This window comes from Cupressus sempervirens, chromosome 3 (genome assembly GCF_028749045.1).
Source record: "Cupressus sempervirens isolate cs-2001-9-10 chromosome 3, ASM2874904v1, whole genome shotgun sequence".
NCBI lineage: Eukaryota > Viridiplantae > Streptophyta > Pinopsida > Cupressales > Cupressaceae > Cupressus > Cupressus sempervirens.
Window position 1 is genome coordinate 338851999 of NC_143120.1, and position 72089 is coordinate 338924087.

General features: G+C 36.2%; 1 protein-coding gene across 1 annotated transcript; it reads left to right on the forward strand.

Moving 5' to 3' along the window:
- The first annotated feature begins 622 nt into the window (after positions 1-622).
- Positions 623-52330, forward strand: LOC149566375 (UPF0496 protein At4g34320-like). Its single transcript, XM_089816463.1, has 2 exons — positions 623-689; positions 51849-52330. The coding sequence occupies exons 1-2, from the start codon at positions 623-625 to the stop codon at positions 52328-52330; spliced, it is 549 nt and encodes a 182-aa protein (XP_089672589.1).
- The last annotated feature ends 19759 nt before the right edge of the window (positions 52331-72089 follow it).

Consider the following 72089-nt stretch of genomic DNA (forward strand, 5'->3'; position numbering starts at 1 on the left):
CACTGTGATGATGTCATAATGATATTAGCATGTCACAAGAAAAATACCCCTTCCCAAAAAAAATACCAATGGCCACGAAATATACCCCCTTTGGAGACAAATCCCATCAATGGAAAAAGATCCTCCCCCCCGGGAATAAAATATCCGATTGCTGAAAAAATTCCCCCACCCCTGGACATAAATCTAGTTTGCAAGAAAAAGTTCCCCCCACCCCCCTCAAAATAAAAAATATCTGATGGCCACAAAATAAATCTTCCTTTTGATGGTAGAAAAAGTCCCCCCCTATTGTTTTTTAAAAATCCTCCACTTCTTGTTAAAATGTGGGCCACTAGCTTGGCGGCTATAGGTGGCAGAGCCGCTTGGGTGGCAGTGCTGGGGTGGCCGTAGGAGGCGGTGCTGCTAAGGTAGAGGAGGGTGCCACAAAGTGGTAGAGTCACTGAACATGGAGGGCCACAATTGGAAACACAAAGGCTATGGGGGCACAACAGTAGCGGTGGAGGTCCGTAGGGGGTGCAATAGCGGTGACGGGTGGTTGCAGCGGAGGGGGCTACGACAGGTGGAGAGGCTGTAGGTAGCGTGAGGGCCATAGCAGGTGGCACAAGGCTATATGGGGGGTACAAAAATGGCTGTAGGTGGCCACGATGGAGAGGGAAATGACGGTGTGAGGGCCACAGTGGGTGGCACAAAGGGTAGAGGGGGCATCACCTTATGTTTTTAAGGAAAAATAGAAGGTGATGTCGCTCGGGGACTTTAGAGGAGTTGTGGAGGTAGGAGGTGGTGTAGCGGTGGTGCATATGGGTGCCACTAGTGGTGCCTGCGAGTGCCAAAAACTTGCAACCAATTTTTTTTAAATTTCTCCTTGAACTATGTGCAAGGGCAAAAGGCCCTTGAGAAAACAAAATTTTCCTCCCATTTCAACTTTGTCCAAAATGGACAAGTTTTATATGGAAATGGGGGTTTTGATGTCCTTTGATACCAACGAAGAGGTTTGTTTGGGCCCAATATCCTCCAAAAAATAGCTCCTTCACAAATCTGACCTAGCTAAAGCCTCCAAATCTGCCAAGGTGTTCTAGATTTGTCAAACATGAATATGTAGCTGATGGATCCCTTGCTCTGATACCATGTTAGAGTTGATAGGAAAACAACTTGACAAGCCCAGGATGATAATCTAATAGCAGATACTTAGGTACATGGAAAAATCTAAAGCATGAACACAAAGAGTTCTCAACAATCCAAATTGTATTAATGAGAAAAAATTTACAAGAATTGTGTTGTAAGTGTTTCCCAAAAAGGAAGGTATGAACATCCTTATAAAGGATTTCACCCCTCACACCAAAGTGGTGTGACTCATCCACTCACAAAGTGGTATGATTCATCCACTCACAAGGTGGAATGGCTCATCCACTCACAAAGTGGAAGGAGTCATCCACTCAAGAGTGGACACATTTAATAATGCAAAAGAATTATTAAATGTTGAGTGCTCATTCACTATGCAAAAGTAAAATCTTAAGTGGTAAAAGGTGAAATAACCTTTTACTTTATCACAAGGTAAAAGAAGGTAAAAAGTGGTAACACCTTTACTATGCAAGAGTTTAAAGGTTATAAACCTTAACTCTAACAATTTCTTGATTGAGTGAATAGGGGGGTGTCTCTTGGTGTTGTGTTCCTCTTTTCCTATTGTTATCTTTCATTTCTTGCATCATGGGAAATCTTAACATTCCAAAATTAACACCACATAACTATGCCACATGGTCTATTAAAATATGGTGTAAATTGATGCATGATGAAGTTTTTCAATATGTAGATGATGATCAATTATCCAAAAGTGATATCGATGCTTGGGTAAAGGTAGATAGTATAGCCCTAAGTGATATTGGGATTGGGGTTGAAGACATGATCCTCTATCAGATCATGAAGTATGATACATCCAAGGAAGCTTGGGATGCCCTCAAAAACCTATGTGGTAAAGTGACTGAGGAGGATGTTTACAAAATTGAAGATGAGCTTGTCTCCCTAGATCCTAAGACCTTTGATTCAATACAAGATTTTATTATTAAGGTAAATGAATTAAGAACAAAGCTTGATGATTTTGGTAGTCCTATTAAAGATGATAGGTTGATCTATCTCATTCATAATAAGCTACCATCCAAGTACTCCACATTTGTCTCTTGTTTCAACACCACAAAGACTACCTTAGGAGCTTCCTATAAGAAAATCACTTTTGATGATTATGCTCAACTGTTAGAGGATGAAAAAACTAAGTTGAAAATAATGGGGATTCTCAAGTCTTCAAAATTTAAGGCATTGGTGGCTAATAATGAGGGTTCTCAAAATTTAGCTAATCAAAGTTCAAATAAAGGAAAGGGCAAAAAGAAGAAGTGGAAGAATAATAAACAAGAGGATACAAAAAAGACAACACCAACATCAAATAAACAAGGCAAGTCTTCCTCAAATATAAACAAAAAAGGGGACACTAATCAGGAGAAGAAAAAGTGTGCCTATTGTGAGAAGATGGTTCATGATGAACATCAGTGTTGTTACAAACAGATTGATGAGTTGAAGAACATAATGAAGAAACACAATGTTCCACTACCTAATGCTTATAAGGAGAAAGGATCTTCATCTTCAAATTCTAAGGGTAAAGGGCATGCTTTTCTCACAAACACTATTAGTCAGGGAGAATGGATCATTGATTTAGGTGCCACACATCATATGGGTGTGTCAAAGTGAGATTTTTCTTCCATGACACATTCAGAGGTACCACACATCTTTGTAGGTGATGATACTAAGGTGGAATTTGAAGGTAGATGTGAAGTTGAGATGAACAATGGAGCATTCAAGGATGTTCTATATGTTCCTAATCTTACCTCCAACCTTCTTTCAGTCTACCAAATGACTCGCTATGGATGTGGAAATAAACTTGAATTTCTTCTAGATTTAGTGGTAGTGAAAAGCATCAAGGATGACTCTATGATTGCAATAGGTGAATCCAACCATAATTCAAGGCTTTATACTTTCTCCTCCTTTGTTTCAAAATTAAATGCACAAGCCTTGTTATTACATTCAAATGCAGAAAGAAAATTGTGGCATGGGAGATTTGGACATCTCAACTATAGATATCTTCAGTAGCTTAGTAGCAAGAAAATAGTTAATGGTCTACCTCGAGTCTAGTTTTCAGAAGGTGTTTATTCAAGTTGCTCACTTGGGAAACATCCTAAAAAAATGTATGAAAAGGGGAAGTCTTGGTGAGCCAAATGTGTTCTTGAATTAGTTCATAGTGATGTGGTGAGCCCATTTCTAGTGCCATCATTTCACCTTTATAGATGACTACTCTCACTTTACTTGAGTTTTCTTCATTGCTCATAAGAGTGAAGTATTTGATAAATTTATCAACTTCAAGGCTCATGTGGAAATGCAATTAGAGAAAGCCATCAAAGTTCTTCGAATAGATAATGGGGAGGAGTATGTGAACTCAAGACTAATAGAATTTTGCACTCAAGAGGGAATTGACCTTTAGCACTCAATACCATATACACCACAACAAAATAGTGTTGCTAAAAGGAAAAATAGAACTCTCAAAGAGATGACCACTTGCATGCTACTAAACAAGTCTCTTGATCAAGTCTTTTAGGCTGAAGAAATGAATTGTGCTAACTATATTTAGAATAGGAATCCTCACAAAGCTTTGGATAATATAACTCCCTTTGAAGAATGGATTGGCAAGAAACCTATGGTTAAGCACTTTAGATTCTTTGGTTTTCTAGCATGGGAATGAATACCTCCACAAAAATGCAAGGCATTAGACGCTCAAAGAAAACCTTGCATCTTTGTTGGATATATAGACTCACATAAAGCCTACAAGTTAATGGATCTAGAGACATATGATAAATTATGTGAGAGGAGTGTACATTTTGAAGAAATTTGTCCAAGCTTTACTTCTTCAACTCCTCCTTCTTCCTCCTTCATTGAAGAGAGTGATAGTGAAACTAGTGAATTGGAAGATGTATGTCCTCGATCAATATAGAGGCATCAACTAACAAAAGTTGAGGATACTCCTACTACATCTTCTTCTACTATACCTAGATGGGCTAAGTAGACATTGGATATGGTAGGACCATTGGTAGGGAACCCTTCAGATACAAGGAGGATAAGATCAAATCACAACTCACTCCTACATGCTTATATTGCAATTGCTTCAGATCCACAATCATTTAAAGAAGCATTAGGTATTCCAGAATGGGATAGAGCAATGAAGAATACAATTTTCTTATGAGAAATGATACATGGGACTTAGTCTCTCTTCCTAAGGGAAGAAAATTGGTTTGGTGTAAGTGGATCTATCAGACCAAATTCATAGTAGATGGAAGTGTTGATAAACATAAGGCTTGACTTGTTGCAAAAGGTTTCTCTTAGGTACCTAGTATTAATTACATTGAGACCTTTGGACCAATGGTAAAGATGAATTCCATTCATTTGACACTAGCAATAGAAATAGCTCAGAGATGGGTTGTTCATTAGATGGATTTAAAGAATACATTCTTGAATGAGAATCTTCATGATGAGATATATATGTAGTAGCCATAGGGATTCATCTAGGATTCTACCATGGTTTGCAAATTGAAGAAATCTATCTATGGGATTAAACAAGCTCCATGAGCTTGGTATGCCAAGATGGATTCTTTCCTTCTCTTGAAAGGGTTCACCAGATGTCATTCTAATCTAAATGTCTACATTCTTCAGAGGGATGATTCACATTTTCTTCTTGTGCTGTATGTTGATGACTTGATCATTATAGGGAGCACAACATGCATTATTGATAGTGTCAAGGCTACTTTGCAAGACATATTTTTTATAACAGACTTGGGTCTACTACACTATTTCCTTGGTATCAAGATACATCAGTCTTCATCAAGTATAACATTATCACAACCCAAGTATGCTCTTGATCTTATTGCTCAGTTTTGCATGAGTGACTATAAGGCTACACCTACTCCATTCCTTTTTGGTGTTAAGTTAGAAACAAAGTGTTCCACTCCACTTGTTGATGTGGCTTTGTATAGATAGTTGGTTGGAAGCCTTGTCTACTTGACACATACATGCCCTGAAATCTCATTTGTAGTTGGCATGGTTTCTAACTTCATGCAAGAGCCACATGAACTTCATTGGAAGGCAACTAAATAAATCTTGCACTATATCTAGGGTACACATACACATGGGATACACTATGTTGTTGGTACATGACTTCAGTTAGTGGGATATACAGACTTAGAATATGTAGAGGACCTTGATTCTTGCAATTCTACTTTAGGATAGATGTTTCATCTTGGTTTTGACCCCATTTGTTGGTAGAGTAAAAAGTAGAACACCATTTCTCTTTCATCGACTGTGCTATGAATGTGACAACAAAAGCTATTTGGCTACAATAGATTCTGAAGGAGTTTGGTTTTGATCTACCCTGACCCATAGTCATCCATTGTGATAACCAGAGTGCTATTGAGATCTCAAAACATCCAGTGCAACATCAGTACACCAAACATATTGAGGTTCATATGCACTACATCAGAGAGCTAATTCATGAGTAGGTCATCACATTGCAGTATTGTCCTACTGAGTAGCACATAATTGACATCTTCACCAAGCCCTTCATGGAGGTCAAGTATATTCATTTGCAAAATTTATTGGGCATGAGGGATTTTTCATGAGGGGGAGTCACATGATCCTTCTCTTCTCTATTGTATATATCTCTCTTTTAGGGTGAGGATTTTTCCCATGAGGTTTTCCCTCTTTCTCTAATTGTAGAGAGATTTCATTGCATTTCAGCATTGCATTTGTACTTGGGTACATAACATGGCCTAGTAGCTAGGAGTCATTACGCATTTCATCATAGTTTTTGTGAGCTTAAGTGCATTCCCCTAAGTTGCACTTAAGGGGGGGTGTTAGTGTAAATAATTATTATTTACACTTTACTTAAGTTTACTTAGGATAAATGTATTATTTTATTATTTATTAGGTTAGACACCTAGGAGTTCACATACTCATATGAGTTTTCTTTGTTGACAACATAGGAGTAAGCAAGTCTAATTTAGCACATGGTGTCTAAAATACTGGAGTTTGCATAATCAATTGAATTATCATGTTGACAACATAGTTGTTCGTACTCTTAATTAAGCATATTGTGTCTACAACATAATTTTACATGACACACCTTTGTAGGATTATCCTCTCATCATCACACTAACTCTTGTGCTTAATGGAGGATAATCCACTCTTGGTGGACATGTGCTTAGTTGTGAGGCTTATCATATTGCTAATTCCTAGACATTACAGAAGCATTCTAGAGGCCTTTATATATAGGCACTCCTAGTGTACTATTACATCAATTGAATATCATATTATTATTCTAATCATACTCTGTTGGTCTATTTTGTGCTAGTTATTGTGCTTCTTGGTCTTGGGTGATTTTCCCTAAGGCAAATTCTTACAGGTTGGTCAAAAATTTGACCAAACTTGGTTGAATTTTTGACCAACATATTGACACTATTTTTGAAATATAAAGTGACCAAAACAAGGGTTTTGACCCTTACAAAAAAAATTGGTAACTGACACACTACTAGAAAATACCTATAGAAATAACAAGGTGCAACCTAGCCACATAAACAATATCAACCAAAAAGCACCAGCAATAAGGAAGCAAAACTAGCAGAAGTCTAAAATAATCTAACGAACTAATATTCAGGAATGTATAACCAAACATAGTAGCCAAAATATATAGTACTAAACAAACTATAAAGTTCTAAATAATTTTTTTTTGGCTCAAATAGGCCAACCTAAGTCTTAGTAACAGCTGTGAACCAACAACTATGTTGCAATAGAAAAAAAACAAAAAACTAGGATCCTTAAATCCCTTAAAAACAGTCAAATTTTTTTTTTTCCTTTCCTGACCAGTAGGACTTGGGCCCAGTCATCAGCACGAAACTTGTAGAGGAGCTTATTATCTTCCATGTCCATCCTCAAATCATCCTTCTCTTGTACCAGCAATTGGAGGGTGGTAGCCGCTGCATGAGTGACCTTTAGTGCAAATTTAGAGTAAGTATTAAATCCCTCCTCCAAGGTTCTAACTCTTTTTTCCAGTAGTGTAGTATTTTCATTTCATTCCTCCTGTTTTTCATTTCCATCCTTATCAACCTTTCTAGGTCCCTTATTAGTCTTTGTCAATTGATTTTCATCTTGCAAAACTTGAGGGTTAGTAAAAACATTACATTTTTCTTTAACTAGGGAGGAAATTGTGATGGGGGAAGTGTCCACTTTGTTACTATCTTCACAAAAAGTAATGGGCTAAAGGGTGAAATTGGTCGATACATGAGTCTCGGTGGTAATGTCTTTACTAGCTGATGCCAAGGTATTACCAACAAATGCTTGGGAATTATTTGTTGAGTTTTCACTTTTTTCCCCCCTTCCTCATTATCTCTCTTGGAGTTAGAGAGATTTTCCTCCTCTAGCTCCCTTTCCTTGCTCTTAGAACTCTCCTCTTCCTCCTCTTCCAACCTATATCTTTTGGACTTCTGCTTGTACCTAGCCTAGGATTTAGCTAGCCTTCCTGACCTTCTCCTACCCTTACCCCCTCCCTCCTCTTCTGACTCCTAAATTTCCACCTCGACAGGTTTTTCAACCTTAATTTTTTTACAACCCTTTTTTCTATAGTTGACTCTAGTTTTTTCTTTTTCTTAACATCTCCACTGGGGGAGGGGTGTGAGGAGTAGATTTTGGTACCTGTGCTAGTACTTGTGGGGGGGATTCCATTTTTGGCACTAGTTATCAACCACTATAACCCTAGGGGGACAAAGGGTGAGGTGGAACTAATAAGCCTAAAAATTAGGCCTTGGTGGATAATGGTAAAATTTAGACCCTTACTCCTTTTTTCCCTAACATCATTATCCATATCCTCTAGAGAATGTAAGAGAAAAAATGGAATAGAAATGAAATCACTTTTTTAAAAATGATTAAGCAATGGAAAGTGATAGTAGTAGTAAACTCCAAGCCTTCCTTCAAGTGTAAGGTATTTCATAATTGCTAGGTAGATGTTGTCCCACGAAGCCAGAAGCTTGTCCCTTCTAAATCCTCCTCTATACCTCATTGGTTCTTCATTCTCCTAAAAAAATCTGATCATACTAGCCTTGTCCATAGTTTTTGTGACCTTCTACCATTTTTTCACCCTCCTGGACAATCCAGTAGCCATTGCAATCACTTCCTCATTAACTTGGAATGTAATGCCATTTATTGTGACCTTGTGCTCATTCCACCCATTCGCAAATTGAAGTGCACAATTTTTTTCATATCCTACCATTGCCTACATATAGGGAAGAAATCCACCCTCCTTCAATAAAAACTAGGTTGTCATTCTGTCTTTAAAATTTTAAATCCTCAATGGTTCCAGTCTATTCAAATCTCCACCCATCTCCTCCTCACTGATTTTCGACCCTCCAACCTTAGTAATTCGCATTTGAATTTCCTTACCATCAGGATTGTTGTAAATATTAATTACCAATATCACAAAAATTCTATGATTAAGACCAATAGGGGTTTTAATTGTCTCTCAAACCTATTTTTAGGTTGCTTTGAAATCCCAATCAAAATTATGATGGGATTCACACATACTTAGCATTATTATTCTCACATCCCTGAATGTACTGATAGCCTTGGTACTAAAAGCTTTCGTACTTTCAAAAAGGAAGTAATTCAAATTTCACCTTGTGTTACCATAATAGTGAAATAACTACCACCTCAAATCACCTCCATTTATTATCCAATTAGTACGGTACCATCTTATCAACTTTCCATTAAATTTGGTACATTTCATCTTCTTAGGTATAATGTTGCCAAAATTGGCACTGACCTTTATTTGCCAAATCATGCTTAACTTTTTCTCCCCTCCTTTTCCCTGACGATCAAGGCCTTCATTTCCTCCTTTAAATTTTCTAAGTTTCTCCAACATGTCAATTTCTTTAATTCAAATCCCATGGCAGTGACAACATCTTCCACCATATTTCCTTCTTTGTAAATATGTTGTAATTGGAATTTCTCCATCCCATCTACAATATGTCATATATCCATGATAACATTTAATGATATTCCAGTCAAGTTTGGAAACTCCCTTCACCAAATCAATGATTAATTTGGAATCCCCTTCTATGGTTATTTCCTTTATCTGCATTTCCCTTATCAATTGCAAGCCCTAGAGAAAAGCCATTGCTTTAGCTAAATTATTACTTCCTCCTCTGATATTTCTAGAATATACTAGCAACACATCTCCATTTCTATCTCTCAAAAAACCACATGCCACTCCTATACCCCCTTTTGCAGCACCATCAAAATTTAGTTTGAGCTATGTTAAGGTTGGTGGTTCCATTTTTTTTTTTTGTGTCTTTAAGACCTTTGGGTTATCAAAATGATTGAAACCCTCTTGGATACCCCATCTCTTTGCTTTGTGTTTCTTTTCCACCTAGTTCTTCTTTTGAAAAAGTGTTCCCTTGACAACATCCTCTGGTTTTTCCTCCTCTCGAAAGATTCTATTATTTCTTTCTTTCCAAATGTGCCACCAAATATAGGGTGGAACACTTTTCCATAGAAGTATTAGTTTAGGGTGATAGAAGGGACAATCCCAGTTTTCCATCAATTGACTTAAGTTATCCTTCAACAACCAACATAATCCCAATTTTCCCCAAACAAACTCCCATATCTTTAAAGTATATGGGCATTTTAGAAACATGTGGGAGATATTCTCCTCTTCTCCATTGCAAATATAACATTTGTTTGGTACAATAAAACCCCTTTTATCAAATTGTCCAATGTTAGAATTTTGCCATGTTGAATAGTCCACCAAAAAAATAAATTTTTGGGAGGAGATTGCTTATCCAAACTTTACGCCATATTAGGGGGTAAAAGTGTTTAATCCATAGATGTTTGTAAGCGAAATTTAATGTAAAGTTGCTGCTAAGAGTTAAGTGCCATACCACTTTATCCTCTTGAATTAGAATTGGAATTCTTTGTGCTTCCATCAATTCTTCCAGTTCTTTAAGGAGTTGAATATCATCTTGAGAATATGTATCATTTTGCAATTTTTTCCACCTTCTTCCCTAGTCAATATAATACACCACTCACTATCCTATCACCTCCTTCAACTTCTCCACTAGTCTTCTAAATTTGTTGTAAGCCAACGATTTCCCTCCCATCCAACTATCTTCCTAGAACCTTATTTTGTGCCCATTACCCAATATCCATCTTACCCCTTCCCTTTGTAGCCCCTTGCTCCTAATAATATTCATCCAAATTTTGGAACCTCCCAGAAGATCATTATAGAATAGGCACTTTGAGAGATATTTAGCTTTCATGATACTGCTCCAATAAGTATTTCCTTCTCCCAATCTCCATCCAAATTTTGCAAGGAGAGCCTTATTTAGGTCTCAAAGTCTTCTAACTCCAATCCCCCCTTTTCCTTTGGTTTATAAACCTCCTCCCAACTAACTACGTTTAATTTGTTCTTATTTTCCATTCCTGACCATAGAAAGTTCCTTTGTATTTTATCTATTTTGTCAGCCATGTTATGATTAATCTTAAAAAGGGACAAAAAATAGATTGGAATGCCCTAGAAGGCCGTAGAGAGTAACTGTAATTTACTAGCATTACTTAGAATCTTCCATTTCCATCCTGCCAGCTTCCTTTGGGTTGTTCCAAAATTCGTTGGTCACTTCCCTAGTGGTTAACAATAGTCCTAGATATATGTCTGGGAGGTTGGTCGATTGATAACCTAATATGTTCCTTATCCTCCTCTGCATAATAGCCTCAGTATTGAATAAATAAAGCTTACTCTTAGAGTAATTTATTTACTGCCCTAAGCTTTCTTCATAATTTCTAAGTATACCTTTCCAAGCCTTAGTTTCCATAATAGAGGATTCACCAAACACAAATGTGTCATCCATGTTGGTGTAAATAAGTATTTACTTATTACACCTACGTAAGTTTTACTTAGGTTAATGCATTATTTAATTATTTTGCATTATTTTATTATTATTTTATGTGAGACACTTAGGATTTTGTGAACTCTCATTGAGTTATGCAACTCTAATTATGCACATGGTGTCTACAACACAGGAGTATGCATCATTCACTACAACATAGTTATCTACACTCCTCATTTAGCACATGTTGTCTACACCACTGATTTGCATGCTACACCATTGTGGGCTTATCCTCACATCATCACACTTAATCCCATGCTAAATGGAGGATAATCCATATCTAGTGGACATGTGCCTAGTTGTATGACATATCATGATGCTAACTTCTATGCATTCTAGAAGCTCTCCTGAGGCCTTTATATCAGGCTCTCCTAGTGTACTTTTGAATTCAATTATTGAATGAATATCATCATTCTGATCATAATCTATCTATTTTGGTCTACTGTGTGCTTGTGTTGAGTTCTTTAGTTCTTGGGTGAATTTTGGCCTAAGCCAAATTCTTACATAGTATCAAAGCTGAGGAGGATTCTCATCACATAGCCATTCGAGACCATTCATGCTTCAACACCTCGACATGAATCTGGAGGATCCATAAAATTGGGAGTGTCTAGAGCCAGATATAACCTCACTGTTGCATCTGGAGCATCGATTCAATGAAGATCAAATATAAATTTTCCTATATTGGGTGAAAGTTGATCGTGAGGCAAATTTTTTTTGCAAACTAGCACCCGAAGGCACCAATTTGCAAACCGGACATGGTCATTTTCAGATCTATTTGATTAATGTTTAGATCTAAATTCATTTTCATCTCTGTCATTTAGGGTATTTTTTTCAAAATTATTTTGGGAATTTATTTTTGGGTTGCAAAAAATTGGAGAAATTTTTTTGCCAAACTGAGCAGTGACACCTTGGCTCGGCTTTGTATTTGGTGTGGTGGATATTTAATTTGTTGCAAGGTTTATTCATATTAAATTAGAGAGTTTATTATAATACTATGAGCACCATACTGTGCACTGTAACTCTGCACATTCCGATGAATTACACCGGCCTCACCACCAATTCTGGGACAAGTCTCCAATTCGTGAGTTTGCCTTTATTATTTTATTTGCTGTGAGCTGTGGTTTTTATAAAATGCATAAAACACATCTCCCACAAATGTGGGACTAAATTTTTGAGTCCCAGCATCGCGAAAGTGAAATTTTGCATGTGTGAGGAAAATCGGCGGTGGAAACTCCAATCTCCAGCAAAAACCCCGTCATGGCAGCGCATTAAAGTTTTTTAGCATCGAAAGAATCATCAGCACGCATGAACTTGCTTCATTGACAAACAGTATATTATAGTGACAATAGCCTCAACACATGGAAGCTCCTCGACAACACAAGTTGCCATGTCAACAACGACTTGGAGCCCACCTCATCTACTTAATCAATAGTCCAGTCAACCCATGACTGTATCGTGCCACATCTGTGGAAGCTGCATAGGCAACCCTGTCAGCCATCCATATCAGCATCTGACACATCATCATCCTAGTCAAATGATATGTGAAGAATCCATATATTTTGTACAGTATGGATTGACACGCCAGCTACCACATCATCTAATGGGTCAAAATTTTTGCTGACGTCATCAATTTACTGGTTTAAAATTGACGCCCATCAGGACATCATTCCATGTCAAATTAAAATTGCTATGATGGTCATATTATCATCAAATTTAACCCCATAGTTCGCTGATGCAAACCCTCACCATATTCATTTTGGTTTTTGCAGTCTAACTTCGAGAGGCCATAACTCGGACATTCAGACTCCAAATTAGGTGCAATTTTTTTTGAAATTGGGTAACAGTTTCTAAATTTTTTAGTGGTGTAGCTATTTTCTAGTTTTGGTGCATGGATTGGTTAGAATTTTTGTTTTTTGGTGACTACACCTAGATAATCCTACATTTTGCAACTTCAAAAGCTCTGTATGGGCACATCTGGAGTCGAAAAAAGGTCTCATTTTTTTCGAAAGTGTGTATTTTTTTGTTTTCTTTTTAGATCTGGCATCAAATTATAGGGTTGTGTGGACAAAATTGTCACTTTCAACAATAGGGCCTTTCTTTGCTTTGTAATGCTTCAGAATTGTAGCACATTGTAAAGTTTTAGACTTGTACTCTATTAAGAGGTTGTAACAAGAAAAATTAAAAGTCCATGAAGGCCAAAATTTGCAAGTGGCCCATTGTAATCGCACTACTGATAAAGTGCCCAAAGCATCTATTTTGGGGGGGTTTCTTGATTTAGTGAAAAGGGGGGGTGTTCTTGGTGTTGTGTTCTCTCTTTTTTGCAATTTTCTTTCATTTTTTGCATTATGGAAAAATTTAAGTTTCCTAAATTAACTCCTCATAAGTATGCTTCGTGGTCAATCAAAATGTTGTATCACTTAATGGATAATGGAGTTTCACAATATGTAGATGGTACTCTTCCTAAACTAGCAGGTGATAATGTATCAACAACTAAAATTTTAGATTGGGTAGCCATGGATAGGAAAGCCCTAGGTGATATATGTTTGGGGGTAGATGATAAGATCATGTATCAAATTGAGAAATGTTCTACATCCAAGGAAGCTTGGGATACCCTCGAAAGCCTTTATGGTAAAGTGTCTAAAGAGGATGTGTTCAAAATTGAAGATGAGCTTGTATCCTTAGATCCTAAGTTGTATGACTCCATACAAGACTTCATCATCAAGGTGAATGAATTAAGTACAAAGCTTACTGATTGTGGGAGTTCTATAAAAGATGAAAGACTAATCTATCTTATACATAACAAGCTACCATAAGAATATTCCACATTTGTATCTTCTTTTAACACCTCAAAGACTACCTTAGGGTCTGCCTACAAGAAAGTCACTTTTGATGAATATGCTAAACTATTGGATGATGAAGAAAATAAGTTGAAATCAATGGGGATTCTCAAAACACCTCAGTCTAAAGCATTAATGGCCAATGAGGGTTCTCAACATTCAATTGGACAGTCTTCAAATAAAGGAAAGGGTAAGAAGAAATGGAATAAGGACAAATCTAAGGATGCAAAAAAGAAAACACCTCAATCCAATCAACAAGGCAAGTCCTTGAATTCCAACAAGAAAGGGGACAACAATAAGGAGAAGAAGAAGTGTGCTTATTGCAAGAAAATGGGTCATGAAGAACATGAGTGTTATCTTAAAAAGATTGATGAATTAACCAAAATCATGAAGAAACATAATGTTCCATTGCCTAATGCTTATAAGGATAAAGGGTCATCTTCAGATTCTAAGGGCAAAGGGCAAGCATTCATGGTAAATGCAAACTCTTCAAAGGAATGGATATTTGACTCAGGTGCCTCATATCACATGGGTTCTTCAAGATAGGATTTTTCTTCATTGAAACACTCAAAGGTACAACACATCTTCATGGGGAATGATAGCAAAATGGAAGTTGAAGGAAAAAGAAACATGGAGATGGAAAATGGAGAGTTTCAAGAGGTTCTCTATGTTCCAAACCTAAGTTCAAATCTCCTATCAGTCTACCAAATCACTCAATTTGGAGATGGACATAGAGTTGAGTTCCATCCAGACTTACTAAAAGTGCACAGTCTTAAAGATAATTCCTTGGTTGCAATAGGGAAAGTGAATGATCACAAGAGGTTGTACTCTTTCTCTCATTTTGTACCCAAGTCTCCTTCAAAGGCCTTGTTATCTCAATCCAATTCAAACATGCAATTATGGCATGAGCGATATGGTCATCTTGACTACCGCTACCTTCAACAACTTTGCACATACCAAATGGTCAAAGGTCTGCCTCAAATCAGGTAAATGTTCAACATATTCAATGGATATGCATCCAGAAGGAAAGTTACAGAGAGGGAAGTCTTCAAGAGCAACTGGTGTTTTTAGATGGTTTACATGGTATTAGTTGGTCCTTTTGCATTCAGCCAGGGTCACTACATACTTACCTTAGTTGATGACTTTTCAAGGTTCACTTGGGTCTACTTTCTGCATAATAAGAATGAAGTGTTGCAAAAGTTTCTAGACTTCAAGGCTCATGTAGAACGGAAATCCAGAAAGGCCATCAAAGTACTTCGAATGAAAAATGGAAACATGGATGTGAACATAAGACTTAAGGACTTTTGTAGACATGAGGGAATTGATCTTCAAACTCCATCAACATTCAGTTCGCATAAGATAGATGTTGCAGATTTGAGGATTCACACTCTTAAGTCTATGGCAAGTTGTATGATTGATGACAAGTCTCTTGATCCATCATTAGAAGTCAAAGCAATCTCAAGTGCCACTCACATTCTTAATCATTCTCCTCATCTAGCCTTAGATGGAAAAACTCCTTTTGAGGCATAGTGCAATAGAAAACCTATTGTGACACACTTTAGAGTCTTCGGTTGTCCTGCATGGGCAAAGATATCTTTTAGGGGATGCAAGGCATAGTCATCTCAGCCTTGTACTTTCATTGGTTACGAAGACAGTGTGAAGGCATATAGACTTCTAGATCCTAAGACTCATCATATTTTTGTGGAGAAGGATGTATATTTTGAGGAAAGTTCTCCAAGCTTGTCCTCTACTCCTCTTCACACATCATATAGTGTGGATATTGATAGTGATACCAGCAATAGTGCTTCAATAGATTTAGTCACGTGGAGTTCTATTGATAGTTGCAGTGAGAGGTCACTTCATTAGTTCAGTCCACATGCATACATAGCCATAGTGATAGATCCAGAACAACAAGGTACATTCAATCTTCCAGATACAGGTTCAGTGAAAGATTTGGGGGACAGTAGTCATGATCTGCCTCTTCTTCTTGATGCAAAAATACCTTCTTCAGTTGTCATGAGGGTTTTAGATTCTCTTGTTCATTCTCTACATGATCAATCCTCCCAGGTTGAAGTGATTGTGGATACTTATGATCAACAATTGCAACAAGGTTCTTCATTAGTTGCAGGGATAGATAGTTCTTTGGGACAGGTTCTTCAATCAGTTGAGTAGGTTTCAGAGACATCACTTATCCATGGGATTCTTTCCACACATAGTGGAAGCATCTCATTTGTACCCTTGGCATTGTTTCTTCCTAAGGGGAGGAACACCATTCTACAGTCTTGGATTAGCTTCTTCATCAGAGCAGTCACTGTTTGGCATTCTTCTTTGGGGGGGGGGGGCAGAGCCCATCCTGTCTCTCTACCTCTTCTCATCATTCTATTATGTATATATTAGATGTATGTCATAATTGGGGGGGGGGGGGTCTTGATTACTCTATCCATCCATGCATCCTTCTTTATCTCTCTCTTTGGGGGAGGGTTTTTCCCATGAGGTTTTCCCTCTTTCCCCACTTTATGGGAGATTGCATATCATTATGTACATGGGTACCTAACATGGCCTAGTAGTTGGGACCCATATTGCATTTCATCCTAGATTTCGTAAGCTTAAGGGCATTCCCCTAAGTTTCACTCAAGGGGGGGTGTTGGTGTAAATAAGTATTTATTTATTACACTTACTTAAGTTTTACTTAGGTTAATGCATTATTTTATTATTATTTTAGGTGAGACACTTAGGAGTTTGTGAACTCTCATTGAGTTATGTAACTCTAATTATGCACATTGTGTCTACAACATAGGAGTATGCATCATTCACTGAGTTGTCATGATGACAACACAATTATCCACACTCCACATTTAGCACATGGTGTCTACACCACTGATTGTGTGCTACACCATTGTAGGCTTATCCTCACATCATTGCACTTAATCCCGTGCTCAGTGGAGGATAATCCATATCTGGTGGACATGTGCTTGGTTGTATGACATATCATGATGCTAACTTCTATGCATTCTAGAAGCTCTCCTGAGGCCTTTATATTCAGGCACTCCTAGTGTACTCTTGAATTCAGTTATTGAATGAATATCGTCATTATGATCATACTCTATTTATTTTGGTCTATTGTGTGCTTGTGTTGAGTTCTTTAGTTCTTGGGTAAATTCTGGCCTAAGCCAAATTCTTACAATCTACAAATTATTGTAACACCTTAGTATCAATAGTAGTTGTAGGTTTTATTCCTTTCACACATCCTATATTAACCAATTTAGAAAATGATCTCCCCAAAACCTTTGCCACCATAATAAAAAGATAAGGAGACAATAAATCACCCTATTTTAGTCCTCTTTCTACAATAAAATTGCCCCAAGGAGATCCATTGAGAAGGATAACATATTGAACCATCCCTAACATCATCTTAATATGATTTATAACTCTATCATTAAACCCCACTCTACACATCATAAAGGAAATCCCACTTTACCTTATCATATGTCTTAGATATATCTAGCTTGAAAGCCATACTAGGTTTTTTTATTCTTTTCCATAGAATGTATGATTTCATGTGTAGTAATCATTGCATCTAGGATTTTTCTACCCAACACAAACCCCTTCTATGGTGTTCCTATAATACTATCCAGGAAAGGCTTAATTCTATTCACTAACACTTTTGCAAATATCTTATACATTGTGTTAGAAAGGCTTATCGGTCTAAAATCTAGTAGACTCACTGGTGTTAGGGTCTTGGGAACCAAGGCAATAAAGGTTTTATTTATCCTTTTTAGCATCTTCCCTATTTTGAATAAATCTCTGGTAGCCCATATCAATTCACTTTTAACGACCTCCCAAAAATGCTAGAAAAATGTAGGGGGAAGCCATCTAGACCTGGGGCCTTATAGGCTTTCATTGAGAACACAACCCTTTTAACTTCCTGTTCTCGTGATGTTACCTAAAATGCAATATTTTCCACATCTGCGAGCACCTGTGGGATTTTATTTATCAAACTTCTTCTGATTACCTGATTTCCTATCTTATTATCCTTCTTATAGGCCTTACAGAAATATTCTACTACATGTCTCCCCATCTCCTCTTGATCCTTATATTCTCTTCCCCCTTCTCCTTCCAAACTATTAATCATGTTTCTTCTTTTATTATTGGAAGTAGACCTATGGAAGAAAGTAGTGCTCCTATCTCCCTTAATTAACCATTGAACCCTCAATCTTTGCTTCCAATAAATTTCCTTCCTTAAAATGATGTCCTTCCATTTTTGCTATATTCTTCCTCCTCCTAAGTAACAACATCAAGATTATTACCCCCCACAATCTCTTTTTGCAACTTTTTAATTTTTTCCTCTACTTCCCCTTTAATTTTGAACAAATCACCAAAGAAACTCTTAGCCCAACCCTTAACATTCCTCCTAATATTGTCTAACTTTTGCATTAGTTTTTACATAGTAGTACCATCTATTTTTATATTCCACCATTCTTAGATACAATCTTTGAATTGTGGGTGGGACTACCACATAATTTCATATCTTAAAGGTTTTGATCCTCCTCTTAAACCATTCTCCTAATGAAACAATAGAGGGGAGTGATCAGAGACAGTTGCTGTGAGATTCTCCAGAAGAGAATTACCCAATCGGTCCCAATTCCCTAACACCATTAATCTATCTAGTCTTACTTGGATTAGATCTCTTCCTTTTCTATTATTAGTCCATGTGAATGGGTTCCCTCTTAAATCAACATCAATAAAATCCATTCTACCCATAAAATCATGAAGATCTTGCAAGCTTTCAGGGTTGTCTCTATTTCCTCCTAATTTTTCTTAGTGATAGAGGGGGGTATTAAAATCTCCCATACACATTAACTGTTCATCTTTCATGGTATTTATAATCCTTTCCAGCTTTCCATAGGTTTCCATCCTCTCCACCTTGTTATTAGAAGCATAAATTTTAATAATTCCCCATTTTTTATTGCTAGTTTGGAACTCCATTATTATAAAAAAATTGTCCTTCCATATCTTAGCCCCAGTCATAGAGCATGGGTCCCACATGGTTGCAATACCCTCTGAGGCTCCCTCAGCATCCATATGTACAAAGGCAACTCTCGAACAAACATGATTAACTAATCTAACAAAATTAGCACTAGACATTTTTGTTTCTTGAATTAACACACAATCAACCTTTTCCTGAAATATATCTACTGCATTAGAGCATATTGCTTCTGGGGGTTATTTAACCCCCTTAGGTTTCAAGAGAGAAATTCCATTTCTTACCTCTTTGTACAGTCTCCAATGTAAGTTTCTTACCATTGGCCACATCCCTTACTGCTTGTTTTGTCTTGGTTTCTCTACTAGATGATCTTCCCACTGTCCCACAAGTTCCTACATATGGTTTCTTCCCCCCCATTTTCTTTCTTTTCTACACTTCTCATTCCCCATTCTCACCCTCTTGGAATGAGATGGGACTTAATTCCTTTTCAACTTTCTCCAAACTTTCCATTACCTTAGCAATGATCTCTGTTGAGGAGGCCTTTATCACTCTTAGAGGAGTGCACACTTGTTCCTGGGTTCCACAGTCTACCTCAATATGTTCCTATAAGCACATATCACCCAGACTTGCTAGTGAGCTAGGAAGGGAGTGGTGTGCCACTATTTCACCCTCTTCCATTATTTCTCCTTCCTTAAGCCCCCCTAGTGGTGAAATTATTAATTCCTCTATCTCATGTCTAAATGGGCATTCTTCCATTTTTCTATTCTCCTATAGAGCTTCCCTTGATTTAGGTACACTCTGCCCCTCAACACTCTTAACCAGGATATCCTGAGTCATGTTACCCTCTATATTTTGGACATCAACACCCCCCTCCTCTAGTCTTGGGGCATCTGAAGGTTCCCCAAAAATCTCTTTAACTATTCCAAGGGATCCAACCTTTTGTTTCCTCTTTCTACATTTGGATTTTATAGTCAGCAATAAGATGTCCAAATTGCCCACATTTCTGACAAAAAAGCATAGAATTCTCATACTCTATGGGTTGGTACTTCTCTTCCCACTTAGTTTTTAGGGTAACTACAATTAGGAGAGCTTGATTCAATGCCACATTCACACAGAATCTAGCATACACTCACCTAGATTTCTATATTGTCACCTTGTCCGCAGTCACAAAGTGACCAAAAGAATTTCCTATCCACCTTATTATCTTCTCATCCCAAAATTCAAGTGGTAATCCAAGTAGCCTTACCCAAAAAGGAGCTAGCTTTCTGAGTTCCACACTAGCATCAAATCTCGGGTGCCACCTTGTTAATGCAAGACAATGCTTCCCATAGTACTAGGTTCCTGAGAGTATAAAATTGAAATCCTCCTCTGTAGAGAATTTAAAATAGAAAATGCCACTCGGCATAGCATAGATATCAACACAACCCATTATCTTCCATTTTTGGCTAACCCACTTATGCACCATCTCTATCGTGGGTCTGAATGCCATAAATCTCCCAACCACACAAAATTTTAAACTAGAGGTAACACAGTCCACCCAATCATCCAAGAGGGAGATTACTGACCCATTGGCATTGTGAGCTATCTTGGGTTCCTCCTTAGAAACATTAACCACCTAGGATCCCACAATAGCATTCCTCCAACCTCCTAGGGTCCCATTTGTCATCTTCTAACCACTTACCATCGGGCAGCCCGCTGAGACCCCATTTTCCAAAAGATTAGGGTCAAAAAGATTCCATATTGACACTGTTTCTCATTGACAATGATGACATTTTAAACCAAATTATGCATCAATATTTTGACACTCAAAGGATTTGATCAAAATTTAGATGACAAAAAATAATGAAAAAACTATTGGTCAAAACTTTGACCAATACAAGTAAAAAATTTGACCAATTTTGTCAAAAAATGAGTCAAAATGTACTAGTGATATATATAATGTATATAAAGTATAATGTTATAATATTATAATATACAATATTATATTATATACTATAATAATATATTATATATGATATAACATATTAAAAAAATATACATTAATATCTGACATCAAATAACAAATATGATATCAGATATCAAATCTGTTATTAGGTATTTCAAGTATATGTTTTTAATACTTTACAATGACACCAACATTTTGTTGTTCACACCATTGTTGGATTTGACATCTGATATCAAATGTGTATCCAAGATTGGATGTTTATGACACAAATCACCAACCCAAAGATTTACCTCGAGGTTGCTATGGGTTTTGGGTTGGGAATACCAAGCTTGGAAAGTCAACCTAAAAATATGTTTTTGAAATCTCCACATGTTTTGAGAATTCAACCTTATAGTTGGGGCCTTCTTAAATCCAAAATTGGCGAAAAAAAAAAAGTGTCTAAAAAAAATTCTCATCTTTTCACCAATATAATTCTGTCAAGTTTTGAGTTCAATAAATAAATATTTTCTAATTTCTAATTAGATTACATCTAAAGTCTTGACTGATAGGATAATTGAAACATGTCTATAACATTAAAAGGGTAACATGTTTCAAATCTAAAATATGTGTCACATTCTATGCTATACATACTATTAAAAAATATTATATATATTTTGACCAAGTTTAGGTGGTTAGACAAGAAAATTTTATTGTTTAGAAAACAAATGTAGTAAAAAAATCACAATTAATTATTTATTTGAGAAAAAATTATACAAAAATATGTGTCAAATTTGAACACAAGTCTTCTACTTATATATAGAATATTATAAAAAAAAATTATCATTTAGTTGTGGTTAGTGTGATCATACATGCACCTACTTCTTATATTTTTCTTGATATTTATGTACTATTGCATTGAGATTCTAATTTTTCATGAAATAGATGAGCATTTTATTGTCAAATTTAGTCTCAAAGATTGGTTGACATAAGGAGGTCCTTGAAAATCAAACCCTTCACCTTATACATTTTTTATTTGGAAGTTTGACTTTGGGAGGCCATAATTTGGTCATTCAACATCCAAATTGAGTGCAATTTTTTTGATTTTAGCTAGAATCTCCTAAACTATCCATTAATGTAGTGATCTTTTGGCTTTAGTGGATAGATTTGGTAGAACTTATAGTTTTTAGTGACTCTACCTATCCAATCCTATATTTTACAACTTCATAAGCTTTGCTCGGGTTCATACAAACACAATTTAGTGCATTTTTTTGTTTACTTTCCTGAGCTGGTATTAGTTTGGAGTAATTTTAAATAGAAATAATACATTCAACATTTGGTCTATTGTGGCCTATTTTTTTCTTTTAATTGACTAGATTCTTGAGTGATATGGTGTCTTCTATTGTTGAGTCTCATATAGCTTCATATTTTGTGTTGTAAGCATCAAAATTAGAAGTTCACTTTGGTCTACTTTGACTAGTGGCAATTGTATTTGTATTACATACAAAGTTCCAAAATGATCATTTTTTTGGAGGGTGGGAGGGGAGTTCTTTGATTCATTGCATTTTGGATCTCGTTCATTGATTTATTTATATCATCATTTCATGTAAGGAGTTGAATGGTTTAAATAGATTGAGAGAAGAGAATTATAAGCAATCAAATGAATTAGTTATTGATCATCTTAGTGAGCAAGATCTATTGCACTATTTTTATGAGCTTAGTCCTACAAATCCTTCTTTTGATTGGGACTCTTCGACAAAAGTTTAGATTGTTATCTATTAGAATATGGATATGGATGTTATGGGTTCCCTTGATGACTATGAAGACAACACATAGATGATTACTACTCCTAGTATTTGGATTGTTCTTTGGGAAATGTATGGAGATCCAAATGTTCCTCCACTTCAAAAAATAAAAATAAAAATAAATAAATAAATAAATAAATAAATAAATATATATATATATATATAATCTCTAGTTACAAATCCTACTTCTCCTATTAATATTGCATCCAATATTGTTCTCGATGATGCTTGCATCGACACAACAATAGATTTAGGTGATTCAATGCGGTAGTATATTCATTGTCTTCTAGATGGGACAACTACTTGATAAACATTGCTCTTTGTTGTCCACAATTTTGACTTCACAAAATTGAGGCAACCCTGCGTAATTTTCTCATGGATTCATAGGTGCATCCTCTTTGTTTTAACACATTGATGAGGTATCATGAAAACAATTCATTATCTTCGAGTTGTTCTTTTTGTAGTCTTGTCTATGTGTTCTTTTGAACATTTTCTGTTGAGATTATCCCTAATTATTTGTAGGTAAGGTTTTTTCTTCTCACACTACAAACATTCAATTTTAAGTAAACTTTCACATCTTTTCTTTGTGTTGTAAATAGTTTATGCTTTTTTTTTTGCCTTAGCTGAATAGCCCTTGGAACTCTGCTTGAATTGAGCTAACTTAGGTCCAAATCAGAGTTGTCTAGCTTAAGTTATAAGGGAAATAGTGGGGTTTTTCAAGTCAACTTATTTTTATTAAAAACCCTCATAAAAGTGAGCTTTTAAATAAAATATGCAATTTACCTAAAAAAAACCCCACTTTTTCCCTTATAACTTAAGCTAGACAACCATAAATTTTTATGTTTTATGAAATTTTTTTTATCACCCAACATTTTTTCTAAAAAAATGCCCTAGTTTTGAGCAATTTGCACCATTTAAAAAATGATTGTTTGGATCAAGGTAAGTTTGAAAGAATTTTCTATCCTTCCTAGCTCACATTCAAGTCTTTTAAATCACTTGATATGCTTTGGACATCATTTTCCAAATTCTTTGCATGTTGCACATTACTTGGTCAAAAAGGTTGCCAAAATGATGCAATTTTTTGTCTACCTTTCTACACTTGGCAAGTTATGAATTTTGACTCATCTCTTGCGAGGATTGAGTCAAGATTCAAAGTCTATTTAACAATTCATCTCACAATCTTTCTAAATCCAAGAAATCTCTTTGATTGCATTTTTAGATTTTTCACAAGTGTTTAAAATGACTTCTTCTCTTGCCTCTTGATAAAAGGGTATCATTCATTGTTATTTTTCATAAGGTTTTTATTGTATATATATTTTATGTTGTGTATGAAAGTCTCATCATTTCCATTTTTAGTTTTGCATTTATTTTATATATGTCAAGTTGCTTCTTCTATTCTTCCATCTACTTCTCTAAGTTTCATATGCAAAGTCTCACTTACTTGCATATGTAGTTGGGGATAAAATCTTGTTCTAATAAGGAAGCAAGTCCATCTTTTCCCCTCATGAGAATGCAAGAGCAAGTCCCACCAATAAGCAGTCCTCAAACCTCCTTATGGCTACCTTATGGTTGAAAAAGAATTTCCCACATGCTTGTCAAATACACAGTATGACTTAAACCTATTTAAGAATGTTGTGTTTTTCATTTCATTATACTTCACTCCTCACTTGCATATTTTAAAGTTCACTGTTCACATATGCAATCCACTCCAAGAAACCTATTTTTGCCTATTTTAGCCATTTTTTAGTCATTCTGAGCTTGACCCATATGTCCATTCACTATTCTCAATCATAGCATCCATTCTACCTATCAATACCTTACCTAAAATCCAATTTTTCACAACAAAAACTTGCTATGGAGTCCTCATATGATGATGTTCTTACACTATGCAACTTCCATATAACAATAGCATGAGCACACCATTCGACAATGTCAAGAGAAGTTACACCAACAAAAGGGAAATAGACTAATGTTGGATTGAATAACACTCTCAAGTCACTCAATCAAAAAATCAAGTTACTAGATGGGGATCTTGGTGTCTGGAATAACATGACATATCAATTTGGACATCTTGTGTGAGTACGAAGTCAACACATCTATTGAGATGTACCATGTTTATGCACATATGATGAATAAAAAAGAGAAAGTTTTACAAGGACTTGTAAAAGATGAAAAGGCAACAATAGCCAAGATAACTAACCAAGAAAGCATTATTAGAGAGGCATTCAGAGGGCTATCATGTGAAATCATCACTAAATCAAACTTAAGGATCAAGAAGAAGTTCTCATAGAGTTAGCAGATGTCACCCACTTACAACTTGAAGTGGATGACTTCAACATCAATATGTCAGATACATTGGCAAGCTAGAAGTATTTATTAAAAAATCCACAAAATTAAATGGGAATTTGTAACAAAGAGATATTTGGAGCAACAAGCATACTCTAGAAGGTTACAATGATCTTGCAACACACTAGAGAACTAGATGTTGCAATTGTACATGAGTCCCTCGGAAGTTTGGAGAGATGGTTGATACCATTTGAATACTTCAAATCAAAACTTCATATGATTTAAGTAGAATAGTAGTAGGAAAGGTATATGCAAAGAGCATATATGTTGTAATTACATGATAAGATGAACATGTACAATCAACTCATGTAGTTAAGTTGCAATCAAATTAGAATGCAATTTTGAATAAAGTCAAAGTAGTTAGTTAGAGATAAGTCAATGTGGTTGAGTTTGTTCCACTTTTTCTTGCACCTTTCTCTCTCCTATTTTTTATATAAAGGAGAGAGCTCATTATAAATCGTGATCTTTTGGCAAGGCAAGAAAATTATATTGGTTTGTATATGCACTCTAAGACTTTGTGCTTGGATGTAAATCTAAATTTCTATCAATAAAATAGGCAACTTGTTTTCAAACTTTGTGTTGATTCAAGGTGTTATGTGATGACATTTTCTGGATATTGATTGTGAGTTTTGGAGATTTGATCAAGATGGATTTGAATTTAATTTTATAGACTTTGTGTTGCCTATTGCATTCAAAGCCAATTTGAACTTTTGAAGACTAGATAGTAGTGCTATACTTACTTAGAGCTAAAGACTTTGGGCTTCAATTGTAAGTATTTCAATTAAATTTGAGAGTATTCGGTAAGAGACTTTGTGCCTTACTGTTTATTTTTCTTGAATCTTCATTCGAGACAAGTGTACGTGACTTTGGGTTCATTTTCTATTTCACAAAATGGGTTAGTGCAAGAAGTTGGGTCTCACTTTTGGCCAAAAAGTGGAAGTGTTTTTCCTATTTTTGAAATTTCTTGTCAATTGATGTCAAAATTTGATGCATTTAGAGATTGAATATAAAAAAATTCATAACTAAAATTTTTAGTGTTTTGAATCTACTTTTTAAATATGTAATTTATTTGTGTACCCATATAATAGATTTTGTTTTTGATATGGATCTTTAAAAACCACTTTTTCAAAATGCCTTTTTCAGGACCATACCACACTTGTGTATAGACACCATAATTTGACACAAATAAATGACTTTTCATAAATCCTTTTAGAGGGAGTTACCTAATACACCTAAGATTGATGACAATATTTTTCCTTAATTTTTTATTGAATAATTTCTTTATTAATTATTAATTGACTATAAAGGTAAATTTTTAAACCTCTTGTGTACAGACACCATAATTTGATCAAAATTTCACTCTTTTCAAAAATTCTTTTTTTTAACCTCAAAAGAATTGTATTTAGATTGATGAAATATAAATTAATTCAAGAAAAATTATAAAATAAAAAAGTTATTAAAATTTTAGTGAACTTCACTATTTTACATTTAGGTACCACCTTTCATTAAAAAATAATGCAAAAATAGTAAATAAAGTCATAGCACTATAAAATTTATATTTCTAAAATCAAGACAATGAGAGCTCTAATGGATTTTTGTTTCATAAAAAAAATTGATTGAGAAGACCCTCTAAAAATAATGGCAAGGTGTAAATTTGTCAATTTAATGCGTTAGCCAAATTTTGAAAGGTCAAGGCATAGGCTTGGTCTCACCAAGCTTATCCCAAACCAAAACCTATTTTGAAAATGTTAAATTGGCACATAAAAGTCCCTCGATTTTTTTTTTTGAAATTTTAGAAATGTGTACTCATTTTTTAGAAGTAAAAAATGGGTACCTATTTCTAAAAAATACAAATGTTTTATGTTTTCAAAAATGGGTACCTATTTTTTGAAAATAAAAAATGGGTACCCAATTTTTTAAAAATCAAGTGCCTGTTTTTAAAATTTCGGATCGGTCACCTGAACCAAAAATGGGTACACATTTCTAGAAGAGCACAATCGCAATCCACAAACTTCTGCGGAATTATGACCCAACTTTGTGCACTTACCCAAATATAAAATGTAAACTATTGCCTTTGGGGTTGTTCTTACATCAATTCTAGGGTTACCGATATTATTGTAGAAATAAGGTACTTTTTTTTAAAGTTGGAAAGTTATAGTTATATGCAAATAATTCTTGGAAAAAAAGAGGAATTGATCAAGATAACCATCCTTTTTGTAATTCTAGTTAAGTTCCTATTGAAGCCACCTATGGTAAGAAGGGAGCCTCCCCTATTGTTGAGAGGAGAAAGAAATATCATGAAATGTTGCCTAAAGCCACAATTTTGTAATTCATAGTCAATGACGTACAAAATTTCTAGCGAACACTTTTTTATTTGTAGAGTCCTGCATTGTAGATTTGGGAGACATCATTGATGATATTCATCTTCTCATTGTTGAGGATGATCCTTCTTAAATTGTAACGAAGGAACACTCCACCTCTCACCATTATCCACATGATCATTCTTTTGATTTGGACATGATTGTGAATCCTTTGATACAATAGTTGGAGGAGGTCTCTTTTAATTCAAAGGAGATATTTTTGTTATTCATGAGTTTCCAGCTTCACTTGAGATGACACATCTCATGGTTTAGATTGATCATACTTGTGTGTTGGAGATTCCTATTTAGTTTCCAAATACATCATATCTTTTGAGGGTTCTCCCTAATGATTGTGAGGGATTCTTTAATACACATATGACACCATTTATTCCTAAAGGGAGGAGCATCATTCAATTTTCTTGGCACAACTCCTACATTGATCCATGAGAATATATCATGGGTGTATATCCTACATTGAGGGGGTCTACTTTTCTTCTCTTCCCACTTCTAATTTTGAGGAGGCATCCTTGTCTTTGGATTTTGATCCACATTGTTACACGTGTATCAGTTACCATTAGTTCCTTTTTTATCACCTTCTTCTATTGGGATTTGGCTTGATTGGTTCATTACATCTTCCTCAACCAATGACACAGTGACACATCATCAGATTTTAGATAAATCATACTTCATTTGGATTCCCTTTCCTTCTTCCTATCTACAATGAGAAAAAGATTTGTATTTGTACTTGGTTTATCTTCTTCTTAGGGGGAGAAGTGTTGTTTATAGACATTGGATTATCTTTTGTCTTTGAACACTCACTATCCTTAGAGGAGATTATTCATTATGGGGGATATTGTGCCTCCTTGTTTCCTCTTATATGAGATTCTCTATTATATATGCATGATGTATTCCATAAGGGGGGGTGGGATCTTGATTTTTGATTGATGGAGTAATAAATAAGACAAACAAGACACAGAGGGGGGGGTCAGGGGTGAATCTAAATCTTTAACACTTTAAACTTTTCACCAATTCATTCAAATTTATCAATAACTTGTGCATGTAAAACTTGCAATGTAAATTGGTTGTAACATATAAATCTGATCAATCACATACATGAAAATAAAAACACATAACAAAATATTTGTTACCTATAAACCTTCCATGGTGAAGGTAAAACTAGGTTGGGGATGACACCCACAAATATTCACTACTACAATAATAAAGATAACCAGTTAAGGTTACAATGTTTTATCATAAGATATGATCTACCTTGCAAGGATTCTACCCTACTAAAGGCTTAAGAGACTGCTAGGTATCACCTTGTTAGAGGATTTAACACTTATAACAAAGTAAGAACTCTATTAGGAGATTTACAAAGATCTGTTAAGACCACTCTGTTAAGAGATTTACCTTGATTCAAGTTGATTAAACTAATTCAATACTTGACTCACAATTTCTTGTGTAAGTTGATTTCAAGTCTTCTCCTTGCTAACCGATCCTCTCCTCTGATATCATATCACTTGTCTTTCCCTTTCACTTTGCTGCCATAACTAGGTCACTTGCTCTATTAGATGATAACAAAACCCTTCACTAACTTCTAATATGTTCTCAATCCTTCTCTTGCATATTATTTCTTGTTCACATGCATACACCTCTCTACCCTTGCTCTTACTCCACATGCTTTCAATCTAGGTTAAGATCGTCGCTATTTAAAGAGTTTCGTGAAGATTTTTCTAGATGATTACATGTCTCACCTCTTGATCTTGATCATTGAACACACAACATAGGGATCTATGATCCACATCGTGTAAATGTTTTGTAACAACCTATGCATGTATTAAATGTTCTATAACAACCTCAACAAAATATAAATGTTCCTTCCAAGTTTGCCTGATAATTGTTTCTCCTCAAACTCTATTCCAATCCTAACTTTTATGTAAACTCTGCATTGCTCAGTCTTTACTATTTCTTGAATGCTTAATTTCTCAGCCCATATTACTCTTCTAATGTCTAACATGTATTTTTCTTGAAACACATTATATAACTTGGCACACTTATACTTGGAATTCGCTCAGTCACTGATGAACTCATCTTGTTTAGAAAATACTCTGTGATCATACACTTACTCGTCTCCTATAGAGCCTGGTACATACTTGCTTATGCACATGGGTATGAGCAAGATCATGGTGTACTAAACTATGGCCTTAAGTGGCAGTGAAAAATCAACAAATTAGGGTTATGTCAACTTGACACATAATTTTAAAGTGGTTATGGACTTTATATCAAAAATTTGTAAGAAAATAATCTGTAGGAAATTGAATGTAGTTTCTAAACTATTAGGCCTTATCTAGAGAAAAAAATAATTAATAAGTCAAAAGTTTGGATTTTAATGCAGTACTATGAAAATTTTAGGGGAAAAATAAAAAGTAGATGTATGTCTGACCACCTTAATCAAAATCAAATGATAATATTTTTAAAATATAATTATAGATATAAAAAGTAGACTCATGCCTAGATGTGACGCATATTTTTGGGTATTTTTATTCCAAATAAATAATTAAATATGAATTTTCTACCAAAAATTTTTTGGAAAAAAAAACTCCGATGTCTGACCACCTTAACTAATAGAAAATTTTACCAATTATTTTTTAAAATTTTTTTTTTTCTTATAATAGGTAAAGCATAGAATGTAACGTAATTTTTATATTTAAAAAATGTTATACCATTTGAAAGTTATAGCTATTTCTCAATCAGTATGTCAATCAACACTTTATAAAAATCTTCATTGAAAATTAACTAATAAATACTTATCGAACTTAGAATTTGACAACAATTATATGAATGACTGTAATATGTCCTAGGGGTCCTTGGACCCCTAGGGACATATGTCATCATGTAATGGGTTGAAGGGGCTCATAGGTCACCCTATGACCCCCTTTGACCCATATGAAGTATTGTGATATGTCCCTAGGGGTCCTAGGACCCCTAGGGACATATGTCATCATGTAATGGGTCGAAGGGGGTCATAGGTCACCCCATGACCCCCTTTGACACATATGAAGGATTCTGATATGTCCCTAGGGGTCCTAGGACCCCTAGGGACATATGTCATCATGTGATGGGTAGAAGGGGGGTCATCGGTCACCACATGACATCCTTCAACCCATATGAAGGATTATGATATGTCCCTAGGGGTCCTAGGACCCCTCGGTACATATGTCATCATGTAGTGGGTCAAAGGGGGTCATCGATCACCCCATGACCCACTTAAACTTAGATAAAGGATGGTGATATATCCCTAGGGGTCCCAGGACCCCTAGGGACATATGTCATCATATAATGGGTTGAAAGGGGTCATCGGTCACCCCATAACCCCCTTCGACCCATATGAAAAATTGTGATATGTCCCTAGGGGTCCAAGGACCCTTAGGGACACATGTCATTATGTAATGGGTCGAAGGAGGTCATCGGTCACCCCATGATCCCTTTCGACCCATATGAAGGATTGTGATATGTCACTAGGGGTCTTGGGACCCCTAGGGATATATGTCGTCATGTAATGGGTCGAAGTGGGTCATCGGTCATCCCATGACCCCCTTCGACCCATATGAATGATTGTGATATGTCCCTAGGGGTCCTAGGAACCCTAGAGACATATGTCGTCATGTAATGGGTCAAAGGGGGTCATTGGTCAACCCATGATCCCCTTCGACCCACATGAATGATTGTGATATCTCCCTAGGGGTCCTAAGACACCTAGGGACATATGTCATCATGTAATGGGTCAAAGGGGGTCATAGGTCACCCTATGACCCCCTTTGAACCATATGAACAATTGTGATATGTTCGTAGGGGTCCTAAGACCCTTAGGGAGATATGTCATCATGTAATGAGTCGAAGGGGGTCATAGGTCACCTTATGACCCCCTTCAAACCATATGAAGGACTGTAATATGTCTCTAGGGGTCCTAAGACCCCTAGGGACATATGTCATCATGTAATGGCTCGAAGGGGGTCATAGGTCACCCTATGACCCCATTCAACCCATATGAAGGATTCTGATATGTCCCTAAGGGTCATAGAACCCCTAGGGAGATATGCAATCATGTAATGGGTCCAAGGGGGTAAAAGGTCACCCTATAACCCCCTTTGACACATATGAATGATTTTGATATGTCCCTAGGGGCCCTAGGACCCTTAGGGACATATGTCATCATGTAATGGGTCGAACGGAGTCATAGGTAACCCTATGACCCCTTTCGACCCATATGAAGGATTGTGATATGTCCCTAGGGGCCCTAGGACCCCTAGGGACATATGTCATCATGTAATGGGTCGAAGGGCATCATAGGTCACCTTATGACCCCCTTCGATCCATATGAAGGATTGTGATATGTCCTTAGGGGCCCTAGGACCCCTAGGGACATATGTCGTCATGTAATGGATTGAAGGGGGTCATAGGTCACCATATGACTCCTTTGAATCCATATGAAGGATTGTGATATGTCCCTAGGAGCCATAGGACCCCTAGGGACATATGTCATCATGTAGTGGGTCGAAGACCTATGACCCCCTTGAACCCATATGAAGGATTATGATATGTTCCTAGGGGTCCTAGGATCCCTAGGGACATATGTCATCATGTAGTGGGTCGAAGGGGGTCATAGGTTAGCCTATGACACCCTTCGACCCATATTAAGGATTGTGAAATGTCCCTTGGGGTACTAGGACCCCTAGGGACATATGTCATCATATAGTGGGTCGAAGACCTATGACCCCCTTGGACCCATATGAAGGATTATGATATGTCCCTAGGGGTCCTAGGATCCCTAGGGACATATGTCGTCATGTAGTGGGTCGAAGGGGGTCATAGGTCAGCCTATGACACCCTTCGACCCATATTAAGGATTGTGATATGTCCCTTGAGGTACTAGGACCCCTAGGGACATATGTCATCATGTAATAGGTCGAAGGGGGTCATAGCTAACCTATGAACCCCTTCGACCGATATGAAGGATTGTGATATGTCCCTAGGGGTCCTAGGACCCCCTAGGGACATATGTCATCATGTAATGGGTCGAAAGGGGTCATAGGTCACCATATGACCCCCTTTGACCCATATAAAGCATTGTGATATGTCCATAGGGATCCTAGGACCCCTAGGGACATATGTCATCATGTAATGGGTCAAAGGGGGTCATAGGTCCCTACGAGTCTTAGGACCCCTAGGTACGTATGTCATCATGTAATGGGTCGAAGGAGGTCATAAGTCACCCTATGACCCCCTTCAACCAATATGAAGGATTGTGATATGTCCCTAGGGGTCCTAGGACCCCTAGGGACATATGTCATCATGTAATGGGTCAAAGGGGGTCACACCATATGACCCCCTTCGACCCATATGAAGGATTGTGATATGTCCCTAGGGGTCTTAGAATTGTTAAGGACATATGTCATCATGTAAGGTGTCGAAGGAGGTCATCGATCACCCCATGACCCCCTTTGACCCATATGGAGAATTGTGATATTATGTCATCATGTAATGGGTTGAAGGGGGTCATCGATCACCCAATGACCCCCTTTGACCCATATAAAGGATTGTTAATATTCCCTAGGGGTCCTAGGACCCCTAGGGACATATGTCATCATGTAATGTATTGAAGAGGGTCATCATGTAAGGTGTTGAAGGAGGTCATCGATCACCCCATGACCCCCTTTGACCCATATGGAGAATTGTGATATTATGTCATCATGTAATGGGTTGAAGGGGGTCATCGATCACCCAATGACCCCCTTTGACCCATATAAAGGATTGTTAATATTCCCTAGGGGTCCTAAGATGCCTAGGGACATATGGCATCATGTAATGGGTTGATGGGGGTCATTAGTCACCCTATGACCCGCTTCGACCCATACGAATGACTGTGATGTCCCTAGGGTTCCTAGGACCCCTAGGGACATATGTCATCATGTAATGGGTTGAAAGGTGTCATAGGTCGCCCTATGACTCCCTTTGACCCATATGAACGATTGTGATATGTCCCTAGGGGTCCTAGGACCTGTAGGGACATATGTCATCATGTAATGGGTTGAAGGCCTTTGACGCATATGAAGGATTGTGATATGTCCCAAGGAGTCCTAGGACCCCTGGGGACATATGTCATCATGTAATTGGTCAAATGGGTTCTTAGGTCATGTTATGACCCCCTACGACCCATATAAAGGATTGTGATATGTCCTTAGTGGTCCTAAGACCCCTAGCTACATATGTCATTATGTAATGGGTCAAAGGGTGTCATAGGTCACCCTATGACCCCCTTTGACCCATATGAAGGATTGTGATATGTCCCGAGGGGCCCTACGACACCTAGGGACATATGTCATCATGTAATGGGTCGAAGCGGGTCATACCCTATGACCCGCTTTGACCCATATGAAGGATTGTGATATGTCTGTCATTGCCCTAGCACCCCTAGCGACATATGTCGTCATGTAATGGGTTGAAGGGGGTCATAGGTCACCCTATAATCCCCTTCGACCTATATGAAGGATTGTGATATGTCCCTAGGGGCCCTAGGACCCTTAAAGACATATATGTCATCATGTACTGGGTTGAAGGGGGTCATAGCTCATCCTATGACCGTCATTGACCCATATGAAGGATTGTGATATGTCCCTAGGAGCCCTAGTACCCCTAGGGACATATGTCATCATGTAGTAGGTCCAAGGGGATAATAGGTCATCTTATGACCCCCTTCAACCCATATGAAGGATTGTGATATGTCCCTAGGGGTCCTAGGAACCTTAGGGACATATGTCATCATGTAGTGGCTCGAAGGGGGTCATAGGTCACCCTATGACCCCCTTCGACCCATATGAAGGATTGTGATATGTCCCTAGGGATCCTACGACCTTTAGGGACATATGTCATCCTATAATAGGTCGAAGGGGGTCATAGGTAACCCTATGGCCCCCTTTGACCCATATAAAGGATTGTGATATGTCCATAGTGGTCCTGGGACCTCTAGGGACATATGCCATCATGTAATTGGTCGAAGGGGGTCATAGGTCACCCTATGACCCCCTTCGACCCATATAAAGGATTGTGATATGTTCATAGGGGTCTTATGACCCCTAGGGACATATGTCATCATGTAATTGGTCAAAGAGGTTCATAGGGATTTGACCCATATGAAGGATTATGATATGTCCATAGGGGTCTTAGGACCCCTAGGGACATATGTCATCATGTAATGGGCGAAGGGCCTTCGACCCATATGAAAGATTTTCATATGTCCCTACGGGTCCTAAGACCCCTAGGGACATATGTCATCATGTAGTGGGTTGAAAGGGGTCATAGGTCACCCTATGACCACCTTCGACCCATATGAAGTATTTTGATATGTCCCTAAGGGTCCTAGGACCACTAGGGACATATGTCATCATGTAATGGGTTGAAGGGGGTCATAGGACACCTGATGACCCCGTTTGACCCATATGAAGGATTGTGATATGTCCCTAGGGGTCCTAGGACCCCTAGGGACATATGCCATCATGTAATGGGTCGAAGGGTGTCATAGGTCACCCTATCACCCCCTTCGACCCATATGAAGGATTGTGATATGTCCCTAGGGGTCCTAGGACTCGTAGGGACATATGTCATCATGTAATGGGTTGAAGGTGGTCATAGGTCACCCTATGACCCCCTTCAACCCATATGAAGGATTGTGACATATGTCGTCACGTAGTGGGTCGAATGAAGTCATCGCACATCCTATGACCCCCTTCGACCGATATGAAGGATTGTGATATGTCCCTAGGGGCCTAGGCCCCTTAGCGATGTATGCCATCATGTAGTGGGTTGAAGGGGGTCCTAGGTCACCCTATGACCCCCTCCAACCCATATGAAGGATTTTCATATGTCCCTAGGGGTCCTAGGACCCCTAGGGACATATGTCATCATGTAGTGGGTCGAAGGAGGTCATAGATCACCCTATGACCAACTTCGACCATATGAACTATTGTGATATGTCCCTAAGGGTCCTAAGACCACTAGGGACATATGTCATCATGTAATGGGTTGATGGGGGCCATAGGTCATGCTATGGCCCCCTTCGACCCATGTGAAGGATTGTGATATGTCCCTAGGGGTCCGAAGACCCCAAGGGACATATGTCATTGTTTGATGGGTCGTAGGGGATCATAGGTCGCCCTATGACACCCTTCAACCCATATGAAAGATTGTGATATGTCCATAGGGGTCCTAGGACCCCTACGAACATATGTCGTGATGTAATTGGTCGAACGAGGTCATAGGTCACCGTATGACCCCCTTCGAACCATATGAAGGATTGTGATATGTCCATAGGGGTCCTAGGACCCCTAGGGACATATGTCATCATGTAATTGGTCAGAGGGGGTCATAGGTCACCCTATGACCCCCTTCAACTCATAAGAAGGATTGTGATATGTCGATAAGGGTCCTAGGAATCTTAGGGACATATGTCATCATGTAATTAGTCGAAGGGGGTCATAGGTCACCCTATGAGCCCTTTCGACCCATATGAAAGATTTTGATATGTCCTTAGGGGTCTTAGGACCCCTAGGGACATATGTGGTCATGTAATGGGTCAAAAGGGGTCATAGGTCACGCTATGACCCCCTTTGATCCATATGAAGTATTTTGATATGTCCCAAGGGGTCCTATGACCCCTAGGGACATATGTCATCATTTATTGGGTCAAAGGGGGTCATAGGTCACCCTATGACCCCCTTTGACCCATATGAATGATTTTGATATATCCTAGGGTTCCTAGGACCCCTAGGGACATATGTTGTCATGTAATGGGTCAAAGGGGGTCATAGAGCACCCTATGACCCCCTTCGACCCATATGAAGGATTGTTATATGTCCCTAGGGGTCCTAGGACCCCTAGGGACATATGTCATCATGTAATGGGTAGAAGGGGGTCATAGGTGATCCTATGGCCCCCTTCAGCTCATATAAAGGATTGTGATATGTCCCTAGGTATCTTAGGACCCGTAGGAATATATCTCATCATGTAATGGGTCGAAGGGGGCATAGGTCACCCTATGATCCATATGAAAGATTGTGATATGTCCCTAGGGGTCGTAGGACCCCTAGGGACATATGTCATCATGTAATGAGTCAAAGGGGGTCATAGGTCACCCTATGACTCCCTTCAACCCATATGAAGGATTGTGATATGTCCCTAGGGGCCCTAGGACCCCTAGGGACATATGTTGTCATGTAGTTGGTCCCTTCGACCCATATGAAGGATTTTGATATGTCCCTAGGGGCCCTAGGACCCCTAGGGACATATGTCGTCATGTAGTTGGTCGCTTCGACCCATATGAAGGATTGTGATATGTCCCTAAGGGCTCTAAGACCCCTAGGGACATATGTCATCATGTAGGGGGTCAAAGGGGGTTATAGGTCATCCTATGACCCCCTTCAACCCATATGAAGGATTTATATATACCCCTAGGAGTCCTAGGATTGCTAGGGACAAATGTTGACATGCAGTGGATCGAAGGGGGTCAATTGGTGACTATGACCCCCTTCGACCCATATGAAGGATTGTGATATGTCCCTAGGGGTCCTAGGACCCCTAAGGACATATGTCATTGTGTAATGGGTCGAAGGGGGTCATAGGTCACCCTATGACCCCCTTCGACCCATATGAAGGATTGTGATATGTCCCTAGGGGTCCTAGGACCCCTAGGGACATATGTCGTTATGTAATGGTTCGAAGGGGCTCATAGGTCACCCTATGACCTCCTTTGACCCATATGAAGGATTGTGATATGTCCATAGGGGTCCTAGGACTCCTAGGGACATATGTCATCATGTAATTTGTCGAAGGGGGTTATAGGTCACCCTAGGACCTCCTTTGACCCATATGAAAGATTGTGATATGTCCAAAGGGGTTGTAGGATGCCTAGGGACATATGTCATCATGTGATTGGTTGAAGGGGGTAATAGGTCACCGTATGACCCCCTTTGACCCATATGAAGGATTTTGATATGTCCCTAGGGGTCCTAGGACCCCTAGGGACATATGTCATCATGTAATGGGTCGAAGGGGGCCTATGACCCTCTTCGACCCATTTGAAGGATTTTGATATGTCCCAGGACCCCTAGGGACATATGTCATCATGTAATGGGTAAAAGGATGTCATAGGTCACACTATGACCCCCTTCGACCCATATGAAATATTTTGATATGTCCTTATATGTCGTCATGTAATGGGTCGAAGGGGGTCATAGGTCACCCTATGACCCCCTTTGACCTATATGAAGAATTGTGATATGTCCCTAGGCGTCCTAGGACCCTTAGGGACATATGTCATGATGTAATGGGTCGAAGGGGGTCATAGGTCACCCTATGACCCCCTTCAACCCATATGAAGGATTGGGACATATTTCATCATGTAATGGGTCGAAGGGGATCATAGGTCACCCTATGACCCCCCTCGACCCATATGAACAATTGTGATATGTCCCTAGGGGTCGTAGGACCCCTAGGGACATATATATTATATTTATAGATTATAGTGCTAATAACATAATATATTATTATATATTAATAACATAGGTCATAATAATAATAATAATAATATATTAATAACATATATAAAATATATTACATTATTATATTAAATAAAAATATAGTAAAAATAATAGTAATATAATATAATGATATATATTATATTTATAGATTATAATAAGAATAACATAATATATTATTATATATTAATAGATTATATGTTATATCTTTACGTTACATTATTTTATATATATATATATATATATATATATATATATATATATATATATATATATATATATATATATATATATATATATATATATATATATATATATATATATATATATATATATATATATATATATATATATATATAATATTATAATATATCTCTACATAGCAATATAACTTATATAATTGATAACTCACAAAGTATAACCCATATTCATTTTTCCCTCCAAAATCTTCTTGGGGCATATCGGATATCTGATATAACTGGCATCATTTTCTAACATATTCCCTGTCTGTGCAGACTCGATAACATCACTTTTTGAGGTTTTTTTTCATGGGTTTTACAAAAAGTCACATTTTGGGACCCAATGAATCAAAAAAAGTTTGAAAATATAACCCTAGGTGTTTGATATTGTCATCTGAATGGGGAGCAACAGTCATCGAAATGCTAAATGCAAAAGGAAGGTATCCAATGAAGACATTGCGACATATAGGGAAAGGGACAAAATGGAACACCGAAGAAAAAGACAAGGTATGTTAAATATCAGTTAAGTTGAGAATGAATTAGTCAAAGGTGAAATCATAGAGTCAGATAATGAATATGTACAGTTGAGGAATGAAAATATACCTATTGAAAATGATAATGATGGAATAAAAAATTTAGAGAATGAAAATTTCAAGGACGAAATGCTACCAGGTCATAATGCAAATTGCATAATTGACCATGTCGAACATGACCATGCACAAGAACCTAATGCACAGGTCTCAATGGTTGGATCAACAATTTAGAATGTGTAAGGAGACTTTTCCCATTAGCACTATTATATCAGTTGTTGATTTCACTAAGAACTACACATTGCAACCTCAAAATGAGACACAATCTCAGTATTACAACTCCATTCATATTGCTATTTTCATTCACATAACATATAGACATGCCCCTGATAGTGTAGAAGATAATCAGAAGATTATTAGAGAGTATCATTTTTATATGAGTGATGATGGATCTCACTCTCATGAGTTTGTGCAACATTGTTTCGAGAATTATTTTGATTTCTTACATGAGCATGCAATTTCTATAGATAGACATATTATTTGGTCAGATAATTGTACGGGTCAATTCAAGAATGGTCGCATGTTTTATTGGTTGTGTAGGATGTACGTAGAGAGAGGGGTGCCTCATATTTGGAGTTTTTTGAGTCTAGCCATGGAAAAGGGGAACATGATGGAGTAGGGGCATGTGTGAAGAGAGCTCTAGTTAAGGAGCAACTAAAGATTTCAATAGAAGAGCTTCTTGATGCTTGTAGCATTGTTGATTGGTGTAGTTTACCAATATCATAGGGGGGAACTCTTCATTCAATGGTACACAAGTTCTTTTGGTTGGTTGAGAAAGGGTCCATAGTTGATAGATCAAATTGTGCTATAGTGAGAGACTCGTCAAAATAGCATTCATTCTGGAGCTTTGATTCTAGTACATGGACCATTTGGACATGACAGCTAGCTTGCTTTTTTCCTAGTTGTTTTCAGTGTGATTGGGATCACTGTGAGTCAAGTGAGTGGGTGGACACATGGGCTCCACATTATCTTACTCCATTGTCTATCATACCCTCTATTAGAAATGATGAAATGGAAAGTTCACTTGAGCATAACCATCTATTAGATCTACTTTAGCTAGGACATGTCTTTGCATTGGTTGCACCATAGGGGGATGATGAGAAATCCAATTATTGGTTAGCACGTTGTGTAAGAGGTAAACAAAAACTTGCACAACTGATCATAGATGATGATGGATTCACATATCCTACTAGTTTAGTGGTTGTCGCTGGAACATGATTACGGACATACATGCTTAGAAGGAATGGAATTCTTTCATTTGAAGACTATCAAAAGCACAAAATAAATCTCATATATTCGCATCTTATTATAGAAACAAATGTAAAGTTGTTGAAGCATCATGGAAGACCAAAAGTAAAAGAACTTTTTACTATTACTAATCCTAATCATGAAGCCCTGTTGGAGACCCTAAAACAGAGAGAGGACCCTACTGGAACACTCGACTAGGTATATTTACTTCTTATGTTATTTTATTCATAATGATTCAATGACCTTTAATACAATAAGTTACTAATTTTTTTATGATATTGGAATGTAGGTACATCATGAAGAGTTTGGGGGGGGGTGTGTGGGTGTTGGGAAGAATTCCTAAGATTTATGATGTATTATGATGTAAAATGTGAACTTTTTTTGTATATGTTTTTTGTAATAATGAAAAAGATAGGTTAAATTAGTTGCACATTCTAATTTGTATTTTGGTAGGTTCTTTGTAAGGAATTATAAGAGGAAGATATTGAAGAAGTTCTTGCAAACCATATTTCCATGTGATACAAGGCTATAAGGACAATTTTAAGAGCATTTATAACTATATGAAATATAATTGCTTGCGGATATCTTATTACAAGTTTGGCTTTTTTCTTATTTAACATAAAGCTGAAATTATGATTATTAAAACTATTTTTATCAAACTAATCAAATAAGAAAAATCTAGAAAGTACAGATGAACAATTAGAATACTTGATTTCTTAAAAAACAATTTGGGGAAGGTGTCAATAAGTTTGAATACTCATTCGCTATGAGGCATTGAAACAAAAAGTGATTTTATGATGCTAATATTGTGTAAGCCTTTTACTACAAGTCTTATCAATGCATTTCATTATTTTTTATGGTGTGAGGTTTCCATTGTATATTTTACTTATTATTTTATTCTAATAATGTGATCTTGTATATTTTCAAAGTCAAACCCTTGTATATTCTTGACATTTTGGATTGAAGCAACATGTTGCATTTGATCCTCTCCATAATCATCTTCATGTTCAAGTGCATCATGGTTCATAGTGTTTCTCCTTTTTGTTGGTTCATCATGGTTACCATGCATTATTACAACCATGCCAACTCTTCCTCCATTGGTAAAAAGTGTGGCAACAATGCTTACCAAATTGATTTGCCCCATGATATTAACTTCCCTCCTATAAGGTCTAGGGATAGATCTAATGATCTCCCTATGACCATCCACTTTTGTAATGGATAAAAGACCCCATGGTGCAACTATAAGCCTTGGGCATCAATTGGTCCAATAAAGTGGATTTTTGGTTATCTCTATGTTTTCTAGGTAGTCTAGGTGTTTATAACAGTAGTAGGGTCCCTAGGAGTTTGTGGAATCCATTTACAAGCAAATTTGCAATAAAAATTGTCTTAGCGCAAAAATTGTAAAAAGTTTCTCAGCAACTTTTGCAATTTTCTTGACAACTTTTCAAAATGTAACTCCTAACAACAAAATCCTCATTATGCCCATTTTGAGGGAGGTTGCCATATTTGCATTGAATTGGGCACATGTGGTTTTGGGTCCTACTTGTGGAAGGTAAGTCTAGAAACCATTTTTAGTGTTTGTTAGGAGGAGTATCCATTCAAGGAAGTAGACCAAGTATTTTTTTAAATCCTTGTGAAAACTTTGAAGGTTGTGTAGGAGTTGGTTTGATCCTTTCTTTCATTGTGCTATCTTTGCATCATCCATGGTCAAGGAGTCCTGTCCTTTTATTCAGGTAGCTCAAAGTTCATAACAACTATCAACCTACTAAATACTCTTGAGAAATGGATCCATCTTGCATTCATGCTTAGAATCATTAGGAAAAATGCATATACTCTGAATTTTTAGTAGCAAGGTTCTCACAAAAAACTTTTACAATACTATAAAAATAATCTTCTAAGCTTTGGTTAGCTACCATCTCCAAATGAGCTATTCATTGATATGGTGATTTAACATCACCAAAACATGTTGAGCTCTTAGGTTCCCCCCCCCCCCCCCCCCCTTCCCCTTGAAACAAGAGTAAAATCGACAAGATTCCCTTTGCATGTAGTCTCAAGCCTCCCTAAATGAACTAGTCTTTACCAAGGTGGTTCAACATCACCCATTACTATTGTAGGCTCCTCCTCAGGAGAGAGTGACCACATCATCAAATCTACATAACTCTCCTGTCGGACCTCATGTGCACTAGGAGTCTCCTATGAGATACAAAATAGTAGTTGTTAATATCACAGAAATCAGTTTTGAATTTATTTATGAAGATAAGGAAAATAAAAAATAAATGATACTTATACATACAATGGGGTTCTCAGTGCAAATAAAAATCCCTGATGGTCTACGACACGAAATTTGTACAGGATCATCACCAGTAGCCACACCCTATATACAATAAAGAATGTAATTAAATGGGATTACTACAAACATTTTACAAGAATGCATCGATATTTAATCAAACAGAAAGCACCTAATTACCTTTCCTTTGTCAATGCGTGCTTGCTCACCCCCCGCACTTTGTGCCCTCGGGACAGGTGGTACCTGCAAGATAAAAGAAAGATTAGCAACCATATATGCTACAATATCAAATAGAAAAATAAAATGCAAACACAACATAATGTACCATAGATGTCTCAAGGCCAAATGAAATGGCCAAGAGCATGGCATCATCAATCTGTCTGAGCTCCTCCTCGGTCATCAACTAAACATGAATGAAGATCACATACATGTAAAAGTTAGTATGGCTTAAAAAGTAAAATTACTGTATTATAAAAATTAACTTTAAATTTCATATTTCATAACAAAAAAATGTATACACATATTGACACCAAAGGAGTCCATGCCTCTGCATTCCCCTCCTCTCTCATATCAGGTTCTCTAGCCTCTGTGCATGTGTCTAGTGTATCCTCGTCTAATACAAAATGATACTCAGGAAGATCACCTATGGGACCCAGGAAAATATTCTTGCATGCAATGCAAGTGTGAGGCACACAAACATGTGATGAGCTAGCCGATGATGAACTAGCATCAACATCTTCCACACGAGGAGGCAAGATTGACCTAGCTTGAGATATCATTAGGCTAATTAGCCTATGAATGGCTCTGATGGTCTGAGAGCTAGCCTCTACGATAATATATGGATGCTGAACTCAAGGAGGGGGGGGGGGGGAGATATCAGTGGGGGGGACAAAAGTGTTAGCTTTCTTCCACTGGGAAGAGGGTCTATCCTGAGGAGCTCCTAGTCCTAAGCTCATGTTGGCCTTCATGCTCCAATAGTTCACTTTAAGTTTCAACACAAATTTTGCATATAATTTTCTAAGGAAATAAAATGATATGTCTAAATTGCCATGTGGAGGGATATCAAAGACCATCAACCAATGATCCCAAAATTTTGCACGTATGGTGTCATTTGTGCACCATTTAATTGATAGTTTGGATTTTTTTGGGTCGATTGGTAAACCCATTTTTGGGTTCACAAAAAGGCTAGCCAAATCCTCTTTGGTTATATTGAGGGCCACAACCTCATCATAGTCCAAACCATCATCAAACATCTTGTGCATTTCATCACGCCAACGAAGAGCGGCATTTTGTTGGTTTGTAAGGGTTTCAATGTTATCCACTATGGTGTTTAACATGGATAACATAGGAGCCAATGCAGGTACATTATTATATGTTCTATGCAAACCTCTCAATTCGGTGAGATTTTTATTTATCAAATCCTCGATTGGAGGAGGGTTTTGAGGGGGTAGAGGATCATTTGGTGGATGGTTTTGTGGGGGTACTAGATCATTTGGTGGGGGTTATGAGGAATATTATTCCCAGCCTCAGTGTCATCATTTTGATCAGCCATTCCTATTGAATTGCAAAACATAATATATATTTTTAAAAAACCTTAATTTTAACAATTTTTTTCAAAAAAACCCTAGATTCGACTAAAACAAACAAAATCATGCTAAAATCTATTGAATTTAGGTTAAAAATGAGTTAAAAAATAAAAAACATGCCTTGATATTCGATATCTGATCGTATATCTGATATCCGATCACGGTGCAAATACTAGCCCCCAAATATGCAAAATAAGGGCCCGTGGGTCTATGATTTTTTATTATGTAATGTCATAGGTATCAAATATTCGATATTTGCCACATATATTATATAATATACTACTTTTTTATTATATATTATATTATAATATATTACATTTTTATGATTATATTATATTATATTATATTTTATATATATTATATTACATTACTATATATTATAATATAAAATATTATATTATATTATTATAATATAATATTATTATTATAGTATAATATTATAATAATATTATTGTATTATAGTATTATTATTATTATTATTATATTATATTATATAGTATTACATAATATATTATACCATTATAATATAATATTTTTATATTATTATAATATAGTAATAATATTATATTATAGTATAATTATTATATTTGTTATATTATGATAATATTATTATGTTAATTATCAGATATCTGATATCAAATCGAATATCCAATAAGGCTCGGCCTTACTTTCTAGGTTTGGTACCTAGATAGGTGAAAAAAAGTCAGAGAGAATTTTGAAGCACTTTTAGACGTCTTCAAACTCTATTTTTTTCACATCACCACTTTTTGGCACACCATGATCCTACACATACCCACATGTCCCACCCTTCATAGAGTAGCTCTGCCATAGTGATGTCCATCTAACTCTACCTTGCAAATGACTAAGTGGTTGACAATAATAGACAACAATGGTTAGAGATACCAACATTGATTACTCCATCCATCCATGAATTTTGATTTCTTTTTCATCTCTCTTTTTTTGGGGGAGGGGTTTTCCCATGTGTTTTTTTCCTCTTTCTCCATTTTATGAAAGATTTCATTGTATTTTCACTTACATATTATAGATGGGTGCCTAATATGGCCTAGTATTTGGGACCCATTATGTATTGACATGTAGATTTTGCATGCTTAAGTTCATTCACCTAAGTTGCATATAAGTTGAGGTGTTTGCATAACTAAATATTACTAATTGCACTTAACTTATGTTTACTTAGGATAATACATTTGCAAACTAGTTGGCATTAAGATACATAGGAGTTTGTACTTTATTTTAGCACATGATATAGGATAATTACAATTGCACTTAGTTATTGTCTCATGCCTCTTTGTTTGTGAGATCTACTTTTGTTTTCTTATCACATTATCATACTCTCATTGTTGTACATGTTGCACATAGTTTGTTTTACAATGGATGAAAATCTACCTTCTGTGGACATGTGATTACACATTGTCTAGTTGATAGGTTATCACTTTCATCACTCCTAGTTATCATGCATCACCTATATATTGAGGCACATCTACATTGGTATGTATTGGGCATCTTATTCATTTTATTTTTCATCATTATTGACTTAATTAAATGTCCATATTATCTCTTGTGCTATTAATCAAGGTTTTAAATCTTGACATTTTCACTCTAAATTATTACATGGTATCCGAGTTTGAAGCAAAATCTTATAATGTGAAAACCATTAGAGAATTCCTTAGAATCTTGCATTGGGTAGACAACGTCACTGATCAAGATACATATAGTAGAGTCCAAGTCATCCATGATTCCTTGCATTCATAGTTAGGAGTAGAAGTAGCATAAGTTAAGTTTAAGTTGGAGTGGGAGTTGGAAGTCATAATTTAAATTTTATTTGCACTTTGTGAAGCCAAATGTTTAGATTTTCAAATAGTTGATATCCACTGAATGAATAGTGTAAACCCCCTAAATGATAACCAACAAATCACATTATTTCTTTGAGTGAGTATATATAGTTACTAGAACCTTGAAGCCATTTCATGATCTTACATTGCAATCTCAGCATGAGATATGAACTTATATCAAGAGAGGATTTATTATTGTTGGAATACTTTAGAATAACTTTGGGGGGGGGGGGGGGGGCGGTGGGTGAATTAGTTATCCAAGGTTCAAATGTATAAATAAAACTTTTCACAGCTTAGTGAACCCATAAAACATTTATACCCATGCATGCATCCATAAGATTATGCAATCACTTAAAACTTGTAGGTCATTATCAAATCAACTTGCAAAAATGTAAACATGAAAGATAACAAATTCATCAACACACTTGACACAATGATTTGTGTGGAAACCCAATTTGGGAAAAACCACTAGTAACATGCTACTCTTTTCACTCTTCTGAAGTGATGCCCTGTGAAAGGCCAACCTATTAAAGGTTACAATACACATTGTTAAATGTGACCCTGTTGAAGGATTTCAATCACCCTATTAGGAGTGCACCTTGTTAGAGGACTTTAGACCATTCACTTGGTATATCAGAAAATTAAGATCTTTTATCGTTCATTCTCTATTGTCCAATTTAGGGTTAAGATGGATTAGTTAAGATACAATGTATCTACCCCATGTTCCATATCTCTTCTAGAAGCTTCTCTTAGAATCCTCTTTGAATTCGCCTAAAAATGATTTACCTTGAATTATGTGTCATTAGCTCATCAACCTTATCTTCCATTTGGCTCACATAATCCAAGAAAATAAACTTGTAAGCTCGGATCCATCGAATTCACTATCTTTCAAATAATGTAGCAGCTTGACATTATCAAGCTTCTGATGCTCAACACAAACTACGTTGCTCGGCATCCATTGTAAAATTACTCAGCATGAACTAAAGTTTATTGGTGCTCAGCATCAACTAAACTTTACTTGGCATCAACTATTCTGATCGACATACACTAGAATGAATTTTTACTTGGCTCCAACTAATTTTTTGCTCAGCTTGCACTGACTTTGCTTGACACCTAATATCCACTCGGTCAAGCTTGGTAGACAAACTTTGTGTAACTTTTTCTTCTAAACTTTCTTAGTGTAACCAACCTTTGTAACCTTAAGTAGACTATCAATACATCATGTTATCACTATCAAGTAACTAATTCTTGTACTTCATTACATAATCATAACTCAACCTTTCCTCTAGATGCTATTGTTACATCTCTTGATCAAATCCTCTTCATTAATCAAATAAGCGATAGTACTTGAATCTTATAAGCAATTGTCTTACCATCAAATAGCCGATTTGACATCAGTGACAAAACAATGATTGAAGCATATTGGTCATACTTGAATGGTCTCAACAATCTCCCTTTACAATTTCCCTCTTTGATTAGCTTCATCAATCTATTCTCAACAATTATTTAGTGTTTCACCTTCAAACATCAAGTATTTGATTATGCATGTTGTAGTAGAACAAAACTCCATCAAAAGTTACTCGATCTAGCTTCAGGCTATAAGGACCCATTTTCGTTCTTTAGGAATGTTGTAACATCTCTTTGTTTCTAAGTTCGGGTCCCTCTCCCTTCTATCTTAATCAAAAACATTTTTTATTGTTGCATGCTAATTGTTTTCTTCTATCATGTAGAAAATCAAAACTTGAAATATCTTAATGCCTATAAAGCCAAACACTATTTGAATGTTCCATTAAAGTTATATGTGATTTTTTTTGGATAAAACCAATAAAATGCATGAATGATTTTATGTTGACATAATAGATTAAGTTAGAGATAGAAAGAACTCTAAACTTTTCTTTTAGCCTTGTGCATTAGTGTCATGACATAATTATTTCAGGATTAACTATTTTTTTGACCTTCCAAATTGTTGCAGAATGGTTCGATTGTGGTGATTGTGACTGCATACTCATGTTAAACCTCTCAAGAAATATCAAACTCGTACCACACTTATGTCAAGACTATAATTTTGACCAAATGGTATCATAAAAAAACACATGCGCTCAAATGATCATGCTACTAAAATTGTACATGCATTTCTAATGGTCATTATATTAATTGACAACTTTATGATATCTTGTTGATATTGAAGACAAAGTTTAAATTGAATAAATCACAAGTCCAAATATGTTCTAAAATCCTTAGTTAAATGAAATTCACAACTCTTATTCTTAGCATAGTTTACATGAAATAAGCAATGTTTTCTTTTGGAAATAAAAATTAGGTACAAATACATCCAAATTTGGCATATTGTTTCTTGAAAATAGAAGATAATGATGTCATGCCCAAAAATTGGGCAAAAAAGACTGTAATTTTTTTCTAAAGGGTAAACTATGATAATTGCATACCTAAAAGCTACCATGTTGCAATCAATTTGATTATCATATAGTATGTTTTAGGTTTGCTAGTTAAGTGTCATAGTTAACATGATTGTGTTTGGTTGCTCTTAGGTCAAATAGATATTAAATTCATTCGAGTTTTATGACCAAAACTTCAACGCTTAAATATTATCATTAGAAGATTATTAAATCAGATACCCCTCCTTCAACTCAGTAGCCATATCTTTAAACTTTAGCTTTTATCATCTATTTCAAAATAAATATAATATTTGTTAATTATTAGATTTAATAATTATAATATTACCTAAAGAGAATGTAATAACCATACTTAATGAACATAATATTTATTAAAACAATATTTAGTGAGCATCCTATTATTTCAATAACATTAATATTTACACCATCTAATAGGCTAAATAGTATTTATTTAGTTGAATACAATTCAAAAACTTTAGTATGAATAAATTTTATATAATTTAATATCACCTTTTAACTATAATAATGGCATCCTACATATAATATTATATAGTTTTGATTTATAATTTTTTTTTAGATAAACTATTATTAATTCTCAAACATTAATTACATTTTATGACTTATTAAATAAATTATTATTTAATTGGTAAATGGAATAATATTATATATCAAATAATACATATTGATTAATACATTAAATAATATATGTTATGTTATCAAATATACAATTAAAATATATATTTTAAACAAATTAACATATATTAAAATTTTATATTAAATATTATATAAATATGTCAATAAATATATATATATATATATATATATATATATATATATATATATATATATATATATATATATATATATATATAATGTCAAATATGTGTGTATATAAAATTATTAATATACTAAAATATATTTTAATTATTACATATAATGTAAAATATATAATAATAAAACTTAAGTAATCAAATATATATTAATTAATATATATTAAACAATGTAATTTACATTATAAAATATAGCATTATATATAAATATATAAAATTAATAGTAAAAATTAAAATAATAATAATAAAGAAAATAAATAAAAGTTACTTTATAAAAGACAAACTTACATTTTCCATTGCATGCACTCGTCTTCATAAGGGGACGATGCCTTCGTGTAGGTCTAGCCTGCGCATGATAGGTATAGGTTTGCAAGAGCAGACCCTACCTATGTGTTGGGCCCATTACGAACAAAGTCCAATCAAACATTATTCTATAAACAATTTAAATAAAAATCCTTTCTAATGCCATTCGAGTGGGGCCACGAGTCTCGAGAGGAAGCACTTATGCAGCGGATGAAAATCTCCAAATAAATTAATTTTGACGATTTAAAAATAATTTATAAATTATTTTAGAACAACTTTTTTATTTTTTATTTAATAAAAAAAGTAAAAGAAGATTTAGTTGGCTAGTTAGTCACTGGTGTCTTGAGATGCCCCTCCAAACCATTAATTTTTTTTTAAAAAAATGGCCACCAATAATAAATAGTGGCTCACACACTGAAGATGAGGGTTGCTCCATATGTAATTAAACATTTTTCTACATGGACTGCCCAAGGAGTGGGTTCCACGCATAGACAGAGAGGGGGTGCCTTTCCCATTTAATTTATACTACACTTACATCTTTGGAGGGTGCAAGGAGTGCATTGATAGTGATACATTTATTTATTATTAATTCATGGATGCAAAAGGCTACATCTTGTTTTCCAATAGGTGAGATTCTAGCTTTCTAATGTGATAAGAACAATTGGTATGGTTTATAGACCATGTTCATTCCAGGATGACCCATAATAACTATGAAAATGTATGACAACATACGTGGGAATATTTGGTGGTTTATAGCCTCACACACTATATCATAATCCTCTCTCTACCAATGTTACATACAAAATATAAAATCTTTCTCATTCAATTTTTTCACAATTTATTTGTTTAATGCAAATCTTGTTTAGTTGCTTTTAAATATTTAATGTTTTTATAATATTTTATGTCCTTTGTACTTTTCAAAGGAGTTAGTTAGCTGAACCATATGTTCAAACTATATTTTACACATATATACAATTTTATTAAAGAGGTGATTTTATTCTTAGAAATATAGTGTTTCCCTACCTCCAATATTACAACAACATAACAATCAAGTTAATCAATAAATATTATATATTTTTTAATATTTTAATTTAAATGTATAGTACATTTTATTGGGTATTGTATTGTTTTGTAGATTTTAATGTACTTGAAAGTATAATGTAAATTCTATGAATTTTTCAATCTAATAATCAAATTAAACAAAACTAAAATAGAATACCAAAGTTATTTTTTCATCTATGTCATTTCATTTAACATAGACAATATACTATTTCATTCACCTTGTACAAAGAATAAATTAACTTTGACCAATCACTAGTAACTATTTTTTAAAACTAAATTTTTTAAATTAAATTCTACCTATATAAAGTTTAAAATTATAATTTAGGTCCACTTAAATAGTGTAAAAAAAAGATGTCACATCTATTAAAATATTAGAATTGGCTTGAAGTAAAACATTTGTCTCTATCAATATGTTCCAAATTGATTTACAACCTTCTTTATCAAGTTTAGCTAAATAGTGATTTTGGAAACTTATATATTTATTTTCTCATGAGATAATTTGTGAATAATGATATTAAATGGTATAATTTCTATTGATAGATGTAACAAAAGGCCCAAAACATAGACTGAAACAATTTTTTATAAATTGATAGTCTATAACTTTTACATTTTTTATGTAAGTTTGAATTTTAATTATTTTGATAACTTTATTCTTATAGAATACATCACGAATAATATTTAATCAAATTTCCACAATCCAATAACAAATAATTGTGTGATAGCCTTTATAACTAAATTTAATATTATAAACGAATTCAAGTTTTTTATACTATTTTTTTCTTTCTTACAATATTAATTTTATTTTTAATAGTTTAGAAAAAATGAAATTGATTAATTTGGTGAATTTCCTTTGAAATTATACTAGTTGAATATATATAGTTGTATATTTAGGAATATATTAAAATGGAATATTGACATTGATATAGGAGCACTAGCAGAATCAAAAGAATATAATGGGTCACTTGATATATGAAATTACTTTCCATTATTATGAGACAGTGCTCATAAACAATCAAATTTAGTAGGCAATTTATGATTAGAGGTATGTGGTTGTAGAGTTGACAGATTTTTGTTGACAACATAAATCAATGTAATTTGGTTGATGGGAAAAGTCGTCGTAATCAGTTCATGCTACGTTTTAGATTGGTGGTTGGGTTATACCAATTTGTATGTCTTTTAATGGAAGAAGCCTAATCGAAAATGTGTAGTCGAGGCAGGAGTAAACTATTTTAATAAAGATAACAGAATTTTCCATTTCCTGCAATAACAGAAATTTTCATTTCCTGCATTTGTAATATGTTTTGTCTACTTTTATTGTCATAGATCGATATTTGACTGAAATCCCAACATACTCTATAGAAGGCCTCAACAAACCCAGAGATGATGATTGAGACATACTACATTTATTTTACATGGACTCGATAAATTGTATATGTGGCTGTGAGAAACTGATAAGACACTAAGGAGATCGATATTGGATTACCAAGGTATGAAGAGTTCAGTTTTTCAAATCGAAGGGGAGTTTTTATATAACCCCAGTCATGATTAAATGCAAAGTATTAAGGAAATTCTCATATCCTCAAAGCTGAGATTGAAGGAGTTATCAATGCCAGTGCTGAGGGCGGCTTGGCTGAACAAGACCAGCGCTTCAAAAATCTCATACCGGAAAGCAAGAAAGATATCTGGAAAGACCAGAATTTGAGAGAGTTGGTTGACCTATACGAGCAACTCAATGTAATGGCTTCAAAGTTCTACAATGAGATCAACAATTGCCTGGGAAAGATGAAAGGCAAGCTAAGTTTACTTCATGTCGCATTACGCTTCATAGCGCCTGCAAATCCTCCTCCTGGAAAGGCGAAGTACATCAAGCGTAAGGAAAAGCTGGAAGAGTTTCTTAAGGCTGAAAATTCCTTTAACGAGGACTTTTTCGAGCTGTTGAAGTCTGCCCACCTACAACACAAACAAACTCTTGAGAAGCTCGACGCAAAAAAGAGCAACACCAGAGCATTGGCGACCAGATCAGTACCATTCGGAATACTGTATTCATGGAAGAGATCATGGAGATAAAGGAGAACTGGCTTAGGAGACTATTTTCATGCCAAATGCTGCAGATCGGAGACCACACATGACATGTTTCGACTCTATCATGCGGAAGACATTCTGACTCGAAACACCAAACAACCCAGTGGAAACTTTAGTAGATTTTCCGGCCCATCTTTCCTGTTGCGGAACATTCTGGTCCCTGATTCTCAAGGAGTGAAGCCTATCGGCTTAAATATAAGGATTGCATATATTTGTTCGTGTGAAAGATAATTTATTTGATAAAAGTTTTATATAGTCCTTCACAAATTACCGATTTTGTTGTCTTCTATACGAACATGGGCATGCAACTTCCTTTAAGATGAGGCCCTATAGTCAATTATTATTTATTTTGTTTGCCTGATCTTGTCCAACAAGGCTTAATAGGAATATTCTGTTATGAATATTTTAATGGTCTATATAGGAACTTCTTGATGGTGGGTTTATTTTGCTTTCTCATACATTTTCTTTATCAAAAATGTTTTGTTTTGTCTACACATTACACTTTTTGCTTTTCTTGATTTTTTTTTCCTACTTGATTTATTCTAATGGTGACTTTATAAAAATGCTTAATGTTTATCATTGCTAACTTTATTAATGCTTAGGCTGATGCCATGATGCCATGACAGGGTAAGTGGCCAATAGATAGTAAGGGCCGTCACCTGAATGGTTGTGATGCAGCAAAGGTTACGGGCCCTATCCAGATATAGATTTTGATGAATCTAATTATGGCTATTGAAACTAGTGAAGCTAATTTTAGAGATAAAGCATACTACTAACATTAAATGACTACCATGTCTATTATATGTCTTTTCAATATATCAAAGGTATTCATGCAAATTAACTATATCCATTTTCACTATTTCAAGTATATAACATTTCAAAACCAATTTTGCAATAAAATCAAATACATTCTTATTCATCTTCAAGAACTATTGAATATAATAAACTAACTATTTTGGATTGATATTAAAATACATTAAAACTCAACTTATCATAATACAACAATGCTTGCTTTCCTTTGAAATACAAATGCTTTTTAGCACAAAAATAATACATTTCAAATAAAACTAACATGCTTTCTGTTTTGAATTCTCTACAGAGGAGGATTTCAATTTTATACTCTTGAGAACTTGGTACGATGGGAAACATTGTCTTGCATTAACAAGGTGGCACCTGGGTTTTGATGCTAGTGTGGAACTCAATAAGTTAGCTCATGTTTGGGTAAGGCTACTTGAATTGCCACATGAATTTTGGGATGAAAAGATACTAAGGTAGATAGGAAATTCCTTTGGTCACTTTGTGACTGTGAACAAAGTGACAATGCAGAAATCTAGGTTGGTGTATGCTAGATTCTATGTGAATGTGGCATTGAATCAAGCTCTCCGGACTGTAGCTACCCTTAAAACTAAGTGGGGAGAGAAGTACCAACCCATAGAGTATGAGAATGTTGGGCTTTTCTATCAGAAATGTGGGCAATTTGGACGTCTTATAGTTGATTGTAAATTCCAAATGCAGAAAGAGAAACAAAAGGTTGGATCCCCTAGAATAGTTAAAGAGATTGTTGGGGAACCTTCAAATGCCCCAAGATTGGAGGAGGGGGGTGCTAATGTCCAAAATATAGAGGATAACATGACTCAGGATATCCTAGTTAAAAGATTTGAGGGGCAAAGTGTACCTGAAGCAATGGAAGTTCTAGAGGAGAATAGGAGAATGAAAGAATACCCATTTAGAAGTGAGATAGAGGAAATAATAAGTTCACCACTAGGGGGGCTTAAGGAAGGAGAAATTATGGAAGAGGGTGAAATAGTGGCACACCGCTCCCTTCCTAGTGCTTACAGGAACATATTGAGGTAGACTATGGTACCCATGTATGGATGTGCACTCCTCTAAGAGTGATAAAGGCCTCCCCTATGGAGATTGTTGCTAAGGTTATGACAAGTTTGGAGAAAGTAAAAAAGTAACTAAGTCCCATCTCACTGCAAGAGAGTGAGAATGGGGAATGGGAAGTGTAGAAAAGAAAGAAAAAGTGGGGGAAGAAACTAGATGTAGGAACTTGTGGGACAACGGGAAGACTGTTTAGTAGAGCAACCAGGACAAAACAAGTAGCAAGGGATGTGGCTAGTGATAAGTAGCTCACACTAGAGATTGTAACAAGAGGTAAGAAATGAAATTTCTCTCTTGGAATCTAAGGGGGTTAAATAACCCCCAGAAGCAATATGCTCTAAAGTAGTATATATTTTAGGAAAAAGTGGATTGTGTGTTAATTCAAGAAACAAAAATGTCTAGTGCTAATTTTGTTAGACTAGTTAGTCATGTCTGGTCAGGAGCTACCTTTTTTCATATGGTTGCTGAGGGAGCCTCAAGGGGTATTGCAACCATGTGGAACCCGTGTTCTATGACTAGCACTGAAATATGGAAGGACAAATTTTTTATAATTATGGAGTTCCAATCTAGTAATAAAAAATGGGGGCTGATTAACATTTATGCTTCTAATTAAAAAGTAGAGAGGAAGGAAACCTATGGAATGCTAGAAAGGATTATAAATACCATGAAAGAAGAACAATTAATGTGTCTGGGAGATTTTAATACCCCACTCTATCACTCAAAAAAATTAGGGGGAAATAGAGACAACCCTAAAAGCTTGTAAGATCTTCATGATTTTATGGGTAGAATGGATTTTATTGATGTTGATTTGAGAGGGAACCCATTTAAATGGACTAATAATAGAAAAGGAAGAGAGCTAATCCAAGTAAGATTGGATAGATTAATGGTGTCAAGGAATTGGGATAGATTGGGTAATTCTCTTCTGGAGAATCTCATAAGAACTATCTTTGATCACTCCCCTCTAATGTTTCATTGGGAGGATGGTTTAAGAGGAGGATCAAAACCTTTCAAATATGAAATTATGTGGCAGTCCCACCCGAAATTCAAAGAATGTATCCAAGAATGGTGGAATATAAAAATAGATGGTACTATTATGTACAAACTAACACAGAAGTTAGATAATATTAGGAGGAATGCTAAGGGCTGGGCTAAGAATTCCTTTGGTGATTTGTTCAAAATTAAAGGGGAACTGGAGGAAAAACTTAAAAAGCTGCAAAAAGAGATTGCAGGGGGTAATAATCTAGAGGCTATTACTCAGAAGGAGGAGGAATATAGAAAAAAATGGAAGGACGTCATTTTAAGGGAGGAAATTTATGGGAAGAAAAGATCGAGGATTCAATGGTTAACTAAGGGAGACGAGAACACTATTTTCTTCCATAGGTCTGCTTTCAATCACAAAATCTAAGAAACATGATAAATAGTTTGGAAGGAGAAGGGGGAAGAGAATCTAAAGAGCAAGAGGAGATGGGGAGACATGTGGTAGAATATTTTTGCAAGGCCTATAAGAAGGATAACAATATAGGAAATCAAGTTATCAGAAGGAGTTTGATAAATGCAATCCCACAAGTTCTTAGAGATGTGGAAAATAATTGCATTCTAGGTAACAACATGGAAGAGGAAGTGAAAAGGGTTGTGTTCTCAATGAAAGCCTATAAGGCCTTAGGTCTTGATGGCTTCCCCCCTACATTTTTCTAGCATTTTTGGGAGGTCGTTAAAGGTTAACTGATATGGGCTACCAGAGATTTCTTTAAAATAGGGAAGATGTTAAAAAGGATAAATAAAACGTTTATTACCTTGGTTCCCAATACCCCAACACTAGTGATTCTACTAGATTTTAGACTGATAAGCCTTTGTAACATAGTGTACAAGATATTTGCAAAAGTGCTAATGAATAAAATTAAGCCTTTCCTAGAAAGTATTATAGGAACACCATAGAAGGGGTTTGTATTGGGTAGACAAATCCTAGATGCAGTGATTACTACACATGAAATTATACATTCTATGGAAAAAAATAAAAAACCTAGTATGGCTTTCAAGCTAGATATATGTAAGGTATATGATAAGGTAAAGTGAGATTTTCTTTATGATGTGCTTGGAAGAGTGGTGCTTAATGATAGAGTTATAAACCTAATTAAGATGATGGTAGGGATGGTTCAGTATGTTGTCCTTCTAAATGGATCTCCTTGGGGTAATTATTTTGCAGAAAGAGGACTACGATAGGTGATTCATTGTCTCCTTATCTTTTTATTATGGTGGAAAAGGTGTTGGGGAGATCATTTTCTAAATTGCTTAACATAGGATGTGTGAAAGGAATAAAACTTGCAACTACCCCTAATACTGAGGTATTACAAAAATTTGTAGATGACACATTTCTATTTGGTGAATCCTCTATTATGGAACCTAAGGCTTGGAAAAGTATACTTAGAAAGTATGAGGAAACCTAAAGACAACAACTAAATTACTTTAAGAGTAAGCTTTACTTCTTTAATACTGAGGCTAATATGTAGAGGAGGATAAGGAACATATTAGGTTGTCAATTAGCCAACCTCCCAAATATATATCTAGGACTACCATTAACCACTAGGGAGGTGACCAATGAATTTTGGAACACTATTGTGGAAAGAACCCAAAAGAAGCTAGCAGGATGGAAAGGGAAGATTTTGAGTAATGCTGGTAAATATAGTTACTCTCTATGTCCCTCTAATGTATTCCAATTTATTCTCTATCCCTTTTAAAGATTAATTAGAATATGGATGACAAAATAGAGAAAATATAGAGGAACTTTCTATGGTCAGGAACGGAAAATAAGAACAAATTAAATTTGGTTAGTTGGAAGGAGGTTTGCAAACCGAAAGAAGGGGGGGGGGTGTTGGGAGTTAGAAGACTTCAAGACCTAAATAAGGCTCTCCTTGTAAAAGTTGGATGGAGATGGGGAGAAGGAAATAATGATTGGAGGAGTATCATGAAAGCAAAATATCTCTCAAACTCTCTATTCTCCCATAATCTGTTTAATAATGATCTCCTATGAGGTTCCAAAATTTGGATCAATATTATTAGAAGCAGGGGGCTACTAAGGGAGGGGGTAAGATGGATCTTGGGTAATGGGCACAAAATAAATTTTTTAGGAAGATAGCTAGATGGGAGGGAAAATGCTAGTTTACAACAAATTTAGAAGACTAATGGACAAGTTGAAGGAGGTGATAGGACAACAAGTGGTGGATTATATTGACTAGGGAAGAAGGTGGAAGAAATTGCAAAATGATACGTATTCTTAGGAGGATATTCAACTCCTTAAAGAATTGGAAGAATTGATTGAAGCACAAAGAATCCCAATTCTAATTCAAGAGGATAAAGTGGTATGGGACTTAACTCCTAATGGAAACTTTACTATAAAATCAGCTTACAAAGATCTATGGAGTAAAGATTTGCACCCCCTAATATGGAATAAAGTTTCGATAAGCAATCTCCTCCCCAAAATTAATTTTCTTTGGTGTACTGTTTAGCATGGAAAAATTCTAACATTGGACAATCTAGAAAAAGGGGTTTTATGGTACCATACAAATGTTATCTTTACAAATGAGAAGAGGAGAGTATCTCCCACTTGTTTCTAAAATGCCAATATATTTTAAAGATATGGGAGTTTGTTTGGGGGAAACTAGGATTATGTTGGGTGTTGAAGGATAACTTAAGTCAATTTGTGGAAAATTGGAATTATCCCTTCTATTACCCTAAACTATACTTCTATGGAAAAGTATTCCTCCTTATATTTGCAGGCACATTTGGAATGAAAGAAACAAAAGAATCTTTCAAGAGGAGGAAACACCACAGGAGGTTGTCATGGGTATCATGAAGAAATTGTTAAAGAAAAATATAATGACTGCTAAATGCAAGCTACCAAAGGAAGAACCAAGTGGAAAAGAAAAATAAATAGTAGAGAGATGGGGTATCCAAAGGGTTTCAATCATTTTGATAACTCCAAATTCTTAAAGAGACATAAAACAAAATGGAAACCACCGACCTTAACACAACTAAAGCTAAATTTTGATGGTGCTGCAAAAGGGGGTATAGGAGTGGCGAGTGGTGTGCTAAGAGATAGAAATAGAGATGTGATGTTAGTATATTCTGGGAATGTTGGAGGAGGAAGTAATAATCTAGCTGAAGCAATGGCTTTACTCTAGGGCTTGCAATTGATGAGGGAAATTTAGATAAAGGAAATAACCATAGAAGGGGATTCCAAATTAATAATTGATTTGGTGAATGGAGTCTCTAAACCTGGATAGAATATCCTAAATGTTATTATGGATATAAGACATATTGTAGATGGGATGGAGAAAGTCCAATTATAGCATATTTATAGAGAAGGAAATAGGGTGGCAGATGTTGCCGCCATCATGGGATTTGAATTAAGGAAATTGACATGCTGGAGAAACTTAGAAAATTTAAAGGAGGAAATGAAGGGCTTGATTGACAAGGAAAAGGAGGGGACAAAAGTTAAGCATGATTTGGCAAATAAAGGTTAGTGCAAATTTTGGCAACATTATACCTAGGAAGACAAAATGTGCTAAATGTAATGGAAATTTGAAGGGGAAGTTGATAAGATGGTATTGTATTGATTGGATACTAAATAGAGGTGATTTGAGGTGGTAGTTATTTCACTATTATGGTGGGTATGTGCAAGATCATGGTGTGCCAAAAAGTGGCGATGGGAAAAAAATAGAGTTTGAAGACATCTAAAAGTGCTTCAAAATCTGCTCTGACTTTTTTTCACCTATCCAGGTACCAAACTTGGAAAGTAAGGCTCGAGCCTTATCAGATATCCGATATGAGATCGGATATCCGATCTTAGGCAAAAAAATTAGAGGGAAAAGACACAAAAATTGGAGGGAAAAATGAATTTTTGAGTGATATAACTAATTTGAGTTATGAAATATGTAAAGATATAATATATAATATAACAACACAACTATTATATATAATATAATATATAATCTATATTATATATATATATATATATATATATAATAACGTAACGTAAAGATATAATATATAATAATATATTATGTTATTATTATTATAATCTATAAATATAATATATATTTATATATATATATATATATGATTGTTATACTATATTATTATTATTTTTACTATATTATTTCTATTAGAATTGTTTAGATGGGTCAAAACGGGTCACAAGATGAACTATAACCCCTTTCGACACATTCCATGACGACATATGTCCCTAGGGGTCCTAAGATCCCTAGGGACATATTAGAATTGTTTATATGGGTCGAAAGGGGTCACAAGACTAACTATGACCCCTTTCGACATATTAAATCATGACATATGGCCCTAGGAATCTGAGGACCCTTAGGGACATATTAGAATCATTCGTATGGGTCAAAGGGGGTAATAGGGTGACTTATAACCCCCTTTGACACATTCCATGATGACATATGTCCTTAGGGGTCCTACGATCCCTAGGGACAGATAAGAATTGTTCATATGGGTCGAAGGGGATCGTAGGGTGACATATGACCCCCTTCAACACATTCCATGATGACATATGTCAGTAAGGGTCCTAGGACCCCTAGGGACATATTAGAATCATTCATATGGGTCGAAGGGGGTCATAGGGTGAACTATGACCCCCTTTGACACATTACATGATGACATATGTCCCTTGGGGTCCTAGTACCCCTAGGGACATATTAGAATCATTCATATGGGTCGAAGGGGGTCATAGGATGACCTACGACCCTTTTCGATACATTCCATGATGACATATGTCCCTAGGGGTCCTATGACACTTCAGAACATATTAGAATCATTCATACGGGTCAAAGGGGGTCATAGGGTGACCTATGACCCCCTTCAACCCATTACATGATGACATATGTCCCTAGGGGTCTTGGGACATATTAGAATTGTTCATATGGGTCAAAGGGTGTCATAGGGTGACCTATGACCTCCTTTGACCCATTCCATGACAACATATGTCCCTAGGGGTCCTAGGACCCCTAGGGACATATTAGAATTTTTCATATGAGTTGAAGGGCATCATAGGGTGACCTATAATCCCCTTCAACACATTCCATGATGACATATGTCCCTAGGGGTCCTAGGACCCCTAGCCATATATTAGAATCATTCATATGGGTCGAAGGGGTCATAGGGTGACCTATGACCCCCTTTGACACATTTCATAACAACATATGTCACTACGGGTCCTAAGACCCCTAGGGACATATTAGAATCATTCATATGGGTCAAAGGGGGTCATAAGGTGACCTCTAACCCCTTTCGACTCATTACATGCTAACATATGTTCCTAGGGGTCCCAAGACCCCTATGGACATATTAGAATTGTTCATATGGGTCGAAAGGGGTCATAGGGTGACCTGTGACCTCCTTCGACCCATTCCATGATGACATATGTCCCTAGGGGTGTTGGGAATCCTAAGACCCTTAGGGACATATTAGAATCATTCATATGGGTTGAAGGGGGTCATAGGGTGACTTATGACCCCTTTGACACATTCCATGAAGACATATGTCCCTAGGGGTCCTAGGACCCCTAGGGAAATATTAGAATCATTCATATAGGTCGAAGGGGGTGATAGGGTGACCTAAGACCCCCCTTGACATATTACATGATGACATATATCTCTAGGGGTCCTATGACCACTAGGGACATATTAGAATCATTTATTTGGGTTGATGCCCTTCGACACATTACATGACAACATATATTATAATCGTTCATATGTGTCAAAGGGGGTCATAGGGTGACCTATGACCCCCTTCCACACATTACATGATGACATATGTCCCTAGGCAACCTAGGACCCCTATGGACATATTAGAATGGCTCAAATGTGTCAAAGGGGGTCATAGGGTGACCTATGACCCCTTTTGACATATTAAATCATGACATATGTCCCTAGGGGTTCTAAGACCCCTAGGGACATATTAGAATCATTCTTATGGGTTGACAAAAAATTGCATGATGACATGTCTCTAGTTGTCCTAAGAACCCTAGGGACATATTATAATCATTCATATGTGTCGAAAGGGGTCATAGGGTGAGCTATCACCCCCTTCTACACATTCCATTATGACATATGTCCCTAGGGGTCCTAGGACCCCTAGGGACATATTATAATCGTTCATATGTGTGAAATAGGGTCATAGGTCCCTTTGAAACATGGCATGATGACATATGTCCCTACGGGTCCTAGAACTCCTAGGAACATATTTGAATCATTCTTATGGGTTGAAGGGTGTCATAGGATGACTTATGACCCCCTTTGACACATTACATGATGACATATGTCCCTAGGGTTCCTAGGAACCCTGAGAACATATTAGAATCATTCTTATGTGTCGAAGGGGTTCATAGGATGACCTATGACCCCCTTCGACACATTTCATGATGACATATGTCTCTAGGGGTCGTAGGACCCCTGGGGACATATTATAATCATTCATATATGTCGAAGGGGGTCATAGGGTGACCTATGATCCCCTTCGACACGTTCCATGATGACATATGTCCCAAGGGCTCCTAGGACCCTTAGGGACATATTAAAATTGTTCTTGTAGACACGTAAAATCATCCCTAAACACTATATTAATTAATTTTAATATTGCTCGTGACATTTTAATTAATTATTAATTAATTATATTGCTCACATTCTTTTACTTATTTAATTAAATTATTTTAATTAAATGAGTTCATTCTCCTAAGTATTTAAATTTAATTTAAATACTCTTTGCCTTAATGTGTTAAATTAATTTAACACATGATCCTCCATGTCTCCCCCTTTTTAATAAATTTTATTTATTTAAACCCTCACATCCTATTAATTCTTCTAAGTTCATGATTAAATTAAATCTCATTTAATTTAATCTTAAGCCTAACCTAGAGCCTAGCTTATAACCATCATTTTTATCCTTCTAAGCCTACCCATTACTTAATCTCAATTTATTAGTTTAAATCTCTTTTTAAACACCTTTTAGCTCTTATGAGTTTTCTCACACATGTGTGAGAAGCTCTTGATCCAAAAGACCTTCCACTTCATTTATGCCTCTTACACCTCTTACATATTTGTCTCTCATTCCTTCCCCCAAGGTTGCTCACACATGTGTGAGCACACCTTGAGCCTCTCAAGCATTAAAGGCTCTTTTTGACTTTTGCATGGCTTTTCCTTTAGCCCATGTGTCTCCCTTGTGGCACCTATGTGGATGCCACATAGAGGCCACCTCACCAAGCCCTTTCTCAAGCCCATAAATAGAGGCCTTGTCTCAAGCATTTGCATCTCCCATTTTGTTGCATTTTTATGATGCCATTTTGAGTTTTGAGTTTTCATGTTAGAGTTTTCATTGTAGTTTGAGTTTTCATAGAGATTTTTAGGTGCATACTAACCATTTGGTAGCTGATTTAGTTTTCATCTTTGTATTTGTTAGTTTTACATGCATTTTCTCATCTCCATCACATTTACATCTTAGTTTAGCTTGCATATCTAGTTAGTTCCCTTGTTACATTTCATATTTTCACCATTGAATGGTTTCAAGTATGGCTTTCTCCATAGCCATTCCTTGAAACATTCTTCATTTCATATAGTTTAGGATCATATTGCATTCTCACTCACTTCTGCACATTCACTCAAGAGATTCTATACACTGTTGTGTTTGGGAGAGCACACCAAACATACCCCCCATCTTAACACACCAACAAGGCCTCTCATGGGTGCCTTTGTTGAGCTGTAGAGGTTGCTTGAGGGCTTAATTTTTTTGGTTTCTTTGAGTTGCAAAACTCAACCAAGCATCAGTTTAGTTTTTTCTTCATTTTGATGAATTCTTGTTACATGCATTTGAACTAATGTTTGCTTGGTTATTCATGCTCCCAACAAGTCATTTCTTCTAGCACACATTTTGGCATGCCTAGTGGGACCCACATCCCTGATTTCATTCTAAAATTTCCAAACAAACCTTGTTTAGTCTCAAAACAATGCATTTTCATCTCTGTTGGCCACAGTGTCATCTGTAATTTTTGTCTCTGCAGATCGGCATCTCCGTAAACCAGTTTCTCTGCAGAATAGCATCTTTGCCGTAGTTCAAAAACCCACTTAATCATTTGCTTGCTTATTTTAGTGTCTGCGTAGGAAGCACTCTATCGTCTGTGAAGTATACTTCATCGTCTACGACTTATAGTTTTTCATCTTCATTGTATGCAGTACTTATTTTGTCATCTCCGACTTTCGGCATCTCTACTTTCTACATTGTCATCTGCATCTGACAATCATTTAATCTGCCTAAAACTATACAAAGTGTCTTCTGTCATCTCCGATTTCAGCATCTGCATAGTTTAGCGTCTAAGAGTTTCGTCATCTTCACAGATTTGCGTCTGCACCTAGATTTTGGTGTCTCTGATTTTTAGCAAAATTGTGCAATTATGAACAATCATTTTTACTAACGTATCGACTTGCAGGTTTTTTTGCTAATGGTTTTAATGCAAAAAATTAACCTTGAAAACCTCAATAGCAAAACTAATAGTGATTTTTATCACTAAAGGAGATTTGTAATAATTTTCATCACTTAAACCTTAAGGGCTAATGAACTTGTATAGATTAAACACTTTGCTTTGAATGCATGAATGTTTAGGTTAGCCAACATTTGGACTTTGGTATTTAAAATTGACATGAATGTTTAGGTTAGCCAACATTTGGACTTTGGTGCTTAAAATTGACATGAATGTTTAGGGTAGAAGACACATTTGGACTTGATGCTTAAAAGGAATTCACACCATCTTGAATGTTTTAAAGGATAATGGACATGTATGCCTAGGCTAGACAACATTTTGAATTGGTGCTTAAAATGGACGTATATGCCTAGGCTAGATCACATTTGGATTTGGTGCTTACAATGAAGTCATACACTCTTGAATGCCCTAAAGTAAATTGACTTTATTTTTTGCATTTTTATTTTCAGCATTTTACTTTCACGCGCTTGATTTACTTTCTTGTTGACAAACCCGCGCTTTTCATTTATGTTGACGATGATTTCAAGTTTGAAAGAACATTGTATGCTTTAAACACATGTGTCTTCAAGTAGATTACAAAACTTAAAGCTTCATTGGGAAAGAACAAGTGTATTTTAAACCCCAAGACCACTTACATATTCTCTCCCTTCAGGCGATCTTAGGTGCATAAGAAATAAGTGGTTTTGCTTCTTTTTTTTTTAGGAGGCCTGCTTGGGGATTTCATTACCCCTTGGGATGACCTCAACTCCAGTGTTTTGGCGGAGTATAAGAATTGGGAGGTGAATCAAAAGACACCTCTCTTGGAAGTGGAATATTGTCACTCTTGGCTAAGCCCTGAAGAACTTTATACCTTTGGGAAGTGAAGGAGGAGATTTGGGTTACCATCTCCCCCCAGCTGTGTGGCAGTATTTCCTTTCATCTACAAATTTGGGCCTCACGTACCTTGTGTATATCGAGGATGCCCTTTAGATAAGCCTTGTTCGTCCTAGAGATAGCCTTATTAGGGTTGTTGGCATGTTCAGCATGCTTGTTCAAACATTCAAAACCAAAGCTAAAACATCAAACAAGTTCTAAAACGAGTGAAATTGTGAGGTAACCTTTCATTAAGTGAGATAGGTTAAGTGAGGTCTTCTTGACTCAAGGTTAATTTTGGTAGTTTGCATTTTGAAATTGGTTGAGTTTAGTCACATCTTATTGAAAAGTTTTTGGGTACTTGAAATTTAAGTCTTGTTTATTCCTGCCATGACCGATAAAGTTGATCAAATCAAACATAAGAAAGTGAAGTTGTCCAAACCACCCATCTACAAGGAAAGGAAGAACCTAGCATGCGGTGACAAATAATTTCGATCTACAATCAAAGACATCCAAAAGGAAGAAGCTAGACAAGACCGCTATGACAGAATACAATGGAAAACTTTGAAACTAGTCTGCTTTCCCAGGAGTGAACCCAAGGTTTTTATTTCCGGTGAATGAGGATTGAGTTAACTACATTGGTGACCACAACACTTTCATCTTTTCATATCTACCTCCATCTTTCCAAACTCCTAGTCTTCCATTTTCAAATTTTCTTCTAGAGAGCTTAAACATTTAACATCTTTTCACATTGCAACACTAGACCTTTCATCCATAAGCGAACATTTATCCTAATCACACTTACTTATTTGGGGATCACAAGTCCATCTCCAAATAGTGAATAAACAATTTGGTGTCCTATCTTACCTACAAGATCACTAGACTATCTTTGGTAAGAGAAAGATACTATTATCCTCTAATCAAATTTTGTTTGCTAAACCAAGGTCTTTTGTAGTTGACCCTTTGATCACATAAGGTTGATAGCTCTCATCCTCATTTTCCTTTTTCTTCCATAATCTTCCACCCATTAACTTGATCACTCTTGTATGTTGCACACATGACCAGGAAGGTTCAAATTTAATCCCATGTCATGATTGTGGGAATCATTAAGGAAGTTAGAGATGGAGAATCCTTTTCCTCCACTCACAACTTAAGTAGGGAGCACAATTCCCTCTAGTTCAAACTTTGGTAGGCCTAACTCAACATCCACACAAGAACTAGAAGATCCCTTCCATAATACAACTTTGGGGGATAATGATGAAGAAGTATACCAAGATGAAGATCCTATTGATCCTAATGATGTACCTAGTGATGTTAGGACATTCCTTGCGAATCCCTACAACGTGGAAATGATGGAAAAATCCATTAGGGCAAACAAAACTGAGATATTCCTAAATTTGGTCAAGGATGGTGTTAATGTTCCCCTAAGCTTTAACGAGAACACTTTGTTTAGACAAATTACAAAAGGTGGTGCTCCCATATTGTCCACTTCAAACACTGCTCTGACTTCTAGTAGAGGGAAAGAAACCATGGTAACAACTAGTGCTAGGCCTACATCTAGCACTCTGACACAACGCACATTTCAATTGAGTGCAGAACATATTCAAAAAATCATTAGTGCCATGCCCAATGTCACTACACATGCTAGTATTCCACCATCTAACTTAACAACCTCAACTGTGGGATGCTTAGGAATTGGACAAGTGCCTACTCAACCAAAGGCAATTTCGACACAACCTATGCACTCCTCTTATTTACAAGTGCCAACCACTATGGTAAAGACATCCGTGCCAATTCCCACAAGTGCATATCAATACATTGGCCAAAGTGGAGTACCTCCACCACCTCACACTACATTTGGGACTCCCTACAATTTAGGAGGTGGATTTATTAACCCCCAACAATCACAAGTGCAACCAATCAAGATTTGTCTCAACAACTCCAAGAATTGCGAAGTTTGGTCCTTAACATGAACAACAAAGGGGTGAAGGATGTCTCTTTTGAGGAAATTTGTCCTTTTCCATTTGATAAATCCATTAATATGGTGCCATTTCCACTCAGTTTTGAAATTCCTAAATTTGACAAGTATATGGCAAAGACATGCCTTGTCACCCATCTCAAGGAATTTTTTATTTTGTGCCAAGAAGTAGCCTACAGTGATGACTATCTTAAGAGGCTCTTTGCACGAAGTCTTGGAGGCCCCACACTTGAGTGGTTAATGAATTTACTTAATGGCTCCTTTACTTCTTTCAATGATTTGACAAGCAAGTTTATAGCACAATACTCTTACAACATTGAACACCACGCGTCATTGAGTGACTTGTGCAACACAAAACAATGAAATGGAGAAACTTTTGCCAACTTCCTACAAAGGTGGTGACATCTTGGTAATCGTATGCCATACAAAATTGAAGATTCCCATCTTGTGGATATATTTATCAAAAAATTGATACCCAAAATGTCTTTCCACATGAAAATGGCTAGCCCTGAAGACTTTGCCACTTTAGTCAAAAAGGGTAAGAATATTGAAAATGGACTTTTGGAGAAAGGTAACATTAAACATTATAGTTCATCATCCTCCAACAATGAGTCAAACAACAATAGAAAACCCAAATTTTGGTCCAAGAATAAGGGTGTTACACATGATGGTGTTACTGATGTCAAAAACCTTCAAGGAGGGAACAATAACAACTATCGCAATCGAAACACCAATAATTCAAACCATGACAATCAAGGAAATCAAAAATCCCATAATCAAACACAATTATTTCCACGTAAGAACAATTACAATCATGATTATGGTCGAAACAGGAAGTTCACTAACTTTCGTGAACCTTTGGAGGTCATCTTTCAAAAATTAGTGGATCACAACTTGATGGTATTTCCTAACACACATTCTTTTGATGAAAATCAACCAAAGTCAAAGTGGTATAGGGAAAATGAATATTGTAAATACCATCGTATCAAAGGACATGACACCAAAAAATGTATCAAACTCAAAGTCTTTATCCAAAATCTTGTTGATGATGGGGAAATTGAAGTACAAGGAGATCCAACCTCTAAAAATGCTAAATTGAAGATATTCCAAAAACCATTTCCCGATCACAACAATGGTAACAACAATTCTAACAATGCAAATCAAGCTTCCACATCAAATGCATTACCTTATGATTATTCTACTAACCACATATCAGGATTTGACTCCTTGTGTGGTAAGATAGAGACCAGCGATATATGTGTATTTGACTCCTTGTGTGGTCACATTGAAGAGGTAGACACTCATGTGAATACCCTTATCTTACAAGTAGCTGATTGTGATACAACCACTCAATGGGGAAGACTCACTTTGCAAGCTACCGCTCCCAATAACACTAATCCATCAATGCCACATGTGCCTACTATGCCATCCACCTCACAAAGGCTTGCTTCTTGCTATGATGTGTTGTCCCAACTAGGTAAGACTCCTGCACAAATATCCATTCTTGAGCTTCTTACCACATCACCCATCCATAAAGAGATCTTGGAAAAGGCTCTCTTAGAGTCTCATGTTCCTGAAAATATTAATGCTTCCCAATTCACTGCTATGATTGGAAATCTTGCCGCCCAACAAAACCTTGTCTTCACAGAAAAGATTTCCAAGGTCCTAATCCCCACCATAATTTGTCGCTCCACATTGAAGTCCTCATACAACGACATAAAATAAAAAGAGTCCTTATAGAAAATGGATCCGGTTTGAACCTTTGTACATTAAAAATGATCCGTTTCTTGGGACTTCTAGAAGACCTCCTAAATATCAATAAAAGGATCATAATAAAAGCATATGATGAGAGGGAAAGAGAATCAAAAGGAGTCCTAATGTTACCTCTCAAGGTTGGACCAGCTGTCATAAATACCGAATGCCATGTCCTAGATTTGGATTTGCCATATAACATCTTGCTTGGTAGACCATAGATACATACACTCAAAGTGGTACCATCCACATATCATCAATGCTTAAAATTTCCTCACCTAGGAAGAGAGGTCACAATCCTAGGGGATCCCACTCCTTTTGCATTTTGTAAAAGATTGGAAGGTGCACCAGTAAATTTTTGTCCAATCAGTGAGTTTTCCAAAGTTATACCTAAGTCTCTGACCATAACAGAATCACCTTCCACAACAATGTTAGAATTAGCCAATGATGATTCCAATTCCCATAAAGGAAAAGAGAAGGTGGGAGATACTAAGGTCAATACTACAGGGAAGAAGGTTACCTTTGTTGATTTAGGAATGGGAGAGTATAACTTTGAAAATGCCTTGTGTGTTGGACAACTACCACTCTCCCCTCGTTCCTTTGGAAAACCTTCACAATTGTCACCTCCTGCCAACAAAGAGACTATGCATATTAACAAGACCACATTTGAGCATTGGGGTTCACTTAGTGATGAACACATGGAAGATAATATTCTAGATTGGCTATATTATGATGGAAAAGATGAACCTGTGTAGTTCCCCAAAGATAAGTATGTTAAGGCTCCTCCGATTATCAAAAACATGGGATATCATGGTACTGGACTTGGACTGAAAGAAGATGGAATAAAACAACCCTTAGAAGCTAATAGCTATCCTAAAGGATGTGGATTGGGCTCCATCAAACCTAAGGTATCCTTTGCTAACAACTATTGTACGGTTGAACTTGATTCTGAGACTGAAGACGAGGAATTCTTCAAAGTACCTTTCCAATACATTGAAGATGACCTAGATAACTATGTCCATGCCATTACCATAGATGAACTTTCATCCATTGACCTACCTCTCACCAATCTCGACATGATAGACTGGGACCTTCAAGATACACCACCAGCTCTTGACATTTGTAAAACTGATGAAGCAGTGATGGCACTTTTTGGCCTTAAGAATCTTTGAGATTATGAGCATGAGATCCAGTACAATAAGGAAGCCTACTTTGGTAGCTAAGTCAACTCTCTTAGTCGCAAAATTGAAAAAGAAAACAAAAATGGAAAAATAAAAGAAACATCCTCTAGTGAAAACTCTTCTAGGGCACTTTTGGATGAAGAAAAAGATAAAATAAAGGACACATCTTTTGGTGAAAACCTCTTAGAGGTGCCAGAAGAGGGAGAGATTGACTTGCCATTTAGATCTTTGCAACCAAAAAAGTCACCTATTTTGAATGAGGACACAATTCCAATCAATTTGGGAACAGAGGATAACCCACAAATCACCTACATTGCTGCTACCTTAAGTCTTGAGGAACAAAAAGCCATGAATGAATTCTTGAAAAAGGGAAAAATCAATTTTGCATGGACATACAAAGACATGCTTGGCTTAGACACGAATTTGGTTGTGCATCATTTGACAGTTGATCCCAAAATTAAACTAGTGAAGCAAAAGTTGTGCAAAATGCACCCTAAGGTAGCACTCCTAGTCAAAGCAGAGTTGCAAAAAATGTTAGAGGCAAAGTTCATCCGTCCTATTGACTATCCTGAGTGGCTATCCAATATGGTCCCTATAGGGAAAGAATCTGGGGGCATTTGTGTTTGTTCAGATTTTTGAGGTTTAAATCTCACATGTCCTAAGGATGTTTTTCCACTTCCTAACATAGACATCATAGTGGATTTGACTGTTGGACATGAGATTTTGTCTTTGATGGATGGATTTTCTGGCTATAACCAAATCAGAATTGTAGCAGAAGATCGACATAAGATGAGATTCACCACCCCATGGGGAACCTTTTGTTATCAAGTCATGCCTTTTGGCTTGAAAAATGCTGGCACCACTTATCAACGTGCAATGACTATAATATTCCATGATCTTCTACATGTCATAATGGAGGACTATGTTGATGATATCCTAGGAAAATCCAAGACAAGAGAATCCCACATTGATGTCCTTACCACTATTTTTGATAGGTTGGAGAAATACAAAGGGTGCCTTAATCCTAGGAAGTGCATATTTGGGGTCAAATCAGGCAAATTATTAGGCTACATTGTGTCAAGAAGAGGTATTGAGGTAGATCCAGCAAAAGTGAAGGCCATCATGGATATGCCTCCACCTACCACATTGAAACAACTCTGCAATTAATTGTAACAGATTTCCACAATCCATAAAATTCTGTATTCGCTTCTGGGTGTGATTGTGTATGTTTTTTAACATACACAATCACACCCAGAAGCGAATACAGAACTCTGCAATTTTCAAGGAAAGTTACAATCTATTAGGAGATTGGTGTCACAACTAGCAAATAAAGTCCATCCACTTCAGCATTTTCTTCGCAAGGGAAACAAGTTTCAATGGGATTGTCTATGCCAAAAAGAATTTTAACAAATTAAGACATATTTGGCTAATTCTCCAGTTTTAGTACCTCCAATTGCAGGACGACCATTGATTCTATACATTTCAACTACTTCAGTTTGCCTAGGAGCACTCTTGGCACAATTAGATGACAATGGGAATGAGCAAGCCATATATTACCTCAGTCGAACACTAGTTGGCTATGAGTTAAACTACACTGCTATTGAGAGAGCATGTTTGGCTATAATCTTTTGTATGCAAAACCTACGTCATTATATGCTTAATCATACTATATATCTCATTGCCAAGATAGATCCACTCAAGTATTTGTTATCAAAAGCCGCCCTCGCTGGTCAAGCAGCAAAATGGGTCTTAATTTTAAGTTAATTTGACATTGTTTATAAGGATCGTAAGGCCATTAAAGGACAAGTAATTGCAGATTAGCTTGCTAAAGCTCCTCTTCAAGGTGACCATCCCATTGTAGCCAATTTTCTAGATGACACAATTATGACCCTAGCCCCTACTACACCATGGAAATTATTTTTTGACGGCTCCTTTACACAAAAGGGATCGGGGGTAGGAATTTTGTTTGTGACACCACAAGGGGATCTCATTCCTAAGTCCTATAAAATCTCATTCCCTTGCACAAAAAATATAGCAGAGTATGAAGGTTTAGTCATAGGACTACGTCAAGCTATCAAATAGAATATCAAAAAATTTCTTGTCTTTGGAGACTCACAATTGGTCATTAAACAAGTTATAGATGAATACCACACCAAGGATGAAAAATTGTTGCCCTACCACAGAATAGTTGAGGACCTTAAGTAGCATTTTATAGAGATTGTTTTTGAGCAGATTCCAAGGGCTAATAATACAGTAGGAGATGCCATGGCTACTATTGCCTCTATGATTGCCATGCCAGAATATAGTCCTAAATGTGAGTTTCTCGTTGAGAATCTTTTTACTCTTGCTTATGAGAAAACTGATTTAGAGTTGGTGTTTGAGATTGTTGGTCTTGAGTCTCCATGGTACATCAAAATATTTGCCTATTTACATCACAAAAAAATTCCCATAACCCTCACCCCAAATCAAAGCAAAACCTTTGTCCACCGAACCGCCCGATATTCCATCCTAGGTGACACACTTTTTTGAAAACACTTTGATGGAACCTTGCTC

Bases quoted from the DNA above. Each gene is read 5' to 3' on its own strand.
- LOC149566375 (XM_089816463.1), top strand. From the start codon at position 623: ATGGCTGTAGGTGGCCACGATGGAGAGGGAAATGACGGTGTGAGGGCC. The intron at 690-51,848 runs GTAGAGGGGGCA...ATATCCTCAAAG, and splicing joins CACAGTGGGTGGCACAAAGG to CTGAGATTGAAGGAGTTATC.